General features: G+C 54.6%; 1 protein-coding gene across 1 annotated transcript; it reads right to left on the reverse strand.

The window, feature by feature from the left end:
- Positions 1 to 11,519: 11,519 nt before the first annotated feature.
- LOC143696404 (serine/threonine-protein kinase pim-1-like) lies at positions 11,520 to 55,216 on the reverse strand. Its single transcript, XM_077192536.1, has 7 exons — positions 55,089 to 55,216; positions 53,109 to 53,296; positions 29,377 to 29,483; positions 29,210 to 29,260; positions 28,640 to 29,006; positions 27,818 to 27,994; positions 11,520 to 11,548 (listed from the first exon to the last, which is right to left on the reverse strand). Exons 1-7 carry the CDS (start codon positions 55,214 to 55,216, stop codon positions 11,520 to 11,522), a joined length of 1,047 nt encoding a protein of 348 aa, XP_077048651.1.
- Positions 55,217 to 69,046: the final 13,830 nt, after the last annotated feature.

Raw genomic sequence — 69,046 nt, forward strand, 5'->3', positions numbered from 1 at the left:
AGCAGGGGCTGATCCATCCCCAGTGCGCTGCACAGCCCAGGGCAGCGTCCCAGAGCGTCCTCATGCAGCTGCCAACAACATCCCCCCTCTGCAGCCCTGGCCTCTCCCCCAGCTCACACAGCTGCCCCATCCTTGCAGGCACAGACACGGCAGCACTGCCTCAGCAGCCCCTGTTTGCATTGCACACAGCAGGGGCAGCACCCCCATGCTGTTGCTGTGGGGACATGAACCTGAGGGAGCACAAATGCCATCAGCCCCTGGGGCCAGCAAGGGCTGGGGAATGGCAGGGAAACCACCCAGGTTTGTCCTGGCCTCTGCAGGCAGCCAGAAGGGTTGTTCCCATCAGCTGGGAGTTTCCTGTCCCACTCCAGACGCTGTTGCTCACAGCCAGGGCTGCCTGGCAGCCACCCCCAAACTGCCCTGAGCATTTCCTTAGCTTCACCTTTGCTTTCTTTCCTCTTCCTGATACAAATTTCTTCCTCTTGCCCACCCCTGCTCCCTCCCCTGCAAACAGCCCATCCCTGGTTGCCCTTCCCTCTCTGGCCCCCTTCCCCATTGCAGTTCCTGGCTTGGCCCCATGGGAACGTCCCTTGGGCAGCAGGATCATCCTACAAGTGCTGCAGGAATCGTCTGCAGGCTCCTGCAGTGCCTGCTGCTGCTCCCTTGCCAGAGGCACCCCAGGCCAGGGGGGCACATCTGGGCTGCTGTGTCTGCCTCTGGGGCTCCCTGTTCTGGGCAATGAGGAGGAGCTGCAGAGGCTCTGCAGGACTGACAGGATGGGCTTTGGGGCTGCCAGGAGAAGCTGAGGGACCTGGGCTGCTGGAGCTCCTCAAGAGGAGGCCCAGCACTCATCCTGCAACTGCTCCAAGGGGGCTTTCAGAGAATCACAGAATCAGCAAGGGTGCAATAGGCCATGGAGATCATCAAGTCCAACCTGTGCCCTGACACCACCTTGTCTCCCCTGGGCCTCCTCTTCTCCAGGATAAACAACCCCAGCTCCCTCAGCTGCTCCTCACAGCTCTTGTGCTCCAGACCCCTCCCCAGCCTTGTTGCCCTTCTCTGGACACGCTCCAGCCCCTCCATGGCCTTCCTAAACTGGGGGCCAGGAACTGGACACAGCACTCGAGGCGCTGCCCAAGCAGTGCTGAGCACAGGGGAAGAATCCCTGCCCTGCTCCTGCTGGCCACAGCATTCCTGATCCAGGCCAGGAGCCATTGGCCTTCTTGGCCACCTGGGCACACTGCTGGCTCATGTCCAGCCTGCTGTCCACCAGTCCCTGCAGGTCCCTTTCTGCCTGGCTGCTGTCCAGCCCCTCTGGCACCTCGTTGAGGGAGAAAAGGGAAGGGAGGGGAACGGGACCAGATCCAATCCTTCCGGAAATGTGGTGTTTGCTGGCATTGCCAGTTCCCAGATCTTGATATTTCCCTATTCTAGCACAGCCCAAGTCCAGCAATTTGCTGGCACAGAAAGCCAAAACCAGGCAAATACCTGGTGCCTACAGCAACCCAATCTCATGTTTGCTGACACCGCCAGTGCCCATATCCAGAATTTTTCAGATGCCTGCACAGCACAATTCCAGCAATATACTGGCACAGAAAGATCACATTTGGCAATTTCCTGGTGCCTGCACATTCCCCACCCAGATCTGGTGTGTGCTGGCACCGCCAGTGCCCACATTGGCAATTTCCTGGTGCCAGCACAACCCAAATGCAGCAACTGTCTGGCAAAGAAAACCAAAACCCGGCACGTCCCAGATCTGGTGTGTTGGGGTTGGTTTAAAAGAAGAAGGAGACCTTGGCTTAAGGCCGTGGGAAAACCCTCTTTAGTTGGGGTCAGCAGGAGCTCCCGCCCATAATCCTCTTGTTCAGTTATGCAGATTGTTACTAGAAAGTTCTGAGTTCTCTTTGCTACCGTTGGTTACATTTTACTGCAAAAATTGTAATATTCATAATCCTTCCTTCCTCTTGGATCCTTCCCTCAGATCCCACCTTAACCCCTCCCCATATATAAAAGTATAAATATCCCTGCTAGACCCTGGGCCCAGGCTTTTTTCTGCTTTGCTCTGTGTACAATGGACACCGTCCTGTTTGTTGTGTTTGCCTGCATTAAAGTTCTGTTTCCAGACAAGCAGATGAAAGCAGTCTCTGTCTGTAAAGTGGCCAGAGCTGGTTCTCAGGGAAACCACTGGCCAATGGTCCGGACGAGGACCAGAAGGTTTCACTGGTGTTTGCTGGCACCGCCAGTGCCCAGAGCTGGAAATTTCCCTATTCTGACACAGCCCAAGTGCAGCAATTTGCTGGCACAGAAATCCAAAACCTGGCAACTTTCTGCTACTGGCTCTGGCACTGCCCACATCTTGTGTTTGCTGTGCCCGTACCCAGATTTGGAAATTTCCCGGTGCCAGCAGAGCCCAAATCCGGCAGATTTCTGTCACTGCCAACGACACCACCCAGATCTGGTGTTTGCTGGCAGCGCCAGCGCCCAGATCTGAAAACTTCCTGGTGCCAGCACAGCCCAAGTGCAGTGATTTGCTGGCACAGAAAGCCAAAAGTTGGAAACTTCCAGGTTCTGGATCCAGCACCATCCAGATCTGGTGTTTGCTGGCAGCGCCAGTGCCCAGATTTGGAAATTTCCCAGTGCCTTCAGAGCCCAGGTCCAGCAATTTGGTTTTAGCTAGCTTAGGCAGAGAAGTTCCTGGGACTGGGACTTTCCTTTTTCTTGGAACTGTTGAAACCTGCTCTGGACTGAAAACCCAGAAAAACACCTGCAGCTCACACCTGTGGCCCACTGAGGTCTGGGACACTGCATTCCAGCACCAGAGGGACTTAGAAGAGACCGAGTGAGCCAACTACAACCCACAAAAAGCACTTTCTGAATTTGCCAACTCTTCAGCACTGTCAGAGGTTTCATTTAATATTATTCATTTTTCATGCTTGTGAATACTTTACTTGTTAAATAACCTGGTTTTCTCCACTTTTCTCCAGGGAAGTTTTTTCCAGAACTAGTAGGGAGAGAGGCCACTGGAACTTGATTTCTAGACGGACCCCTTTTGGAGGTTTCCTCCCAAAATTTCCTCCCAAATTTGCCCTAAAGCAGCACAGTCACAATGGAAACTTCACCAGTGGCACAACACCCCAGCCCACCAGGAAAAGAAAGGACATGTAAAGTGCTCCAAACAGTTGTCCTGCTTTGCTGCAAAAGTCCTGCTGCAGACACTGTGCAGTGTGGAAAGCCAAGAGAAGCTGCAGCTGGTGGCAAATCTTGGGACAGAAGCTTGACCTTGTTCTCCAGGAGAGATTCTTGGCAAGAGCAGACAGGAGAAGATTCCTGGAAAACTGAAACAGCTTTCCAGAAGTGAAATGAAAATGAAAGAAACAATCCAAGATGTTTTCCTTTATTTATTTCTATACTCCCCTTTTCCATGTTACACTACTTCTCCATCCCAATAATTAAAGATGCATTGCATCTTTAAGATCAGTGACTTAGGGATTTTTAGACACTCTAAAATACCATGAGGCACACACAGTTTTCCTTCCCCTGGTTTTACTGGAAGGCAACACATGGAGATATAAGTGCAGTGCTGGGATCAGGTAGGAATCCTAGCCCAAGGGAAGGTGTCCCGCCAGTGTTTGCCCCTCAGCCAGGCCAATGCAGAGCAGCAAGCGAGGGGATTGCTGTGCCAGTGTGCAGGAGTCAGGGCTCTGCACCTGGGCTCAAGGCTGCAAAGTTCCCGTGTTTGGACGGACTCAGGGGCTGTGCCCGGGGCGCGCGGGGCTCGAACGTGGGGCTCGTGGGGCGAGCGGGGAACGGACACGGGGACGAACGGCCCCGGTGCTTCAGTTGCAGCGGCGGCAGCGGCGGCAGCAGCAGCGGCGGCAACAGCGGCAGAAGCAGCATAACGACATAATCGATTACGATCTTTCTCTTTCTCTCTTTCTTCCTCTTTCTCTCTTTCTTGGTCTTTCTCTCTTTCTGTCTCTGAGTCTCCCTTTCCCGCCGTCGGGCACCCTTCTCCCGGGGTCCCTTGCCCGGCGTCCCTCTCCTCTCCCCGCCTCCCTCTCGTGTCCCCGCCTCCCTCTCCCCCTGCCGGGCCGGGCCATGCCCCCGGCCCGCCCCCGGCCCCGGGCGGGGCTGCCCCGTGCCCGGCCCCGCCCGTCCCGCCGCGGTCTCGCCTCCGCCTGGCTCTGGCCCTACTGGCGGTGGCGCTGCTGGGCGGGCATCAGTGCCGTGTGCGGGGGCGGCATCGCCGCCCTTCGCCTCCGCCTGGCCCGAGCCCGGCCCCGGCCCCGAGGCAGGCTCCAGCCCCGAGCCCGGCCCCGGCCCCGGCCCCGGCCGCGGCTCCGGCTCCTCCCGGGGCCCGCGGAGGACACAGGCGGCGCGGCCGCTGCCGCCGCCTCCGCTGCGGCTTCCCCGGCCCGAGCTCCGCCGCTCGGCAGCGCGGCCGCCGGCCCCGAGCCTCCCGTGCCCCGTTCCGAGGAGCGAAGGCCTGGGCATGGCCGGCCCGGGGCGGCTGAGGGGCGCTCGGGGGCCCTTGCTGGCCCCGGGCCGAGCGCTGACAGCCGCGTCCCGCCCGCAGGGACGTCGCACGAGGCCCTGCAGGAGCGCTACCGCCTGGGTTCGCTGCTGGGGCGCGGAGGATTCGGCAGCGTCTTCGCGGCCACGCGGCTCTCGGACGGCGCCCCGGTGAGCGGCGGGGCCGGCGGCGGGCGCAGGACGAGGGGGCGGAGGAGGAGGAGGAGGAGGAGGATGGGGCTGGGCAGGGCGGGCGGCGAGCTGAGCCCGCTGCTGTCCTTGGCTTGCAGGTGGCCATCAAGAGGGTGCCACGGAACCGCGTCCGGCACTGGGGCGAGCTGGTGAGTGAGCGGGGCCAGCGGCAGCAGCCGGGGCTGCCGGGCGGGGATGAGCCGAGGCCCGGCACGGTGGAAGCCGCCAGGACGCCTCGAGGGGGAGCGGGCGTGGGCGCAGCGCAGGGCGCAGAGCATCCCGGGCTGGCTCAGGGCTTCCCCAGGCCTGGCACGGCATCGGCCCCACTGAGGGCATCGTGCTCCTCCCGCAGCCCGACGGCAGCAGGGCCCCGCTGGAGATCGTGCTGCAGGCCAAGGTGTCCACTGGCTTCCCCAGCGTGGTGCAGCTCCTGGAGTGGTTCGAGCTGCCCAACGACATCGTGATGGTGCTGGAGCGGCCAGAGCGGTGTCAGGACCTGCATCGTGTCATTCGGGCATGCCGGTTCCTGCCCGAGGAGGTGGCGCGGGAGCTGTTCCGCCAGGTGCTGGAGGCCGTGCGGCACTGCACCAGCTGCGGGGTCCTGCACAGGGATATCAAACCAGAGAACATCGTGCTTGACCTGGCCACCGGGCAGGCCAAACTGATTGACTTTGGCTGTGGCACCTACCTGCAAGAGACAGCCTACACCCACTTTGCAGGTGATCCTACACAGGGCTGTGCTCCCGCTGCTGGGATCTCATGGCCCAACATCTCCCAGCCCAAGCTGGCTGTGGCAGCGGGGATTCTCCCTTTTGCTGCCATCAGGGGACTGAGTCTTCAGCTGAGTTGCTTTAGAGTGGGGCTGGGTGTGGAGCCATCTTCCAGCCCTGCTGGCAGCCTTTGCCAGCCACTCTGCCCAGGACTGGGGCTGGGCTGGGGCAGCCAGCCCGACCAAAACCCCCGTGGGTGGGGGTAGCAGAGAGGGGGGCGGAACCTGTGCCCCAGCCAGTTTGGTGTGCAGGCGAGAGGAAGGGCTTGCACGGCTCCACTCGCCCTGTTTGCCTTGGCTTCCTAATATTTTTGGGGCAATGCAGGCAGGGAGGATCAGGGCATGTTTTCCCCAGCACAGAGAGGGTTTTTCCTTTGCAGGTCAGGGTCAGGCTTAGCCGGGGCTTCCTCTGCCCTCTTCTGACACCAGTGGCTTCTTTTCCAAGCCTAAGTTTGTGCACAAGTCCCAGGTGCTGGCGAGAGGGCAGTGGTCACCCTGTGTGCCACTGATGCAGCCCCCGCAGGCCCAGGGATGCTGGGGCCAGGCTCTGGGAGCAGCAGCATCCCCCTGCTGAACTCCATCTGTATTCCATAGGAACACTGTCCTACAGCCCCCCGGAATGGACCCACTTTGGCTGGTACCATGGCGAGGCAGCAACGATCTGGTCCCTGGGCATCCTGCTGCACCAGATGGTCTGCGGGGAGCACCCTTTCAGGAGGGGCCGGAACCTCAGCTGGGGCCAGCTCCCGCTGCCACAAGGGCTCTCTCAAGGTGGATCTTCTTCTCTGGGCAGGGGGGGAATCCCAGTGCTGGGAGCCAGCAGCGGGCTCGTGAGCATCCCGCTCTGGCAGCTGCTGAGGAGGTGGCACATGTCCTGCTCTCCTCCAAAACAGGGAATTGATGGGAAAGTTTAGGCCCAGCCCTGAGCGCATCCAGAATGGCCTGGGCATGGCAATAGTGGGGCAAAGCCAACAGGAGCCTTCTCTGGCTGACCGGCAGGTTCTGCTTTCTCTGCCCAGAGTGCAAAGATCTGATCAGGTGGTGTTTACCCGTGAACTCCTTGGACAGACCCACATTAGAAGACCTGTTCTCTGATCCTTGGGTGCAGGATATTCCTCGGCCCTAGAAGAAGGGAGAGAGCCACAGGCACACTTTGATCCAGGGCCCTGGTAAGTTGCAGCTCCACACATACCTTGGCAATCAGAAGCAAAGGAACCCAGACCTTTTTGTGCTGCCTGTGTCACTGCACGGGGGTCATGGGATGGGCACACGCAGCCCTTGTGCTGCAGCTGAGCTGCTCTGCCCAGAACTGGTGGCCGCCATCCAAGCTGGTTTTGCTTGTGCTGGTTCCCTGACAGCTGGGGCCCTGGGCAGAGCCCTGAGAGCCTGGTCTGCCCCCAGGGAAGGAGAAGGAGCCCCTGGAGAAGCTGTACCGGGGGGGGATGCTGCTGCTGCTGCTGCTGCTGCTGCTGCTGCTGCTGCTGCTGCTGGTGCTGCTGCTGCTGCTGCTGCTGCTGCTGCTGGAGACAGCCAGGATGGCACCAAGGATGAGAAGCTCTTCCTCAGCCTGGCCACTGGAGGCTAAAGGTGATGGACTTTGAATCTGGCACCTTCTTCAAAGCCAGACTACACAGGGAATTTGCAGGTGAGTCCCCACCCGGGGAAATGCTGCCAGATTTGGGCATGGCCCAGCCTGGCTGGGAAGCAAAGATTCCCCCTTTGCTGGGGCAGATGCAACTCATTCTTCAGTCGCTGCCCAGCTGCTTTTGGCAGGGCTGGGGCATGGGCTGGGCTGGGTACAAATGGGAGTGGGCTCCTGGCCCTGCCAACAGCCCCCAGCAGCCACCGTGGCCTGGGCTGGGGCTGGGGCTGGGGCAGCCAGCCCGACACAAGCAAAGCCCCATGCTGGGAGCAGAGGTGGGACTCCAGAAGCTGTGCAGGGGCTGCTTTGCTGTGCAGGCAAGGAAGGGCTGGGCTGCTGCACTGCCCTTGTTTGCTTTGGGATCACCGTGATTTTGGGGGGCAGTGCAGGGTGGAAGTGAGAAAGTGTGGGCTTCCCTCAGCCATGGCTGGGTTTTTCCCTACCATGTAGGAGTTGGGCCTTCCTCAAGGCCCTGACGGAGATAGGAGTTTTTCCCGTTTTTCCTGTTTTCCCTTTTTGTCTTTAAGTCTTTCCAAGAATGTGTTGTTTGTTTTTCCAGAGGAAGCGTTTCAGGTGGTCCAGTGTGGATGGGGAAGTGCTTGGGAGCAGCTGTGGCGTGGATGGGCGGTGGCCTTGGAGAAGGCTGAGGACGTGGTTTGGGAGCAGCTTTTCTTGCAGCCGTGGCTGGCGTGAGGTGGGTCCCTGTGTGCTTGGCAGGGTGGGATCAGAGCTTTTGGGAGATGGCAGCGAGCACAGGAGCATCCTGCTCTGGGCAGCTGCTGAGGGCTGGATGTGCCGTGGCTGGCTGCAGGCTGGGCACATGTCCTGCCCTCCTGCTCTGCTGCCAAAGGCAGCAGGGATGGGCAGCTCTGGGCACAGCTCTGGGCACAGCCGGCATGGCCTGGGCACCGCAGGCCTTGGCACAAGGGCACAGGAGCCCTCAGCTGAGGGGCACTTTCTGCTTTCTCTCCTTGCAGCCGGGCTCTGCGGCTGCTGAGGCTGCTCTGGGCTCTGCCAGGGCTCTGCTGGGCTCAGCCCTGGGCCCAGCTGGGCTGGCTCTGCCCTCACATTGCTCTGACAGCTCTGCAACAGACGAGCCCCTTGCGAGCACAGCGCCTGAGCTTTCTGCTTTGGCAGCTGAGTGAGACTCTGCTGCAGGCCCAGAGATTGCAGCTGGGGACACACATCCAATTGGCAAGAAGCCAAACCCTCCACAGTCCCAGCTGAACGCCTGGATCTGCACAGGGTGTTTGTCTGTCCCATTCCTCCTTCTTGATTGGCTGGAATTGTGCAATTGCACTTTCTTCCTCCTCTAGAAGTGCCTGAGTGGGCCAAAGCTGGCGAGTGGGCCGTGTTCCTGAGTTCTGATGGATTGCTGAGCTTCTTTTGTAATTCTTTGCTAATGATGATATGCTTTGCTGAGCTTTTCCTTTTGTAATTCTTTGCAGCTGTGCATGATATAAATTACACAATTCCTTCAGTTGGTCTCTGTGTCTTTGGTAGTGACCCTGCCCACTGGTGAAACAGGGCCCCCTCTTGCCTAAGTGTTAGCTGGGAAGGCAAAAAGCCTCCCTCCAAAATTGCCCCCTTGCTCCTTGTTCCCCCCCTTCATACCCTGAGCATGATGTGCTCTGGTCTGGGCTGTGCCCGGGGTCAGTTGGGGTCACCTGTCCTGGCTGTGTCCCCTGCCAAGCTCCCCCGCAGCCCCAGCCCCTCCCCAGCGTGGCTGGACGAGGGGCAGGACAGGCCTTGGCTGTGCTGCAGCTCAGCGAGAACAAAACCATCTCTGCGTGCTCAGCGCTGTGCTCAGCACCCGGCCCAGCAGTGTCTCAGTGCCAGGGGCTGTGCCCTCAGTGCCTGCCAGGGCTTTCCATGGCGACTGCCAGGCCAGGTGCCCCAGGTGTCCCCCCCAGTGCCGGTTGCCATGGAAACAGTGCCCAGCCCTGCCCCTTTCTGTCTGGCTGACCTGGCCTTTGGCCCTGGCAGTGCCCTTGGCTGCTGGTTCCTGGTGCCTGAGCGGCCAGCGTGGCACTTGCTGCTGCCGCTTGGGGTGTGGCGTCCCGGGTCGAGGACGGTTCAGTGGCGGCGCCTCTGCCACACGGGCCAAGCACACGCATACACCAATGTGGGGGACAGTAACTGGCCTCTATTAACGGTTGGTCAGGGTCTTTTATAACAGGGGGTAACGGTCAGTAACAGTAAAAGGGGAGGGGTTCTGCGTGACCTCGCGATATCTCGAGACCTCGCGATATTTCCCCACATTTCCTCCCCCTTTTATGACCAGTTAAAAACAAAGCAAAACTGACAAGTAGGAAACATGTGTAACTGGCAAAATGCAATTAACTCGAACAACATAACACAACTGCAATAAACTTGTAACTGCAAATGTTTAACAAACGGAAAGCTAACTATCTCTAACTGTTTTTTTCTAAAAAAAAAAAACCACAAACTTGTTTAAAATGTAAGGCGACCAGTCATGGGGCTGACTGAACCCTGTCTTTGAATATCTTTATATCTTTGTAGGACCTCCTCAGTTGTTTTTTTTTGTTTGTTTTTTTGGTTGGTTGGTTTTTTTTGTTGTTGGTTTTTTTTGGTTTTTTTTTTTTTTTAGTTGACCTCCTAGGACCGAATTATTTTCCCAGATCTGCGACCTGTTTGATCCTAAACTAGAGAGGATTCGGAGAGTCCATGTCCGGACTTATGTTCCCTCCAAATTGCCCTTTGATCCTTTGACGCAGTGAAGAACTTTGGGTTACTTGGCATTCCATCCAAGTAGAGCCAGAACCTGGCCAGAGCTCAAACTCTACTTGCTGGATACCTCTTAACATTTTTGCTGAGCTGTTTTTCCCCCCCCGTCCTTCTCTGTGCCAGCCGCTCCTTTAGTTTGGTCACTGAGTTCTTTCACCACCCTGGTATGGTCTGCCATCGGGCTGCTCGATGATTCATCGCAGCCTTTAGGAAGCGGGGTATACGGGTCGCGGGGGTGTCTGAGGATTCAGTCCTGCAAAACAAACTTTACAAATTTCATTAGTTTTTGCCCTGAAGGTATGGTTTTATTGACTTAATCGGGCACCATTTGATTTTACTATTTTTCTTGACGGCTGCGTACCCTTGCCCTGTGAGTACCAGTCTCCAACCCTGTTCCCATTCCCCTAGTTCATTTTTAATTATGACGTGTGGGCCTTCCTCAAGTGCTCAGGTAGCCCAGTGTCACAATGTTAAGGTGTTCTTCTGGCCAGAAAGATCTGTTCACTGTATAGTTTGCTAAACAGTAGGCTGCTGCAGCAATTTGTGAAGGACTGAAGGAGGAACTGGCTGACGGTTGGGGCTGTTAGGTCAAAACCCAGCACTTTGTATACAATAGAACAATATAAGTTTAGTAATTACCATGAAAGTTATATAACGATAGAGTATAAAAACACGATCATCTCGAAAGTATGGTCGGAGTCAGATTTGAGTTGAATACTCCTGACACCCAGAGCTCTTAATAAAAGCACCTGCATATAATCGCTTATGTGATTATGTGTTTCTGAACGCTAACATTACCCCTGCTGCTCCCACTCTCATCTAAAATGGCAAACCACCCAAGACCATAAAGAAGATGATTACGTCACCTAATCAGCAAATCTGAAACTCCCATAAGACTTAGCAGAAAAGGATTACATAACAAAAATCCCTAGAACAACCAACCACCATGCAAATAAAGAATCAAAATAACACTTCTAAACAAAGGGAATATAGGACAATATAAAAGATCCTGGTCACAACCTTTTGCCTTCATCAACCTTAACAGAGTGGGCCAAGAGCAGTATAAAGATTATGAACCTGAAACCAACAGGCATCTACTCAGAGACTCTTGTGAGGAAAGCAGACCCAGCTCTGCTGGAGGACAGAGCTGACCTCCTCCTCCTCCACGCCGTCTGGGGAGGAGCGGTGGTGTGCGCACACCCCATGGGTCCCCTGCCTAGACTGTTTCCAGTAAAGCTGAAATCACTAAAGAGCTGCTCACGTGCCATTCATAACAGTCTGGGGGACTGGTCCGGGACAGGCCACACCTGAAGAGGACTGAGGGCCTGCGGGATATCTGGCCCTATCTGGAGCGGTCGGCAGCAGCCTAGGAGCAAAGAGTGTGGAGGAGCATGGGTAAGTAAAGGTGGTGTCAGGAGTAGGAGGCAAGTGAAAGAAGTGTGTGTGAGACGGGGCCCGGCAGCTCGGAGCCCCGAAGCAGCTGTGGGCCTCCGAGTACCGCGGTTCTGGACTCCTGCCAGGGGACCGGCCAGAAACGGAGGGAAGCAGGAGAAGCCTGAGTGAGTGAGACACCTCCCAGGGGGATAAGGTGGGCCCCCCTCCAGGCGTGGGAGGAATAGAAATGTGAGTGGCACGCAAGGGGTCGGCCTTCCCCCTTCAGGCTTGGTAGGCGCCCTCAGGGCGTGCTGAGGGTGGCAGACGAATTGGTGAGTTGGCACGCAAACCCCGAACGGAGCTCCGGGTGTGGGGAGGATCGGGGCAGTGTGAGTCGCGCACAATCCCTGGAGTGGGGGGACACGGGTCCCTACCGGGGTTTGGGGTGCCCCGAGTACAGCAGCAGCACTGAGTAGAGCCAAGAGGGCCCCAGTGCCCAGGCTCGGACGGCCGTGCTGGGGGTTCAGTGTGCCGCGGTTCAGGTAGAAACCGTAAACCCACTGGAGGCCCCTGGGGGCATTGGGGTCACAGGGCAGGGCAGGGCTGGGCTTACAGGGCAGGGCAAGGCCCGACCTGCCCCTTCCTCCCCCACACACAAAATGTTTGGAGCCAACAATCTCCTCCAGTCTGTCACAACAGGAAATGTTGGAGGTGAAATCCCAATTGTGGCCATGGGCACCTGGCTGAGAAGGACAGTTCTTTTCCATAGGAAGGAAAGCACAGAGCCCGAAGGTTTGGAAGGCAGGTGAGAGCCTCAGTAGGCCAAGGCCAGCCAGACTTGTCAGTAATAGCAGATTTTGGATTTAGGGATTTTTGGAGGTGGAAACCCAATCTCGGCCATGGGCACCTGGAGAAGCAGGACAGTTCTTTCCCATGGGAAGGAGAGCACGGAGCCTCCCCCAGTGTTTTGGGGACAGATGAGAGGTGACCATTATGAAACCACTGCCAGCCAGACTTGTCCTGGCAATATTCCTATGGGAACAATCCCTGGACTGAAGGAAATTTGGAGGTGAAATCCCAATTCTGGCCATGGGTGCCTGGAGCAGAAGGACAGTTCATATCTATTGGGAAGGAAAGCACAGAGTCCCAGTGTTTCAGCAGCAGATGAGAAGTGACCCTCAACATGCAAAGGTCCCTTGGACCAGTCAGGCAGCCCATGGGAGGCCAAACCAGCCAGAGCTGTTCTGTGTTCCCTTGGTTTTATGGGCCTCCAGAGTGTCACAATGGTGCCTTGGATCCACGGGGACCCGCAGTGTCATAATGGTGACTTGATTCCATGGGTTCCAGCAGTGTCACAGTGGCCCCTTGATTACAAGAAGACCTGCAGTGTTACACTGGCCCCCAGGTTCGATGGGGTCCCACAATGTCACAGTGGCCCCCAGGTGTCATAAGGCCCCGCAGTGTCACAATGGTCCCAAGGATTCCATGAGGCCTTGCAGTGTCACAATGGTCTCCGTGGTTCCCCAGGCCCCACAATGTCGCGTGACTCCTCTGTTCCATGAGCCCTGCAATGTCACAATGGACCTTTGGACCCTGGGGATTTGCTGTGTCACAATGGTCTCCTCTGGCTCCACAGTGTCACAATGGACCATTGATGACAGGAGGCCACTCTGTGTCGCCCTGGAGCTTTGGTTCCATGCCGCCCTGCAGTGTCACAAAGGCCTCTTGGTTTCACAAGGCAACACAATACCACAATGGTCCTCTTGGTTCTCTGGGGACCCCCAGGGGCACAATGGTCTCCATGATTCCATGGTGCCCCTCAGTGTCACAATGGCCCCTTGGGTCCATGACACCCCAAAGTGTCATAATGGTCTCCATGGTGCCATGAGGCCCCCTGGTGTCACAATGGACCCTTGGTTTGATGAGGCCTCTCAGTGTCACAATGATCCCTACATTCCATGGAGCCACACAGTGTCAGTACAGTCCCCTTGGTTCCATGAGGCCCAGCAGTGTCACAGTGGTTCCTTGGTCTCACAGGGCCCCACAGTGTCACAATGGTCCCTTGGTCTCACAGGGCCCCACAGTGTCACAATGCTCCCTTGGTTCCATGGCCCTGTGCTGGTGCATTCCCCCCTGCCCTTCTCAGGCCGCCCTGCCAGCTGAAAAATGCTCCTTGGGCCTCGGCCTTGGCCAACAGCCCCTGGGCTCAGCTCCTCTGCAGCTCATCACAAACACTGTCTGCTCCAGGCACTGCTGCTGCCCAACCAGCTCCTGGTTCCTTTAGCAGCAGCCCTGGGAACTGGTTTTGTTCCCTCAGTGGCACAAGATCCCTGTTCTCACCCTGCCAAAGAAAGCTGTTGGTGCCCAGTGCGGCCAGGATGAGCCATTGCTGGGACTGAAGCCCCTCTCTTGGGGCCCTGCAAACAGCGCTCCAAAAGGAGCCCTTGGAGCTCTCCTGGGCCAGCGACTCCCTCTGAGCGGGGCCTCTCCCAGCCGGGAACTCTCCCGTTTGCTGCACTCGGGGATCCTGAACAAGCACAGAGCCTGGGCCGATCCCCCCACTCCTCCAGGCTCAACCCTTTGCCCGCTGGGGAGATGCCAAAGCATCAGCAGTGAGCATTCCCTGCCCTCAGGGGAATTGCTCCCAGGTGCCTTGCACTGACTCTTTGTGTCTGTGTGCACACAGGAGTGCCTGTGCTGGGGAAATGTGGCAGAAATGCTGCTCTCTGAGGGCTTGGAGTGCCTTGGATAGCTGAGTCAGTCAGGCCTGTAGGGAAGGCTAAATCACAAGGTCTAAGTGAAGGTAAATTCTGCTAAGAGTTGTTCTTAGTTGCTAAGTTGTTACCTTCAATATAAGTTATAAGCTAAGTTAAATATTGTAAAGTGTTATTCCTCTGTTAAATTGCTAAGTCATAGGTTTAAGTTAGGTTGAATGCTGTTACGCTCGGCTCTTTTGAACATTTGTGAGGTTGAAAGTATCAGTTAAGATTAAGTTATAAGTTAAGTCCTGTTAAGTTTGAGCTCTGTTAAGCTTTTAGGCCGTATTCCTTTTATCCCTGTCCTCGCTGTCCTTTTGTCACCCACACACACAGAGGGACAGTTCTTGGTTCATTTCTGGTTTGATTGCCTGGATTCTGTTTGGTTTTGTTGTTGCTTTGTTTCCCTGGTGTGCCTGAAGTGTCCAGTCAGGAGCAGAATGACTCTTGCCAAGGAACTTTGTGCTGCTGTCCCTTAAGATTAAATCTGGTTTTTGCTGCTCCTCTGCTGGGGATTTTTTCAGGGCTCTCAAGGCCTCGTTGGTAGCTGGGTGAAGGAGCCCTGGCCCAGGCTCTGGGCCTGGGGGACACGGGGACGCTGCCGGGGGGTCCCTGTCCCCCTGTGCCACCCCCAGGGCCCCAGCCCCCCGTCCCCGTCTCAGGCTCTGGGGTCGATCTCGTGGAACATCCTCTGGGGGAGGCTGCGGGGCCGGGGGCGGGGGGACCCGGGGGGACAGGGGACCCCGCTGTGATCGAGGAGGGTTGGACTGCTCTGGGGGGAACTGTGAGGGGGGCCGGGGCAGAGTGACCTCCCCAGTGACCTCACACAGCCCTGTGATGTCACACAGCCCCTGTGATGTCACAAAGCCCCTTTGATGTCACACATCACTGTGATGTCACAGAGCCAACTCTATGTCACCTTGTGATGTCATACAGCTGTGCTGTGATGTCACAGAAGACTGATGTCACAAAGTCACCCTGTGATGTCACAGTCTGTTCTTAGATATCACAGCCTGCTCTATGATGTCACACAGCCACCAGTTGACGTCACAACCCACTCTCTGATGCCATTGAGCCACCCTCTGTGATGGCAGACTCTGCTCTATGGCCTCATATCCTGCTCTATGATGTCACAGCCAGCTCTGTGATGTCACAGCCAGTTCTGTGATGTCACCATCCCCTCAGTGATGTCACAAAACACTCACAAACTCAATTCTATTGAAACACTGAAGTTTCTTGTATTTTGAAGAGATCCCTGTCAGGGACACAGCTGAGAAAGTGTTCCCAGGTTCCAGCTAGAGCAGAACACTGCAGGCAGTGATGCCAGGTAAGGACAAGCAAGGCAAAGGTGTCTCTGGTGCTGAGCACACCTGGATGTGTTTCAGGAATGCAAAGGGCCAAGGCCTGAGCCCCAGGGCCTGGCCAGGCAGGTCCTGTCCCTCCCTCCTTGCTCAGGGCTCTTCCCGGGATGAGCACTGGCATGTGGGGATGTGCAATGCCAGGGGCAGGAGCGTGGGGCGGCCCCTGCCAGGCTGCTGAGCAGGGACAAGGAGGCCATGAGGCCCCAGGCCTGCAAGGGTCACTTGTCCCCTCCTGGCCCCAGGCCCAGCAGCCATGGCCAAAGTGCTGCCCAAGCTGGCTCTGGCAGGGCTGTCTTGCAGCTGCTGCCCATCCCTGTGCCCTGTGCAGCCCAGGCTGTCCCACGGTGTCCCTGCCCTGCGCCTCTGTCCCTGCAGGCTGTCGGCATCCCCCGGCTGCCCCACCTGGCTGGGCCCTTCCTTTGCTGACAGCTCTGCCTGGCCACTGCATGGTGTTTGCAGGGATTGAGCAATTAGGGCAAAGCTGTATCGCACTGTCTGTAAGGGGAGGAGTTCCTTAATAAGTACAGTAGGATAGGATATAATATAGAAGAATAAAGCCATGGATCAGCCTTCTGCAATCATGGAGACAATGCTAATTATTACCTGGCTGGGAGCCTGCAACAACAGGCAAACACTGCAGTACTGATAAACAGAGGTAGAGCCAGGGGAGGGAGGCAGGTGGAAAAGGCTTTGTGCTGTCCCTGCTCTGAGGGGATGCTCAGCACGGCCTGAAGGTCTGCACATAGGAGAAAACAACAATGAACACAGAACAGCCAAATGATAAACAGGCACCAACAGCAAGAAGCCCAAGTTCCCTGGGGTTGGAAGTTTGAGGATCTGGGGGATTTCACAGAAGAACTGGCCCAGGGCATTGCCATGGCACAGGGGCAGGCAAAATGTATTGGCCATGTGCAGCAGAGCAGTGAGAAAGCCCCTGGCCCAGGCAGCTGCTGCCATGTGAGCACAAGCTCTGCTGCCCAGGAGGGTCCCGTGGTGCAGGGCTTTGCAGATGGACACGTAGCAGTCGGAGCACGTGAGGGTCAGGAATGAAAGCTCTGCTGTGATAAAGAACAAAAAGAAAAAGACCTGTGCAGCACATCCAGTGTAGGAGATGGTGCTGGTGTCCCAGAGGGAATTGTGCATGGCTCTGGGCACAGTGGTACAGATGGAGCCCAGGTCAGTGAGGGCCAGGCTGAGCAGGAAGAAGAACATGGGCGTGTGCAGGTGGTGGCCGCAGGCTACGGCGCTGATGATGAGGCCGTTGCCCAGGAGGGCAGCCAGGGAGATGCCCAGCAAGAGGCAGAAGTGCAGGAGCTGCAGCTGCCCCGGCTCTGCCAATGCCAGCAGGAGGAAGTGGCTGATGCAGCTGCTGTTGGACATTTGCTGTGGCTGCACATGGGGACCTGTTCATGGAGAAAGGACAGTGAAGGGTTAGAGGAGATACCTGTAACCAAAATCAAAGCCATTTCCCACACACCCTCCTTTGTAACACACACGGACATGCTCTTGTGTTTCAGAGTTCTGATGTTTTCTTTTTAAGCTCCTTCCATGGACTTCCTGGTACTCTTGGATATCAGAAACCCTGAGCATTTCTGCTGCCCTCTGGTAGAACAGAGTGATTTCCCTGAGGCAAGATAATGAGTGCAGACTGGGGGCAGATGATCTGTCACTTCATTCTGTTTGCAGTTCCTCTGGGCTTTCACTTTGCTCAGCTGGAGGATGTTCACACTCCCACGTTCCTCTTACAAACGCCCAGGTACTGTGAGAGCAGATGGATCCAGCAGAGCCCAGCTCCACTTTTGTAGCCAAGGACTCACGTTGCTCATTCCACCAACCCAGCAGCATTTTCAGTGTCACAACACCTCTGCCTTTGCCCATGGATCTTATCACTCAGAGATGCTCTAGGACAGGTTTGCACGCTGGGGTGAAGCTCCCAGCCTGGACTGAAATCTCAGAGGGACTTGCAAGTGTCCTTCTGCTGGCATTGGCTGAAGGGAGATGCAGCTCCTTCCCTGGCTGCCCTGACAGCATTGCCCAGAGCCGGGCCCTGGGGACAGCGTCACCCTGAGCCAGCTGTGCCCCTCCAGAGCCCCCAGGGCCGGGCAGCTGCTCCCAGCCCTGTGCTCTGCAGAGGGAACTGGGCCCGGGGCTGCAGAGCTGCCCCACGGCTCTGCTGCAGCTCTGCCTGCACAGGAGGGGCTGCACACCTTGGAGCCCCGGGCCTGAGGGCAGAGGCTTGGCTGGGCCACAGGAGGGAGGGGGCTTGTTCAGAGGGAGGGGCTGCACTGCAGGGGATCCTGTGCACATCTCTCAACTCTCCCTGCCACAGCATTGCTGGGTTCTGTTTTCTCTCCTTCCCTGATCTTCTCTCTGCTTCCTGGAGATTTTCCTCCTGCAGGGGTTTCCCTGTGCCTGATCTCTCTGTGCCAGCACTCACAGAGCCCAAAGCTCTGTGCACTCTCCTTGGCCTGACAGAACCCTGCCTGTTTGCAGGGCACTGCCTGGGGGCAGCTTCTCTTTGCAGCTTGCAGAAAGGACAGCTCAGACTGAGCCTGATGGCTCCAGCAAAGCTGCTGCTGCTGCTGTCCATGGGCACAGTGGCTGAAGGCACATTAGGGATCTCCTGTGAACCTGCTGGTCACTAGAAGGAACAGTTTGGTGATCTCAGGCACCACTTGCCAAAATTCATAACTAATAATTCATAATCGTCCTTTAATATTTATCCTCCCTCCCTGCCACTCTCCAGTAGTAGGAATCTGAAGACAAAGTCTTAGGAAATTGCCTCATTTCCATCAAAATCCTTGTCTTGGAAATATTCTGAGACTGATCAGCATGTGAGAGCTTCATGAGCATTTCAGCTCCCCTGCAGCAGAAATCCTCAGAGATGCACTCCCAGAGTCTGCAGGCATTGGGATGTTGCAGCTTTAGGAGATCAGTGCAGGAGCTGCAGCTGCATTGTCCTGCAGCCAGAGGTTGCTGTGCCAAGGGCTGGCAGTGATTGTGCCCCAGGCCCTTCCCAGCCCCTTCCCAGCCCTGCCTGCTTGAAGCTCTCTGTGCCTCTGTGCTGTGCCCGGGCTGGCTGCAGGCAGTGCCCCAGCCCTGCTGGGCTGGCACAGGAGCTGCTCCTGCCCAGAGCTGTCTCTCTGCAGCTCTGCTGCCCTTGCCAGGAGCTGCCTCTGGGCCAGGAGCCCGGCCCAGCTCAGCAGCACAGACACAGCACAAGGACTTTAGGAGCCTCTGGGCCTTTGTGCTCAGGCCCTGAACATCAGGCCCTGAGAGGGAGCTGAAGAAGCCTCTGCAGAACTCCAAGTCACAATCCAACTCCAAAGTTTCTGGGACTTGTAGTGGCTCCCACTGAGGGACACGACAGAGAAAGTGTCCCCAGGCCCCAGGCAGAGCAGAGAACTGGAGGCACTGATGGCAGCTGGGGACAAAGAGAAGCCAAGGCTTGGTGCCCTGGGGCACAGCAGGGTCTGTGCCAGCAAGGGCTGGGAGGAGACACCTTGTGCTGAGGCCCTGGGGCCTCCTGGCCCAGCCCCAGCCAGGCTGGGCACTGCCAGCCCCTTGTCCTGCCCTCTGCATCCCCCCCTAGCCCACATCCCAGGGGCCTCAAGGATCTGCTGCAAGGAGTCCCTGGGGAGCCTTGCTCAGCAATGGCCCTGGCGGCTCCTGAATGCTCCCTGCAGGGGCTGCAGCTTTTTCAAAGGACTTGGGGTTTGGCTTTGGCCTTGCAGTCTCTGAGAGCTTTGTGCAATCATGGCCTCCAATTACCTGCTGTAATTAGTCCCTGCAGAGGCTTTGTCAGTAACACCACTCAGTGGGGCTCATGAATGCTTCAAGGTACTTCAGTTCTTTTAAGGTACTTGGTGTTTCCCTTTGGATCCAGACTCTGGGAGAGCTTTGTGCAATCATGGCCCCAATTATCTGCGTTAATGAGTCCCTGGAGAGCTTTGTACTGACACTCAGTGGGGCTCATTCATGCTCTGAGACACTCAAGGTGTTGAAGGTACTTTGGATTTTCCTTTCCACACTGAGTGTCTGAGAGGTTTTTGTGCTGTCCTGGCCACCAATTCTCTCCTCCAAGGAGTCCATGAGGAGCCTGTGTTGGACAGGGACCTCAGTGGGAGCCATGAATGCCTGGAGACACTTTGGGTGTTTCCTCTGACTCTGACTCCTGGCAAGGTTTGTGCAATCTCCTCCCAGGCCCTGAGGTTCAAGGGCTCAGCTCCAAATGCACAGTGAGGCTCATGAGGATCAAGCAAGTCCTGACAAACCATGGCTCTGCCTTGATTTCCCTCTGCTCCTGTGCAGTTCATTAGGAGGGTTTCCTTTGAAAGTTATGGAGAAATAGTTCAAAGAGCTTCTAAGAAATATGTATTCCTATTTGAAAGGGTGTCTTTTATTGCTGTTCCCATTACACAAGAGGTGACTGCAGCATTCAGTGACTGATATTGATGCAGGGACTGTCCTAAGGAGGTCTGGCCTGCTCAGAGAAGCTGTGCCTTGAGCTCTGAGCCAGTGTGGACAACCTTGCTCCACATTCCCCAAGCCCATGGTGTCTCTCCTCACTCACCTGGGAGCTGCTTTGCTTGGAGAAGTGGCTGCACTCAGGCAAAGAGGGATTTTCCTTCTTTGAGTTTTGAAGCCATCTAAAACTCCTGAGTTTCCCCATTGCAAACAGACATCCTCCTCAAGTGTGTGCCAAGCCCAAGGTGGCACCAAGAGCACTCTAGAGCTGCCCTGGGCCAGCTGTGAGGGTGGATCATCATCCCAACAGGCAGTGGGCCATTGCAAGGGGCTGTTGCCATGGACACTGCAGGGACCCCAGTGCTGGGTTTGGGTGCCATGGCAACCGCCATCAGTTCAGGTTTCCTTGGAAAGCAGCCCCAGGAGCCATTTCTGCAGCCAGGTTCCATGGCCCCTTGCCTGCAGAGCTGCTGCTGCCCTGGGCTGCCATGGACACCCTGAGGACAAAGCGGTGCCAGGGCTGTTCCAGGTACAATTGCAGTGACACTGGTTGGTGCCAGCAGGTGCCATGGCAACGGCCACGGGGACCCGTTCCTTGGTTTGGTGCCATGGCAAGCAATGCCCGGAGCCGTTGTGATGGTTGGTGGGCATGGAAAGCTGCCCTGGGCCCCTTGCTCAGGGCTGGTGTCAGTGCCCAGAGCCAGAGGGGATCCCTTGCTGGGGGCTGTGCCATGGCCACCTGCCCTGTGCCGCGCTGGCCGCTCAGGCACCAGGAACCAGCAGCCAAGGGCACTGCCAGGGCCAAAGGCCAGGTCAGCCAGACAGAAAGGGGCAGGGCTGGGCACTGTTTCCATGGCAACCGGCACTGGGGGGGATACCTCGGGCACCTGGCCTGGCAGTTGCCATGGAAAGCCCTGGCAGGCACTGAGGGCACAGCCCCTGGCACTGAGACACTGCTGGGCCGGGTGCTGAGCACAGCGCTGAGCACGCAGAGATGGTTTTGTTCTTGCTGAGCTGCAGCACAGCCAAGGCCTGTCCTGCCCCTCGTCCAGCCACGCTGGGGAGGGGCTGGGGCTGCGGGGGAGCTGGGCAGGGGACACAGCCAGGACAGGTGACCCCAACTGACCCCGGGCACAGCCCAGACCAGAGCACATCATGCTCAGGCTATGAAGGGGGGGAACAAGGAGCAAGGGGGCAATTTTGGAGGGAGGCTTTTTGCCTTCCCAGGGAACACTTAGGCAAGAGGGGGCCCTGTTTCACCAGTGGGCAGGGTCACTACCAAAGACACAGACACCAACTGAAGGAATTGTGGCATTTATATCATGCACAGCTGCAAAGCATTACAAAAGGATAAGCTCAGCAAAGCACATCATCATTAGCAAAGAATTACAAAAGGATAAGCTCAGCAATCCATCAGAACTCATCCTTACATTTTGATGACTAACCCCTTGGTCAAACACTAGAGGTGTTTGTGGCAGACAAAGATTCTGGCTGACTATCAAGGTACACCTTACAGACATCAGTAGTACTTCAGTGACACCGTTCTTCATTCTTTTTTCTCAATCTCCTTGGAGTTAGGAACAAGAATTCTGTTGTCCATGGAGCTGGCACCTTTTGAATTCCAGAATAATGCCCCCAGGCCCTTTGCTGTTCAGCTTTACCATGTTGTCTGGGGCTAACAAGGCTTGGGGGGCCCTTTCCCCTCTGGCTGGAAGGGGCCGGGTCCCAGTCCCTGAGGGGCACCCAGGCTCCTGGATGCAATTCCTGTGCAAGTCCCTCAGTGTCACAGCAGCCTTCCCATGGAGCCCCGTGGATCAGAGCATTTGCCAAAGGGGCCCTTGGGGCAAACAGGGAGATTTGGTCTGGCAGCATGTGTAAAACAATATCCTGTCAGATCTACTTGCTCTCACACACAATCCTTGGCTGCAGGGACACATTCCCATTGTTCCTGCCCAGGTTTCAGGACTCCGAGTTGTCTTTCCCAGGAGCTGCTCCTTCAGCTGCCTCGGGAGGGCCATTTGGCCTCCAGACCCACACTCTGGCTCCATTATTAGGACGGCTGCATCCAAACCCTTGATCTCCACAAACGGTGGTGATTGGAGCTGGAGCTCCTTTTTTCACAATCGTTCTCAAAATTGCAATATCAATAATTGTGCTACCCTGTCACGGGGTTGAATAATCCAGTCCTGGTCACTATTGTTTCACAGAATTACTGTAATTTCTCCTGGATATTCTGCATCAATTCCTCCTGCCATGACATGAACACTTTGCAAGGCCAAGCTCCAAGGCAGCAGTTACCAAAGCAAAGTGTCCTGGAGGAATCTGAATTCCTGTTTCAGTACTGATGGCTCTCATTTGCTTTGAATTCATCCTCATTAATTCCAATGCATGAAGGCCCAGCCCTGCAGCCTCTGGGCTGGCCCTGCCAGGGGCCATCACAGCCAGAACAATTTCCCAGGCAGTCCAAGTCTCACTGCCCATGGTTGGATTTGCAAATTGGGGGCAGCTGTGCACAGCCAGGGGGTTTCCATTTCCCCCGTGGGCCATTGTTCAGGGCATGGAGCACATCTGGGAGATGGGTTCTCCATGGGCAAAGGTTCCCATCTCCTCATTTTTTCAACTGCTCTTTTAACAACCCCTTCACCCGTTCAACCAATCCTGCAGCTTGTGCATAGTCTGGGACATGAAAAACCCTGCAGGCTTCATCACTGTATTTTTCACAGCAACAGACAAAGCACTCTGCATCACAGTATCAGCAAACCCTGGGAAAATAGCCAATTTCCTCCCTTCCTCCTTTTTACATTGTCTACAATCTCACATAGTTGACCACTGACAGTAGGGTCCTGGCCAATCCTGTTCTGTAGGGTATTTAGAGTTACATCCCTGAGCAGCCAAAGCTACCAAATTAGTATTGTCAGCACTATGTCACATTATTATTATTTCATATGTAGATATACATATTGATATACATATAGACAGATAGATACAGACATATATATATAATATATATATATATAAATATACAGATATATATATATATATATATATATATATATATATTAAGGTCTTATTATACAATAAATGCATATAGTTAGTTATCATATTGATATTTCACTGGTACAAATGCAGCTGAGCTCAAGATTAAAACCTTCTTCTCTTGCTCCATGTGGGAGCATTCCAACAATAATTGTTCCTTCTGAAGGTGCTGTTTCCATTGGACTCTTAACAAATTCATCTTTGTCTGCCCAAACCCACAAGTCCTTTTCCTTTTCCATGTGCAGTTTTTGGATGCATTTGAAGACATCCAGGGCTGCAGCTTCTTTTACCCGACTGCCCCACTGCTCCCACGGGGCTCCCACCTCAGCCCACTCCAGAGCCAGGGAACTCCAGGGAAGGGCTTCCCATCTGGGAATTTCTGATGGCACTGATGCCTCACATTGACATTGAACAAGTGACATTTGGTTGGGATCTGGCCAGACTGGGCCAGTTTGGTTTGACCAGTGGGCAAAGTCAGCACCAAAGACACAGACTCCAGCTGAAGGAATCAGTGTCATTTCCTGCAGTTCAGAGCAGCAAAGAATCACAAAAGGAGCAGCTCAGCAATGCACCCAACCATCCCCACCAAAGATTGCCTGCAGTGATTAAGAAAGATGCAGCAGCATTTCCCCTCAGCCTTTCCCATCCCCCAGATGCACACAGCAGCTGGGGAAGCTGTCACAGCCAAGGGCTGCAGAGCCACTCCTGGGCACTGGCAATTCCTGCAGGTGCCTCCAGCCCCAGCTGAGGCTCCAAGCCCGCTGGGAGAGGGCCCAGCTCTAGCAGTGCTGCATGAACAAACTGACAGCACTGCTCGTGTGCCAACATCTGCTTTCATCCTCCTCTTGGCTCCCTCCCAAAGCCTGGCCAGGCCTCAAGGAGGAGCCAAGGCAGCTGACTTTGATCCTTCAGCCCCACACAAGGCCAGATGTCAGATTTCATGGCCTTCTCTGGCTTCTAAATACACAAAGGTCCATCCATGTTTCACTAAGGAGTGGCTACATCTATCACAGTGCTAATGACCATGCAGATCTCATCAGGGAGCAGATACAAAGGTAACCTTTGCTTGAAAGGTTCCTCCAGAGACCACCTTTGGCTCAGGGCCTGCTGTCCAGGCCTCACTCAGGGCTGCTGTCCAGGCCTTGGCACTTCAGGGACGTGCTTTAGTGCTGGGCTTGGCACTGCTGGCTGAGCGGCTGCACTGGGTGAGCTCAGAGGGCTTTTCCAACAGAAAGGATTCTGTGATTCCATGATGAGATCCGCTGCATTCAGCTGGGGCTATTTCAGCAGCATTACTTTGCTCCAGAAGTTCCCTCTTGCCCAGCTCCTGTGGCCTGAGGCTTCAGCTCCTTCAGCTCCTGGTGCTGAGCTGCTCATGCTGAACGAGACCACTCGGAGAGATGAATCCAGTCCATCCAATTCCTTCTGGGACACGCAGAGGGGAGGCTGTGCAAACAGGAGCATTGTTTGCTGTGGCCTCCTCTCTGCCCTTCACGCCTTTCAGCGCTTTGAAGCAGCCAAGAGCTTTCTCCAAGAGTGCAATGGAGCAGCTGTTCCTGCTCGCGGGCCTGGCTCTTCCCAGTCTCTGCCCTTGCCTGCTTCTGTCCCTCTTGCTGTGCCCTCTGTTCCCCCAGGGCTGGCTGGCTGCTGCCCAGGACTGTGGCACTGGCACAGATCCAGTGCTCCAGAGCCTCCTTTCTGTGCCCTTGGAGCTGCCTGGGCACAGCAGCCTTTTCCATCTGCAAGCTCCCCATGGACAGGGAGTGCCCAGCTCCGTTCCTTGCACAGCCTCCAGGAGCCCAGGGCTGCCATCTCAAATCCCTGCTGGCACTGGGGGCTCCCAGGTGCCTCAGGCTGCTCTGACACCGCTGCACACGGGAGGGAACAGGGCCAGGGGCTGTGCTGAAAGTCAGCTCCATCTGCTGCTGCTGCTGCTGCTGCTGCTGCTGCTGCTGCTGCTGCTGCTGCTGTGGGGTCATTTGTGCAGCCCTGGCCCAGAGTCAGGGATCAGATGCTGCCAGTCTCTTCCAGCCCTGGCTGCTCAGAGGTTGGGCCTTGGAGCCTCAGGTGGCCAAATGCAGCTGCTGCTGGGCCCTCTGTGTGTGCCCGTGTTCAGCAGTGCTGCTCCATCAGTCTGTGCCCAGCAACGGGGAAAAGCCTCAGCCCTGCAGGGCCAGGAGCTGCCGGGCTCTGCCTGAGCAGCTCAGCCGGCAGGAAGGGAGCTGCTCCACACAGGAACCAGGAGCAAAGGACACTCCTTCTGTAGGACATGTTTTCTATTTAAAGGAAAAAAAGGAAAAAGAAAAAAAACTATATAAAATGTGAAAGATGAAAACAAAACCCAAGTGTTTGTGAAAAACTTCTGTAACTTTGCATTAAGAGGTAAATGATCTTTCCAAAAAGAGAAGTCAATTATTTTCATTGTAAATGTGCTGATGGCATGGATCCATCTTACTGACCCCAGCAGCCTTTTAAAAGATTTTGGGCTTTGTTTCCAACATTGCCATTTGAAATTGTGCTCAAAGCAAGAGGAAATTGCTTTGTGCCCTTCCAGCTCCAAGCAGGACTGGGAATGGAAACTCTGTCAAAGCCCAAATCCTTTAGAAGATGCCCTTCCTTCTCAGCCTGGCAAGGAGCTGCACATTCCCTTTGAAACTGTCAGGGATTTCTTAGAGACACCAAGTGCCACTTAGGGCTTTTTGCTCTGGTTTGGCAGTGCAGAAGGGCAATTCTCCATCCATCAGCTCCAGACTGCACTGCCTCAGGAACACGGCCCACTCGCCAGCTTTGGCCCACTCAGGCACTTCTAGAGGAGGAAGAAAGTGCAATTGCACAATTCCAGCCAATCAAGAAGGAAGAATGGGACAGACAAAGACCCTGTGCAGATCCAGGCGTTCAGCTGGGACTGTGGAGAGTTTGGGTTCTTGCCAATTGGATGTGTGTCCCCAGCTGCAATCTCTGGGCCTGCAGCAGAGTCTCACTCAGCTGCCAAAGCAGAAAGCTCAGGCGCTGTGCTCGCAAGGGGCTCGTCTGATGCAAAGCTGTCAGAGCAATGGGAGGGCAGAGCCAGCCCAGCTGGGCCCAGGGCTGAGCCCAGCAGAGCCCTGGCAGAGCCCAGAGCAGCCTCAGCAGCCGCAGAGCCCGGCTGCAAGGAGAGAAAGCAGAAAGTGCCCGTCAGCTGAGGGCTCCTGTGCCCTTGTGCCAAGGCCTGCGGTGCCCAGGCCATGCTGGCTGTGCCCAGAGCTGTGCCCAGAGCTGCCCATCCCTGCTGCCTTTGGCAGCAGAGCAGGAGGGCAGGACATGTGCCCAGCCTGCAGCCAGCCACGGCACATCCAGCCCTCAGCAGCTGCCCAGAGCAGGATGCTCCTGTGCTCGCTGCCATCTCCCAAAAGCTCTGATCCCACCCTGCCAAGCACACAGGGACCCACCTCACGCCAGCCACGGCTGCAAGAAAAGCTGCTCCCAAACCACGTCCTCAGCCTTCTCCAAGGCCACTGCCCATCCACGCCACAGCTGCTCCCAAGCACTTCCCCATCCACACTGGACCACCTGGAACGCTTCCTCTGGAAAAACAAACAACACATTCTTGAAAAGAGATTAGAGACAAAAAGGGAAAACAAGAAAAACGGGAAAAACTCTTATCTCTGTCAGGGCCTTGAGGAAGGCCCAACTCCTACATGGTAGGGAAAAACCCAGCCATGGGTGAGGGAAGCCCACACTTTCTCACTTCCACCCTGCACTGCCCCCCAAAATCACGGTGATCCCAAAGCAAACAAGGGCAGTGCAGCAGCCCAGCCCTTCCTTGCCTGCAGAGCAAAGCAGCCCCTGCACAGCTTCTGGAGTCCCACCTCTGCTCCCACCATGGGGCTTTGCTTGTGTCGGGCTGGCTGCCCCAGCCTCAGCCCCAGCCCAGGCCACGGTGGCTGCTGGGGGCTGTTGGCAGGGCCAGGAGCCCACTCCCATTTGTACCCAGCCCAGCCCATGCCCCAGCCCTGCCAAAAGCAGCTGGGCAGCGACTGAAGAATGAGTTGCATCTGCCCCAGCACAGGGGGAACCTTTGCTTCCCAGCCAGGCTGGGCCATGCCCAAATCTGGCAGCATTTCCCCGCGTGGGGACTCACCTGCAAATTCCCTGTGGAGTCTGGCTTTGAAGAAGGTGCCAGAATCAAAGTCCATCACCTTCAGCCTCCAGTGGCCAGGCTGAGGAAGAGCTTGTCATCCTTGGTGCCATCCTGGCTGTCTCCAGCAGCAGCAGCAGCAGCAGCAGCAGCAGCAGCAGCAGCAGCAGCATCCCCACCCGGTACAGCTTCTCCAGGGGCTCCTTCTCCTTCCCTGGGGGGAGACCAGGCTCTCAGGGCTCTGCCCAGGGCCCCAGCTGTCAGGGAACCAGCACAAGCAAAACCAGCTTGGATGGTGGCCACCAGTGCTGGGCAGAGCAGCTCAGCTCCAGCACAAGGGCTGCGTGTGCCCATCCCATGACCCTGTGCAGTGACACAGGCAGCACAAAAAGGTCTGGGTTCCTTTGCTACTCATTGCCATGGCATGTGTGGAGCTGCAACTTACCAGGGCCCTGCATCAAAGTGTGCCTGTGTCTCTCTCCCTTCTTCTAGGGCCGAGGAATATCCTGCACCCAAGGATCACAGAACAGGTCTTCTAATGTGGGTCTTTCCAAGGAGTTCACGGATAAACACCACCTGATCAGATCTTTGCACTCTGGGCAGAGAAAGCAGAAAGTGCCGGTCAGCCAGAGAAGGCTCCTGTCTGCTTTGCCCCACTATTGCCATGCCCAGGCCATTCTGGATGCGCTCAGGGCTGGGCCTAAACTTTCCCATCCATTCCCTGTTTTGGAGGAGAGCAGGACATGTGCCACCTCCTCAGCAGCTGCCAGAGCGGGATGCTCACGAGCCCGCTGCTGGCTCCCAGCACTGGGATTCCCCCCGTGCCCAGAGAAGAGGATCCACCTTGAGAGAGCCCTTGTGGCAGCGGGAGCTGGCCCCAGCTGAGGTTCCGGCCCCTCCTGAAAGGGTGCTCCCCGCAGACCATCTGGTGCAGCAGGATGCCCAGGGACCAGATCGTTGCTGCCTCGCCATGGTACCAGCCAAAGTGGGTCCATTCCGGGGGGCTGTAGGATGGTGTTCCTATGGAATACAGATGGAGTTCAGCAGGGGGATGCTGCTGCTCCCAGAGCCTGGCCCCAGCATCCCTGGGCCTGCGAGGGCTGCATCAGTGGCACACAGGGTGACCACTGCCCTCTCGCCAGCACCTGGGACTTGTGCACAAACTAAGGCTTGGAAAAGAAGCCACTGGTGTCAGAAGAGGGCAGAGGAAGCCCCAGCTAAGCCTGACCATGACATGCAAAGGAAAAACCCTCTCTGTGCTGAGGAAAACATGCCCTTATCCTGCCTGTCTGCATTGCCCCAAAAATATTAGGAAGCAAAGGCTAACAGGGCGAGTTGAGCAGTGCAAGCCCTTCCTCTCGCCTGCACACCAAACTGGCTGGGGCACAGGTTCACCCCCCCTCTCTGCTACCCCCACCCACGGGGGTTTTGGTCGGGCTGGCTGCCCCAGCCCAGCCCCAGTCCTGGGCAGAGTGGCTGGCAAAGGCTGCCAGCAGGGCTGGAAGATGGCTCCCCACCCAGCCCCGCTCTAAAGCAACTCAGCTGAAGACTCAGTCCCCTGACTGGCAGCAAAAGGGAGAATCCCCGCTGCCACAGCCAGCTTGGGCTGGGAGATGTTGGGCCATGAGATCCCGGGACCAGGAGTACACCCTTACGTGGGCTCACCTGCAAAGTGGGTGTAGGCTGTCTCTTGCAGGTAGGTGCCACAGCCAAAGTCAATCAGTTTGGCCTGCCCGGTGGCCAGGTCAAGCACGATGTTCTCTGGCTTGATGTCGCGGTGCAGGACCCCGCAGCTGGTGCAGTGCCACACGGCCTCCAGCACCTGGCGGAACAGCTCCCGCGCCACCTCCTCGGGCACGAACCGCCGTGCCCGAATGACACGATGCAGGTCCTGACACCGCTCTGGCCGCTCCATCACCATCACGATGTGGTTGGGCAGCTCGAACCACTCCAGGAGCTGCACCACACCAGGGAAGCCAGTGGACACCTTGGCTAGCAGCACGATCTCCAGCGGGGCCCTGCTGCCGTCGGGCTGCGGGAGGAGCACGATGCCCTCAGCGGGGCCGATGCCGTGCCAGGCCTGGGGAAGCCCTGAGCCAGCCCGGGATGCTCTGCGCCCTGCGCTGCGCCCACGCCCGCTCCCCCTCGAGGCGTCCTGGCGGCTTCCACCGGGCCGGGCCTCGGCTCATTCCCGCCCGGCAGCCCCGGCTGCTGCCGCTGGCCCCGCTCACTCACCAGCTCGCCCCAGTGCCGGACGCGGTTCCGTGGCACCCTCTTGATGGCCACCTGCAAGCCAAGGACAGCAGCGGCCTCAGCTCGCCGCCCGCCCTGCCCAGCCCCATCCTCCTCCTCCTCCTCCTCCGCCCCCTCGTCCTGCGCCCACCGCCGGCCCCGCCGCTCACCGGGGCGCCGTCCGAGAGCCGCGTGGCCGCGAAGACGCTGCCGAATCCTCCGCGCCCCAGCAGCGAACCCAGGCGGTAGCGCTCCTGCAGGGCCTCGTGCGCCGTCCCTGCGGGCGGGACGCGGCTGTCAGCGCTCGGCCCGGGGCCAGCAACGGCCCCCGAGCGCCCCTCAGCCGCCCCGGGCCGGCCATGCCCAGGCCTTCGCTCCTCGCAACGCGGCACGGGAGGCTCGGGGCCGGCGGCCGCGCTGCCGAGCGGCGGAGCTCGGGCCGGGGAAGCCGCAGCGGAGGCGGCGGCAGCGGCCGCGCCGCCTGTGTCCTCCGCGGGCCCCGGGAGGGGCCGGGGCCGGGGCCGGGCTCGGGGCTGGAGCCTGCCTCGGGGCCGGGGCCGGGCTCGGGCCAGGCGGAGGCGAAGGGCGGCGATGCCGCCCCCGCACACGGCACTGATGCCCGCCCAGCAGCGCCACCGCCAGTAGGGCCAGAGCCGGGCGGAGGCGAGACCGCGGCGGTACGGGCGGGGCCGGGCACGGGGCAGCCCCGCCCGGGGCCGGGGGCGGGCCGGGGGCATGGCCCGGCCCGGCAGGGGGAGAGGGAGGCGGGGACACGAGAGGGAGGCGGGGAGAGGAGAGGGACGCCGGGCAAGGGACCCCGGGAGAAGGGTGCCCGACAACGGGAAAGGGAGACACAGAGACAGAAAGAGAGAAAACCAAGAAAGGGAGACAGAGAAAGAAAGAGAGAAAGAGAAAGATCCTTATCGATTATTTGCTTTGCTGCTTCTGCCGCTGTTGCCGCCGCTGCTGCTGCCGCCGCTGCCGCCGCTGCAACTGAAGCACCGGGGCCGTTCGTCCCCGTGTCCGTTCCCCGCTCGCCCCACGAGCCCCACGTTCGAGCCCCGCGCGCCCCGGGCACAGCCCCTGAGTCTGTCCAAACACGGGAACTTTGCAGCCTTGAGCCCAGGTGCAGAGCCCTGACTCCTGCACACTGGCACAGCAATCCCCTCGCTTGCTGCTCTGCATTGGCCTGGCTGAGGGGCAAACACTGGCGGGACACCTTCCCTTGGGCTAGGATTCCTACCTGAGCCCAGCACTGCACGTACATCTCCAGTGTTGCCTTCCAGTAAAGACAGGGGAAGGAAAACTGTGTGTGCCTCATGGTATTTTAGAGTGTCTAAAAATCACTAAGTCACCGATCTTAGAGGTACAGTGCATCTGGAATTACTGGGATGGAGAAGTAGTGCAACATGGAAAAGGGGAGCATAGAAATAAATAAAGGAAAACATCTTGGATTGTTTCTTTAATTTTCATTTCACTTCTGGAAAGCTGTTCCAGTTTTCCAGGAATCTTCTCCTGTTTGCTCTTGCCAAGAATCTCTCCTGGAGAACAAGGTCAAGCTTCTGTCCCAAGATTTGCCACCAGCTGCAGCTTCTCTTGGCTTTCCACACTGCACAGTGTCTGCAGCAGGACTTTTGCAGCAAAGCAAGACAAATGTTTGGAGAACTTTACGTGTCCTTTCTTTTCCTGGTCGGCTGGGGTGTTGTGCCACTAGTGAAGTTTCCATTGTGACTGTTTGTGCTGGTTTAGGGCAAATTTTGGGAGGAAACCTCCAAAAGGGGTCCCTCTAGAAATCAAGTTCCAGTGGCGTCTCCCCCTGCTAGTTCAGAAGAAGTCTTCCCTTGGGAAAAGTTAATAAAACCCCAGTTTATTTAACAAGTAAAGTATTCCCAAGCATGAAAAATGAATAATATTAAATAAAACCTCTGACAGTGCTGAAGAGTTGGCAAATTCAGAAAATCCTTTTCGTGGGTTGTAGTTGGCTCACTCGGTCTCTTCTAAGTCCCTCTGGACTCTGGAGTGCAGTGTCCCAGACCTTGGTGGGCCACAGGTGTGAGCTGCAGGTGTTTTTCCGGGTTTTCAGTTCAGAGCAGGTTTAAACAGTTCCAAGAAAAAGGAAAGTCCCAGTCCCAGGAACTTCTCTGCCTAAGCTAGCTAAAACCAAATTGCTGGACCTGGGCTGTGAAGGCACTGGGAAATTTCCAAATCTGGGCACTGTCAGTCCCAGCAAACACCAGATCAGGATGGTGCTGGAGCCAGAACCTGGAAATTTCCAACTTTTGGCTTTCTGTGCCAGCAAATCACTGGACTTGGGCTGTGCTGGCACCAGGAAGTTTTCAGATCTGGGTGCTGGCGCTGCCAGCAAACACCAGATCTGGGTGGTGTCGTTGGCAGCGACAGAAATCTGCCGGATTTGGGCTCTGCTGGCACCGGGAAATTTCCAAATCTGGGTACTGGCACAGCAAACACAAGATGTGGGCAGTGCCAGAGCCAGTAGCAGAAAGTTGCCGGGTTTTGGAATTCTGTGCCAGCAAATTGCTGCCCTTGGGCTGTGTCAGAATAGGGAAATTTCCAGATCTGGGCACTGGCGGTGCCAGCAAACACCAGTGAAACCTTCTGGTCCTCGTCCGGACCATTGGCCAGTGGTTTCCCTGAGAACCAGCTCTGGCCACTTTACAGACAGAGACTGCTTTCATCTGCTTGTCTGGAAACAGAACTTTAATGCAGGCAAACACAACAAACAGGACGGCGTGCACAGTACACAGAGCAAAGCAGAAAAAAGCCTGGGCCCAGGATCCTGCAGGGATATTTATACATTTATATATGGGGAGGGGTTAAGGTGGGATCTGATGGAAGGATCCAAGAGGAAGGAAGGATTATGAATATTACAATTTTTGCAGTAAAATGTAACCAACGGTAGCAAAGAGAACTCAACTTTCTAGTAACAATCTGCATAACTGAACAAGAGGATTATGGGCGGGAGCTCCTGCTGACCCCAGCTAAAGAGGGTTTTCCCATGGCCTTAAGCCGAGGTCTCCTTCTTCTTTTAAACCAACCCCAACACACCAGATCTGGGTGGTGCCGGGTTTTGGCTTTCTTTGCCAGATAATTGCTGCATTTGGGCTGTGCTGGCACAGGGAAATTGCCAGATGTGGGCACTGGCAGTGCCAGCTCACCGCAGATCTGGGTGGTGCCGGTGCTGACACCAGAAAATTGCCGGGTTTTGTCTTTCTGTGCCAGCAAACTGCTGGACTTGGGCTGTGCTGCCACTGGGAAACTGCTGGATCTGAGCACTGGCAGTGCCAGCAAACACCAGATCTGGGTGGGGCCTGCACCAGGTGTTTGCAAGGTTTTTACTTTCTTTACCAGAAAATTCCTCGACTCGGGCTGTGCCGGCACCGGGAAATTCCCGCATCTGGGCACTGGTGGTGCCAGCAAACACCGGATCTTGGCATTGCCAATGACGGTAGCAGGGAATTGCCAGATTTTGGCTTTCTTTGCCAGAAAACTGCTGGACTTGGCTCTGCCAGAACGGGGAAATATCCAGATGTGAGCCCTGGCAGTGGCAGCAAACACCAGGTCTGGGCGCCTGTATTGGCATCAGGAAATTGCCGGATTTTGGTTTTCTGTGCCAGCAAATTGCTGGACTTGGGCTGTGCCAGCACTGGGAAATTTCTGGATCTGGGCACTTGTGCAGCAGGCACCAGATCTGGGTGGTGTGTTGTAGTGTGTTTTCATACATTGTAATACTTTGTGATAGTTTAGGTTTTGAATCCCCGTATTTTTCCCAAATGGTTCATCCCAGATGGTACCCCCCTCCCTTTCCCTGTGTAATCCTTTGCCCTTGCTGAGATCATCCCCAAATCCCCACCCTGGCTCTCTGTCAATCACTCAGCATCCCATCCCCTCCCTCTAGAAGCTTCGGTCCAGGATGTCGAGTGATCAGCCAGAGGCCAGGGGTCAGCCCCCCAAGCCTTGCCCCATACGCTGTCCTAAATGTCCATCCCCCAGGACCCATCCCTTAGGGTCACTTCTTGGTTAGTCAAATGTTCTCTTCTTTGGGTTTCCACCTCCCTTTAAATGTACCCTTGGCACATCTCCCGGGCTCTGGGCAGGAGGCCCCTGAGGTGTAGGGGCTCCTTTGGGACACCTGGAATAAAACCTTGGATTAACCCCTGCTAAGAGTCGGCCCTTTATCTTCTACCGCTGTCTCTGGTGTCTCTTGTGCTGCAAAGGCGGCCAGCCCAGGTGCCCTCAGTACCCTCGGGGCACAGAGAGTGTCTCCCCGCTGTCGGCCGTGTCGGGGCTGCCCCCGGTGTCTGCCGACTCGGGACTGGCCCAGGGTTCCTGAGAGGCTCCCAGAGAGACAGAGACAGTGGTGCTGGTGGCAGCACCGGGAAGCTGCCGGGTTTTGGCTTTCTTTGCCAGAAAATGGCTGCATTTGGGTTATGCCAGCACTGGGAAATTGCCAAATGTGACCTTTCTGTGCCAGCAAACTGCTGGAATTGTGCTGTGCAGGCATCTGAAAAATTCCGCATCGGGGCACTGGCGGTGTCAGCACACACGAGATCGGAGTAGTGTAGGCACCAGGTATTTGCCTGGTTTTGGCTTTCTTTGCCAGCAAATTGCTGGACTTGGGCTGTGGTGGCACAGGGAAATGTTCAGATCTGGGCATGGGCGGTGCCATCAAACACCAGGTCTGGGTGGTGACAGTCTTGGCACCAGGAAATTGCTGTGTTTTGTCTTCTTTTTCCAAAAAACTGCTGCACTTGGGCTGTGTTGGAACCGATAAATGTCCAGACTGGGGTACAGGCGCTGGCAGCAAACACCAGATCTTGGCATTGCCAGTGTCAGCAGTGGGAAATTGCCAGATTTTGGCTTTCTTTACCAGAAAATTGCTGGACTTGGCTCTGCCGGAACAAGGGAATTTCCAGATCTGGGCACTGGAGGTGGCAGCAAACACCAGATCTGGCCGGTGCCAGACCCAGTAATGTTGGAAATGAATTTGTAGACAATTTTTAAGGTTTGATAGAAGGTTTCTATAGTATGTATGCAAGTGTCACAATCCATCCATACAAAAGGGTTTTGTGATGGTTTGTGGGTTGATCTCAGAGTGCAAAAAACACCGACACGGTACAGGGGGCTGCAGTGATAATCAAAACAAATGTACCTTTATTGAATAACCACAACAAAATGCATTGGGGAGGAATTGGGGAAAAGGGAAAAAGAGGGAGGAAGAGGAAGGAAGGTATAGAGCTACCAAACGTAGAAACGGCGAAGTCCTTTGATGTCCAGCCAATGGCGTTCACCAGGTCACATCTGGGGAGATCTCAGGGTTGCAGTTCATCCGAACTCTTATTGTCCTCTTTTTGTTGATGGGGGAAGGGGTAAAACTTGAAACCGAATCAAAGGTAGTCTATTGTATTTTTGGGGGAAAAAATGGTATTTAGAGAAGGGTACACACAGTCCATGTTCTCTGCAGTGGGTGAGAGCCATTGTCTTCTTGGTCCACTGCTCGCACCTGCAACATCCATCTTGCTTTGGTTAGCTTGCCTCCCCCACACACCTCCCCCAGGTTAGGGGTCTCAGTCCCAGTCCTTGGAAAGAGTGTGGGGGGGCCTTTTCACATAGGGATTTCATGTCTCGGTCTTTGATGGAGGGGCCTTGTACATCTCAGTCTGTCTGTCACGGCTGTTGTAAGACAAGTGAGGGGTCTTCTGTGGGGGACCACCCAAAACTCAGGAGAAGTCCAGCCAGGCCAAGAGGTGGGACAACTTCCAAGGCTATTGTTGCAAAAAGGCAAGGGGCCCCCTTCTTCCTTTCATTGGGTTCAGTGTAGCATACAGCAAACACACCTGTGAACAATAGCTTAGCAATGCCAGGAGCTGTGCTCAGGTCTCGGGGCCCTTGGCATGTAACTTTCTCCAACAGGGCCAGAAACTTCAGACAAGGGGCTTTTCTTCAGTGGTCCCCAATGACGATGGTGAGGCAGATGAGAGAAACTTTGGACAGAGTCTCACACCTACATTACATGGACGACGTACTAATCTGTGCTTCCACCAAGTCTTACTCAGACGCAGCACTTTCCAAGACTGTCGCGGTTGTCGAAAGCGCTGGGTTTCAGATAGCTCAGGAAAAAATCCAGCTATGGAGCCCATGGAAGTACCTCGGGTTTTTAATCACAGGAAGGACCGTCGTGCCTCAACCTCTGTCCATCAACGAGCACCCCCAGACATTAAGAGACACGCAACAGCTGTGCGGCGTCATTACGTGCATCTGACCTCTCCTGGGCCTCACCACAGAAGAACTGGCACCGCTCTTCGACCTTCTACGAGGAGACGGCGACCTGGCTTCCCCACGCTCGCTAACGCCAGAAGCCTGGGAGGCTTTGGAGAGAGTCGCCAGCGCCATCAAACACCGCCAGGCACATCGGACAGACCGGTCCCTTCCCCTCAGCCTCGGTATTTTTGGTAAGTGCCCAAACTTCCATGGGCTGCTCTTTCAGTGGGATGATACTTCAAAAACCCCACTCATCATCATCATCGAGTGGCTTTTTCTGCTGCACCAACCACATCAAACAGTTACCACCCCACCAGAACTTGTAGCCAAACTTATTATTAAAGGCCGACATCACCTCCGGACCCTCGCAGCTTGTGATCCGGCATGCATTTACCTCCCTTATACTTTGGAACAATTGGATTCTCTATTACAAACAAATGAACATCTGGAAATTCCATTAGACAGCTATCCCAGAAAAACTTCAATTCATTATCCTAAACACAGACTTTTTAAAGATTCACTGCATTTGGCCCCAAAATCAGATAAAAGTAAAACTCCACTCAAAAATGCTATCACTGAGTTCATTGATGGTTCAGGCAAATCTCACCAGTCAGTGTTCACCTGGAGGGACCCGGACACTCAGAAGTGGGAGTCTGATATCCAGGTTGTTGAAGGTTCCCCCCAGACTGCAGAATTTGCTGCAGCTGTGAGGGCGTTTCGAACATTCCAACCACCCTTCAATTCAGTCACAGACTCTGCATATGTCACTGGGATAGCAGAGCAGGCAGAGCATGCCCTGATCAAGGAAGTCCAAAATAAAAAATTCTACAGCTTGCTCTCTGAATTAATTTGGTTCATCTCCCACAGAGAGCAACCTTATCACATCCTGCACGTCCGGTCGCACACAGAGCTGCCAAGATACATCACTGAGGGCAACCGGAGAGCAGACTTGTTAGCAATGGCAGCAAGTGCCACCCACATTTCCCCCGCTGCACCACATGTCTTTCAACAGGCTCATCTAAGCCATGCATTCTTCCCTCAGAATGCTCCAGCTTTAGTAGGTCAATTTAAGATTTCCAGAGACCAAGCCAAGGCAATTGTCTCCACCTGCCCCAATTGCCAATCCCTCGCCCTCCCTTCCATAGGGACAAAACAAAGAAAGTTACAGTGACAACTAACTTGACCATTCATGTTTCTATCAGTGCTCGAACAGTCGATACCTGACTCACTGGAGGACCAGATGGCCACTCCCAGGACACCCCGAAATACCTTAACAGCTGCTGCCACCGTCACTGTGCTCCTGTGCATCCAAACAGCGGTTGGATGGGTCGTGCCACAACCAACAGAAAACCTATGGGTCACACTGGGGAAATCTCTCAAGCAGGATAACTTTTGCATGGCCATGGCAGGTGCAAAAGACCCGCTGTCTACATGTCTGGTGGGAATCCCCCTGTCACCAAATGAATATGCCTGTGCAGGTAAGAAGCCCACCCTGGTCGACACCTGGGACGAGTGGATGAAGATCTTACCCCATGCACCACAGGACCTCCAAGAACTAGACCTACCGGGCTCCTCAAAGCGACTTCTTGTGTCAACTTTTTCGACAAGCCACCCCAACAAAATTGGCATGAGAAATCTGAACAACAGATGATAGTGAGAAAAGATATATCACCAAATGATAAGAGATACAATGATGTTGACTGGTGCAATTATACTGCCAAAACATTATCTAAGTCCTCTCCGTTTCCCAGAGTGCTTCCCAAGGGAGTGTTTCTCATCTGTGGTGACAGGGTGTGGGCAGGGATCCCCTCAAAGATCAAAGGGGGCCCCTGCAGTCTTGGCCAGCTTACTACCCTCACCCCAAACACTACCCAAATTAAAAATTGGAAACAAGAAACTCAATTGGCGCCCCAGAAAAGATCGTACTCCCAATTCAATCAAAATTGTGATGGCCAACTTTATAATTGGGGCAAGATGAAGAGGGTCACTGTTTCCATCTTTCTACCATGGGTTGCAGCTCGAAGGCCCTCGGTGAGCTTTCTCACCTGGAGTGCTGGCTTAGTAAGCAGACCAAGGCTACATCCGCTGCCTTATCAGACCTTCTAGCAGACGAGGAAACCACCAGACATGCCACCCTTCAGAACAGAGCGGCCATCGACTTCCTGCTGCTCTCCCGTGGCCATGGTTGTGAAGATTTCAAAGGACTTTGTTGTTTTAACCTGTCATGGAAAAGCACATCGATCCAGGCCACCATCAAACAAATGCAAGAGCAAATGAAGACTCTTACTGAAAATAAAGTTGTGGACAAGATGGACAAAATTCTCATGCATTGGAGCCTCCCTGTGTGTGTGCCCCCATTCTTAAAAGTTTATTGTGCGTCCTTCTCATAGTTGTTATCGTTTGAGCAGCACTGATGTGTTTTAAGAAAAGAATTCACAAAAGACTGGGAAATGTTTATTTAATAAATAAAAAAAGGGGGAGATGTGAGACATAGGCATGGAGAAGACAAACCTGGGATGTCATTGGAGAACACCACTGTTTAAGTTAAGGTGAGAGACTGGTGCAATTCCCCATGGTTCTTTGCTTGTTAATGTGAATGTGCTTTTATGAATTGACTGCTGCTTGTCCCCCAGTTCCAGAAAGTTCTGTACTCCCCGTTCCTCCATTGGCTTTCCCTGAGAGACCCCTCCCACTCTGCTCCCCCATTGGTGCGTCCCGTGTCACCCCACCTTAACTCCAGCCCTGACTCCCTTCCCCATTGGATAATTTGTACCCTGAGCCCTCCTGCCTTCCTCCAGTTATATACCCTGGCCCCAGCCCTGCTCCTGGCTCTTTGCCTCTGGTTCCCTTCAGCAGAGGTTGTGTTCCTGCTTGCTCCTGTTTCCCTCTTCCCCCTCACTTCAGCTGGGCCCTTGGATTTTCCCTTGATAAACCTGGCTGGATCTGCTCTGCGAGGAGTCCTCTCGTCCCTCTGGTGAGGCTTTGATTGCACCATCCGGGCTCAGGCGTCTGCTGGGCTGGGGCAGTTGTCAAGGCAGCCCCAAGTGGAGACGCTTTCGGTGCTGCAGGCGCCTGACAGCGCCTGCCTGGGGAAGCTGCTCTGGCCACCCGCAGCAACCAATTCCTTTTCCCAGGCAGCAGCTCCCAGCGTCCTCCTGCGAAGCCCAGAGAGAGAGGGAGCAGCTGCCCTCAGCCCTGTCCTTTACCGCATCCCAATTCTCATGTAATGTCCCCCCTGGGAGAGAAACTGCCAGAGAAGAGAAGTGCGACCAGATCCCCTCCTCCCCTGAGCTTGAGCACTTCTTTTGTTTCTTAAGGACCCAGTCTTATCAGAGCAGTGGTATTGCACTGACAGCTGGGACACCAGCAGGGGATCACCCCACAGTGCCCAGTGTGCACCAGGCTCAACGAGGTCTCCTTCCCCCCTGATTCCACCAGGCCTCTTCCCTTGGCTGTGGTTTTGCTGGATAGTGGGTCAGGACAGTGAGAATCTCCTTCATCCATTCATTCACTGTTGAGGGTCCTGCAGACACTTCCTCAATTTCTCTCCAAGGTGACCTCAGAAAACCAATGACATCACAGCTCTTGTCCATCTGGTCAAGAATCCCCCATGAGGACACTCTGGTCTCTCCTCCAAGGGCACAAAGCAGCAAAATCCCTGAGGAAAATTTTCCCCCATGGGCCCTACGCCTCCTTGGGTGAGTTCCAGAGCAAACAATCAAGGCAGTGGCGTGAAATGTTTTCCCAGCTGGGCCATAACACTTCTCTGATGGATGCACATTGTCCCTGGGGAAAGAGATGTGCAGAACCCTTCACTAATGCCCTGGAATGTCAAACAGGAATCCCAGCCATGGACAGCTCTCAGGAACCACTTCAGTGTGGATTTTCCTTCCTGGAAGCCCAAGATGTCTGAATGTGCTCCTGGTGCCTCAGGGCCTGGGTAAACAGGGCTTGTCAGAGAGGCTGGCAGGGCACCAACACCCCTCCTCCTCACAGGGCACCTCTGTTACCCCAATTAGCTCCGAGTGGCTGCCTGGGGACAGGTGCCCACTTCCCCATGTGCCTGGGATGGGCACATCCTGCTCAGGGCCAGTGCTGGCCTGGGCCCAGAGCCGGGGCCATGACCCAGGTGCTCTGGGAGGGCTCCGTGGCTGCAGGTGTGACAGGATGAGGGGCAGGGCAGGGCATATTCCCCTCGGGACAGTGCTGTGGGCATGGAGCTTGGTGGGGTTTGGCATCTGCAGGGAAAGGGCTATCGGGTTGTGTGGATGTGGGAATTGTCACTCCTGAGGCATTCCCCAGGCCTCAGCCTTGTCTGCAGGTGCTCAGCATTGCCCAGTGCTGCCCAGTGTCTGCAGTGGCTGAGATGCCAATCAGCCACCTGATCCCATGTCCCTTGTTCCCCTTGTTCTCCCACATGTTGGGTTTGGGGCCGGGCTCAGCTCTGGGGTGTCCCCCAGGGAAAGCTCTGGGAGGGGAGGGGCAGCAGGAGATGGGGGATCTGGCACTGGGGGCTGTTGGAGGATGGATTGTGTTGGACTGGGGGCTGTCCCCACAGGGTCCCCAGGTGCCTTTGGCTCCCTGCCTGCCCCCCTTGGCCCCCCAGGTGCCTGGGCCCTTCCAGGGGCAGCTGCCCCGTGCAGGAAGCTGGAGGGATGCCGGGCAAGGGGGCTGGATCCGTGCCACAGGTGGGGAGGGGTGGACTCTGTGCCAGGGCTGGGCTTGTGGCCAGGGCTGGGGGCTGTGCCAAGCCGGGCTTTGGCCTGGGGGCTGGCAGGGAGGGTGCAGGGAGGAGTCCCGGCAGGGATAAAGGTGCTCCTCACCTGCTGCAGCCTCAGGCAGCGCTGCCCAGAGCCAGAGGAAGATGAAGGTGGCTGTGCTCAGCGTGGCCCTGCTCTTCTCCATCCTGCTGTGCCCCCCGACACAGGCCAAGGTGAGGCACCAGCCAAACACTGTCCCCACATCCTGCCCTTTCTGGCCTCCCTTCCCACCCTTTTGGTCCCTCCTCTGTGTCCCATTCAGGGTCCCCAAACGCCCTCCCACTGACCATTCCTGAGGCCTTTCCTTCCATGTCCCCCCTCAATCCTTTGCTTTTCTTCCTGGCCACTGCAGAGGGGTCCCCCTGTACAATTCCCTGACTCACCCCCACTCCCACACCATCTCCCAGTCCCGTTGGTTTTGTCCCCACCTGTCCTCATTCTCCTGTGCCCACCAAGTCCCTCCCTTGCCCACCCATGTCCCTACACCTCAGTTTCTTTCTCCTCCCCTGTACCTCACACCTGCTCCTTCCACACCCCCAGCCCTGTCCCCTGGGCCCTCAAGTGACCCCAGATCAGTGTCTTTGGGTCTCCCCCCACCTCAAACAGATCTCCTTGGAGGCCCTGAATTCCCATCCCTCTGCCTGCGCCCTGCTCCCTGCACCCGTGTCCCCCCCAGCCCCACAAGGTCCAGTCCAGACCCAGCCTTTGTTCTCCTTTCCAGGCACTCCTGGAAGGAACCCAAGATGATCTGCGGGAGGTGAGTGGGCTGCTGGCATGGGAGGGCATCCCCTCAGGGCATTGGGGGGCAGTGGTGTCCCCCCATCCCTTGCTGGCACCGGGGACATCCCAGTGACCAGCGAGGTCTCCTGGTCTCTCTGCAGTTGGATTTAGACAATGTCGCGGTCCTGGAGACGCCTCTGGTGGGTACCACGAGTTCTGCCGCTGTCAGAGCCTCCCCTTGCCTGGCCACCACAGCCCAGGCCATCCCAGTCTGTCCCAGCAGAGCCCAGTGCACCCCTCCTGACAGCCCAGACAATGCCCTGGCCCAGGGCTGCTCCCCAGGGAAGCCTTTGCCCAGGGCCCTGCTGCATTCCCATCCCTGTCAGCCCAGCAGCCCCTGGATGAGCCAGGACGCAGCCCCTGCCCCAGCTGTGCCTCTTGGCCAGGAGCCCAGTGCTTCTGGGCAGCAGCACAGCAGCTCCTGCACCCCATTGCTCCCACAGCCCCTTCCCCAAGGCGCCCCTGCTCTCCCCTGCCTCCCAGTGCAGCCCAGTGCCCCCAGTGTGTCTCTAACGCTGCCTTTGTCCCCAGCCCCCTGTGGCTGAAGAGCTGTGGGCTCTCCTGCGGCAGAAGCGCCTGGCTGCCTCTCTGGATGCCTAGGTGAGCCGTGCCTGCAGGGACAGGGCTGGGGACAAAGCCCAGCCATGGCCCAGTGGGCTCCAGAGGTCACCTTCTGGGCTTTGTCTTTTAGGCTTGCAAGGACCAGTGTCCTTTTTCCTCTCCAGTGGCATGAGGAGATGATCATCCCTGCAGGAACCCCCTGAACCCTTTGAGCCCTGGGCCATTTCCCCTGAAGAATAATCAATCAATAGTCAATAAACCCTTTGAGCAAAGCTTTGCTCTGTGTCTGTGTGTGTGTCCGTGGGTCTGGATTTCCTCCTTTCCAGTGGTCTGGGGAAGTCAGGTCAGGTCTGGGCTCTGCTGCCTTGACACAGTCTGTGCTTTCCCCCAGACAAATGGTGTGTTGGGAGTTGTGCAGAGTCCAGGGGGAATGGGTTGAGTGGAGGGGGGGCTGTGCTGGTGGTGAGAAAGGCTGTGGTTCACTGTGAGAGAAGTCGGCATGGCCTGGGTTTAAAAGAAAAAAAAGAATTTAAAAAAACCCCTTTCTTTTAAAACCTTTTCTCCCTGTGAGAAATGACTGTTCACGTCTCAAAATTTTGAAATGTCTTTTAAAAACTTAACAAAACTTACAACAAAGGGACTAAATAAGGAAAAAGTGACAGTGCTGGGAGCCTCCCCCACTTTGTGGCTGGTAACCACATGGCTGGCTCATCCACACAATGGCTGCTCTCCCTTTTATATCCTTGCTGTTGACACAGGCAGCCCTAGCTCCTCCCAAAGGCTGTCTCTTGACTCTTGGTCGCTGTCCATTGGTGCAGACTGCTTTCCTGGAACTGGATTGGAGCTCAGCTGTTGCTAAGCCGTGCCTCTTAGGAACAATCTGCCCTTCCCCAAATGCCCAGACTACCAAGATCATCCCGGGATAACAATGCTGGGCAGGGGGGACGCATTGCAGTAACAGAACTCTACATCTGTACAACTTCTCTTAACATACTGATCATGTTCACCCTTTAATTGGGAGAGCCAACCATCTCATTACTCATCTCTAACACTGGGGCATTCACATTCTCTGAAAATAATCCCTCCGCCCAGGATTTTTCTCCTGGAAAGCTGAGAAGCCTCAGAGAAAAAGGAAAACAATGCTTATCTCATTTGCTTCTCCTGTGTTGGGCTCATGTGCAGAATGTGTTTGGAGATGGTTTACCCACAGGTGATTGATTGGTCACTCAATCCCCTGGTGTGTAAGTGCAGGAAAAGTTGTTTGTGAGAGATAGTTTTCATTTTTCTATCTAAGAGTGAAAAAAGAGTTTATGCGGGTGGCTAGTGTTTATCACAGTCCTTGAGCTCTTTTTCAGGGAAAGTCGGTTGTTTTCCACAGTCCTAGAGCTCTTTCTCAGGAAAAACAAGTTGTTTTTCACTGCTGCACAACTCTGTTCTCACAAAGAGTTGTCAGCTTTCTCATGGCTTCTGTCGGCTCAGGTCAGGATTCAGTTTGTCGGCCTTTGGCTGCTGTTTCACCACCACAGAAAACATCATTCCTGTCCCAAAAAATAAAAGCAGCTGAGACGCAAATTACTGCCTTCTAGAAGGTGAAAAGGGATGCAGGTGCCCGGAGGCCCAGGAGAGAAATAGCAGTATTGGAAATGTGAGAAGCAAAGTTTTATTCATAGAGGCAGTGCCTGACCTCAAGGAAGACCTTTCCTACCAATCAAGACTTCCTTAGGGAACACACTGCTTCAATATCAATTAGAAAATAATGTTATATTGCTTCTTATGGAAAGAAAACTAAGGAGAGAAAATCCTGAAAATGGGGGAAAAAAATTTAATGTAATTCCTCATTGAAATCTTTTTCATTAATTCCACTCCTGACAAAACTAATTCTTGAAGCTAATTCTGGTCGAGGTGCAGCTCCTTTGGGCTTTGTGCACTCTGAGGAGCCCCATGGGAGATTTGGTGGCAACTCCATGAGCCTCAGTTCCTCAAAGGAGATGTCACAAATGTCCAAGGAAAGGAAGTGCAAAGCAAAGGCAGAACACACCTTCCAGGGCCCAAGATAATGTTCTCCTTCCCACTGGATTTCTGCCCTGGTCAGATGGGACTGTGCGAGGGTGAGGGAGACTCCCTGAGCAATCCTTTGCTCTCCGGACACTGATCAGCTTGATGCCTGGAGAGGCTCCCTGGAACAGAGGCTGGGCAGAGTTAAAGGAATAAAGTAGGGATTTATTACAAGGCCTTCAAAGGATTCCCCTTGAGCAGGACAAGAGCCCAGCCAAGGCTAGACTCAAAATGGATGACTGGTCAGGAGTTTTCACACTTTTATAAGGTTTGGTCCATTTAAATATTGGGGCTAAATGTCCAATTACAGCCTCAGGTGATGCAGTCCCATCCTCCCAGTTTGCTCTCCTCAATTTGCTGTTGTTTGCACTTTTGGGGCCTGAAGCTGCAACAGCATCTGGTTCTGGGGCTGGAAAAGGATTGTTTTGTCTGACTACACTGTGAAGAGAACTTGCTAACACTCTGTCTGAAGTCCAGAGTTACAGACTAATGCAGTACAGAATCTGGAGATATGACAGCTAAAACTGAAGGCATCAGCCTGTTCCATGTTCCCTTGGTTCCATGGGGACCCACAGCGTCACAATGGCCACTTGTTCCCATGAGGTTCCCCAGTGTCACCGTGGTGTCCTTGGATCCACCTGGTCACAACCGACCCATGGTTCCATGAGGTTCCGCGGTGTCACCATGGTCACTGTCAGAGGCTGGATGAGATCAATGTCCTGAGACACCGTGGGATGAGCTGTCAATCAGTCACACAGTGGGGACAGGGCTAACCCAGCCCTGATTGCCTGAGCCATCAGAAATCCCACCTGGGGGCAGGCCCACAAAGGCCCGGGGGCTTAAAAACACGGAGCACAAGGTCAGCCCCTGGCATGGACTCTGCCTTCTCCTGGGATTTGTGTCTCACCCACACTGGAACCCTAGGAACTGATAGTCATATGCGTGTCTTTCTATAGAGCTTCTGTCTTTCTGTCTCTCTCTCTTTCTTCTCCTTCTAATGCTCTTTATATGCAACATTTTTTGGGCACCTCAGCAGTTTACGTGTTCAATGATTTCTAGGTTAAATGAGCTAAGTTAATGAAGTTACTGCTATGATAAGTGTTTTCTGTGTAATTGGATGTTGCATTAAATCCTCTTCCAAAGTTTCTTGTGTTTTTGTACTTTGCCAGTAAAATTCTGTGTCCTTTTGACCTCTTGAGAATATCTGGCTGGTGTTCCTGCTGTGCACCAAACTCAAGTAAAGGAGCCTTTGGTTACCTGCAGCATTTCAGTGTTCTGGGCTGTTACACCCCACAGGCTCACAATGGCCTCTTGTTTGCACACTGGCCCCTTGGTTCCATGGGCCCCAACAGTGCCACAATGATCCCCTTGGTTCCACAACTTCCCAGAGTGTTGTAGAGAATACATTGTTAAAGGAGTTAATAGAAAGTTCCAATGATAGGTATAGATTGTTTGTTTAATGTTTTATAGTTATGTAAAGTGCCGGTGTTAGTTTTAATTGCTTTTTAAAGGTTTTATAATTATGTAAATCCCCTTACTGTTGGGTATTCCCCCCGCTGCTTCCACTCTCATCTAAAATGGCAAACCACCCGAGACCATAGAGGATGATTACATCACCTAATAAGCAAATAGGATACTCCCATAAGACTTAGCAGAAAAGGATTACATAACAAAAACTCCTAGAACAACGAACCACCATGCAAATAAAGAATCAAAATAACACCTCTAAACAAAGAGAACATAAGACAATATCAAAGATCCTGGTCAGAACTTTTTGCCTTCATCAACCTAACCAGAGTGGGCCAAGAGCAGTATAAAGATTATGAACCTGAAACCAACAGGTGTCTACTCAGAGACTCTTGTGAGGAAAGAAGACCCAGCTCTTCAGGACAATGGAGCTGACCTCCTCCTCCTCCACGCCGTCTGGGGAGGAGCGGTGCTGTGCGCACAATCCCTGGAGTGGGGGGACACGGGTCCCTACCGGGGTTTGGGGTGCCCTGAGTACAGCAGCAGCACTGAGTAGAGCCAAGAGGGCCCCAGTGCCCAGGCTTGGACGGCGGTGCTGGGGGTTCAGTGTGCCGCGGTTCAGGTAGAAACCGTAAACCCACTGGAGGCCCCTGGGGGCATTGGGGTCACGGGGCAGGGCTGGGCTGGGCTTACAGGGCAGGGCAAGGCCAGACCTGCCCCTTCCTCCCTCACACACAAAATGTTTGGAGCCAACAATCTCCTCCAGTCTGTCACAACAGGCAGTGTTGGAGGTGCAATCCCAATTGTGGCCATGGGCACCTGGCTGAGAAGGACAGTTCTTTTCCATAGGAAGGAAAGCACAGATCCCCAAGGTTTGGAAGGCAGGTGAGAGCCTCAGTAGGCCAAGGCCAGCCAGACTTGTCAGTAATAGCAGATTTTGGACTTAGGGAATTTTGGAGGTGGAAACCCAATCTCGACCATGGGCACCTGGAGAAGCAGGACAGTTCTTTCCCATGGGATGGAGAGCATGGAGCCTCCGCCAGTGTTTTGGGGACAGATGAGAGGTGACCATTGTGAAAACAATACCAGCCAGACTTGTCCTGGCAATATTCCTATGGGAACAATCCCTGGACTGAAGGAAATTTGGAGGTGAAATCCCAATTCTGGCCATGGGTGCCTGGAGTAGAAGGAAAGTTCTTTTCTATTGGGAAGGAAAGCACAGAGCCCCAGTGTTTCAGCAGCAGATGAGAAGTGACCCTCTACATGCAAAGGTCCCTTGGAGCAGTCAGGCAGCCCATGGGAGGCCAAACCAGCCAGAGCTGTTCTGTGTTCCCTTGGTTTTATGGGGCTCTAGCAGTGTCATACTGGCCCCTTGATTACAAGAAGACCTGCAGTGTTACACTGGCCCCCAGGTTCGATGGGGTCCCACAATGTCCCAGTGGCCCCCAGGTGTCATAAGGCCCCGCAGTGTCACAATGGTCCCAAGGATTCCATGAGGCCTTGCAGTGTCACAATGGTCTCCGTGGTTCCCCAGGCCCCACAATGTCGCGTGACTCCTCTGTTCCATGAGCCCTGCAATGTCACAATGGACCTTTGGACGCTGGGGCTTTGCTGTGTCACAATGGTCTCCTCTGGCTCCACAGTGTCACAATGGACCATTGATGACAGGAGGCCACTCTGTGTCGCCTTGGAGCTTTGGTTCCATGCAGCCCTGCAGTGTCACAATGGTCTCCTTTGGTTGCCCAGTGTCACAATGCTGCACTGATGACATGAGGCCCTGCAGTGTCACAATGGACCTTTGGTTCCATGCAGCCCTGCAGGGTCACAAAGGCCTCTTGGTTTCACGAGGCCCCACAAAATCACAATGGTCCTCTTGGTTCTGTGGGGACCCCCAGGGGCACAATGGTCTCCATGATTCCATGGTGCCTCTCAGTGTCACTATGGCCCCTTGGTTCCATGAGGCTGTAAAGTGTCTTAATTTTCTTTGCATGGTTCCATGAGGCCTTGCAATGTCCCAATGAGCCTTTGGTTCCATGGAGTCTTGCAGTGTCACAATGGCCCCTTGGTTCCATGACACCCCAAAGTGTCATAATGGTCTCCATGGTGCCATGAGGCCCTCTGGTGTCACAATGGACCCTTGGTTCGATGAGGCCTCTCAGTGTCACAATGATCCCTACATTCCATGGAGCCACACAATGTCAGTACGGTTCCCTTGGTTCCATGAGGCCCCACAGTGTCACAATGCTCCCTTGGTTCCATGGCCCTGTGCTGGTGCATTCCCCCCTGCCCTTCTCAGGCCGCCCTGCCAGCTGAGAAATGCTCCTTGGGCCTCGGCCTTGGCCAACAGCCCCTGGGCTCAGCTCCTCTGCAGCTCATCACAAACACTGTCTGCTCCAGGCACTGCTGCTGCCCAACCAGCTCCTGGTTCCTTTAGCAGCAGCCCTGGGAACTGGTTTTGTTCCCTCAGTGGCACAAGATCCCTGTTCTCACCCTGCCAAAGAAAGCTGTTGGTGCCCAGTGCGGCCAGGATGAGCCATTGCTGGGACTGAAGCCCCTCTCTTGGGGCCCTGCAAACAGCGCTCCAAAAGGAGCCCTTGGAGCTCTCCTGGGCCAGCGACTCCCTCTGAGTGGGGCCTCTGCCAGCCGGGAACTCTCCCGTTTGCTGCACTCGGGGATCCTGAACAAGCACAGAGCCTGGGCCGATCCCCCCACTCCTCCAGGCTCAACCCTTTGCCTGCTGGGGAGATGCCAAAGCATCAGCAGTGAGCATTCCCTGCCCTCAGGGGAATTGCTCCCAGGTGCCTTGCACTGACTCTTTGTGGCTGTGTGCACACAGGAGTGCCTGTGCTGGGGAAATGTGGCAGAAATGCTGCTCTCTGAGGGCTTGGAGTGCCTTGGATAGCTGAGTCAGTCAGGCCTGTAGGGAAGCTTAAATCACAAGGTCTAAGTGAAGTTACCTGCTGCTAAGAGTTGTTCTTAGTTGCTAAGTTGTTACCTTTAATATACGTTATAAGCTAAGTTAAATATTGTAAGGTGTTATTCCTCTGTTAAATTGCAAAGTCATAGGTTTAAGTTAGGTTAAATGCTATTACACTCTGCTCTTTTGCAAATTTGTGAGGTTGAAAGTATCAGTATAGGTTAAGTTTGAGCTCTGTTAAGCTTTTAGGCCGTATTCCTTTTATCCCTGTCCTCTCTGTCCTTTTCTCACACACACACACAGAGGGACAGTTCTCGGTTAATTTCTGGTTTGATTGCCTGGATTCTGTTTGGTTTTGTTGTTGCTTTGTTTCCCTGGAGTGCCTGAAGTGTCCAGTCAGGAGCAGAGTGACTCTTGCCAAGGAACTTTGTGCTGCTGTCCCTTAATATTAAATCTGGTTTTTGCTGCTCCCTTGCTGGGGATTTTTTCAGGGCTCTCAAGGCCTCGTTGGTAGCAGGGTGAAGGAGCCCTGGCCCCGGCTCTGGCCCTGGGGGACACGGGGACGCTGCCGGGGGGTCCCTGTCCCCCTGTGCCCCCCCCCAGGGCCCCGGCCCCCTGTCCCCGTGTCAGGCTCTGGGGTCGATCTCGTGGAACATCCTCTGGGGGAGGCTGCGGGGCCGGGGGCGGGGGGACCCGGGGGGACAGGGGACCCCGCTGTGCTCGAGCAGGGTTGGACTGCTCTGGGGGGAACTGTGAGTGGGGCTGGGGCAGAGTGACCTCCCCAGGGACCTCACACAGCCCCTGTGACGTCACAGAGCCCCTGTGATGTCACAAAGCCCTGTGATGTCACACAGCCATCACAGTGATGACATACAGCCTCTGTGATGTCACACTGCCCCTGTGATGTCACAGAGTTAACTCTACGTCACCTTGTGATGTCATACAGCAGTGCTGTGATGTCACAATGTCACCCTGTGATGTCACTGCCTGCTCTATGATGTCACAGAGCCACCAGGTGATGTCACAACCCACTCTCTGATGCCACACAGCCACCCTCTAATGCAGACTCTGCTCTGTGCCTTCATATCCTGCTCTGTGATGTCACAGCCAGCTCTGTGACATCACAGCCCGTTCTGTGATGTCACCATCCCCTCAGTGATGTCACAAAACCGTCAAGAACTCAGTTCTATTGAAACTCTGAAGTTTCTTGTACTTTGAAGAGATCCCTATCAGGGACACAACTGAGAAAGTGTCCCCAGGTTCCAGCTGCTGGGCCTGGAGCTGCCCCTGGGCCAGGTTTCAGGCCAGCGCCTGCGGCAGGGAGATGCAGTGGGAGAAGGGGGATGGAGAGCGGCTGGAGAGGCGGCCTTGGGGCCAGCAAAGGCCAGTTAGAGAAACTCACAGCCAGGCCAAAGACACCCGTTTTGTCCCCATCGGCGGTGCACGTGCTGTGCTTTGGCCAGCTCCCCAGCACGTGCAGCAGTATCAGCAGCGCCGGCTCTGCAGTCCTGGGCGAGCACATGATGCTCTTCCACATGGTGAAAGCAGCTCTGTGGGGTTAGAGTTCTGTCTCAGGGGGGTCTCAGACACAGCAGCAGGGCCTGGGACGCAGTGGGGAGCTGAGCTGGCTGCCAGCTCTGCCTCTGCCCAATGCCACTGGCCAGCAGCAGCCAGGCAGCCCAGGCCTGTGGGGACAGGCCCCTGAGGGGCAGCGAGGGAGCATGGCAGCAGGCTCGGGGGCTGACGTGCCAGGGCTGGCAAAGGGAGCAGCCAGAGGGCCCTGGAACTGTCTGTTGCTCACGCCAGGCTACAACCTGTCCAACCTGGGCCAGGCTGTACAGGCTGATGGGCAGGGGAGCCCTGAGCCCCTCTGGGGGCAGGTGGGCCCCATACCTGTCACAGGACGGGGCCACACGCAGGAGCGTCACGACTACGTCAGCGGGCTGTGCTTCCGTCAGATCCAGCAGGCTCCTGTTCAGCCTGTGCTCAGCAAACTGATTGGCCAGGAGTCACTGGTGGATGTACCTGACCATGGCGGGCACCTGGAGAAGGCACGGGGAGACTTGGAAAGCTGCCAGAGGGAGGAATGGCCCCAGCTTCTCCAGACAAGTGCTTCCCTTGCCACCACGCTGCCATGGCCTCCAAGAGTTCCAGTGAGCAGCAGGCATGGCTTGGGAGAGCAAGCAATTCCTGGCAGGATCAAAGCCTGGCCATAGGCTGCTTACTTGCTTTGGCTTGGAAAAGCCCTCCTCTACGAGCATATCCAGCAGAGCAGCACTGGTCTTGGTTTTGAAGATGTGCGAATAGGCTCTGAGCCCAGTGCCCATGGTGCTGGTCTCTTCCGCCCGAATTTTCTTGATGAATTTGCAAACCAGCTGTAGGAGAAGGGCAAGAAGCCAGGCATGTTGCAGGCAATGCTCCAAGCGCGGTGCCAGCAGGCCCAGCCCAGGTGGGGATGGCTGCAGGTACCTGCACTGTTCTGCGGAAGAGGCCACGGGCGGGCTCCTGCTCTTGTGTGCGCTCCAGGGCTGCACCTGGCAAAGAGCGAGCGCAGCCAGAGCTGAGGGGCTGCGGGAGAGGCCGGAGAACACGGCCCAGCCCTGCGCTGCCCAGGCAGGGAGAGCCCTGGGATGCCCCAGGGGATGGAGCACAGCCTCTGCGGGGTGTCTGCCCGGCCCCTTTTCTGTCCTGTCCATGGGCATGGCCCAGCGGATGTCATGGGATGGGATGGGATGGGATGGGATGGGATGGGATGGGATGGGATGCAAAGGCGCCAAGCTGGCTGCAGGCACCAAGCCTGTGGCCCAGCTCTGCCACTCACCCTCCTGCAGCTGCTCAAATGGCAGCACCTCTTTGGTCTCCTGTGTTGGGGCAGCTGCAGGGCCTTCTTCCTCCTCTTCCCCCCAGGGCACCTTGGGCTCTCTCAGGGGTCTCTGCTCCATGTTAGTGCCTGGATTTGTGGCTACTTGCAGGAGAGATGCCTGGGAAAAGCTCCGAGTCAGCAAGTCCTGCAGTTGTGCCTGGAAGGCACCTTCAAGACAGAAGCCTGGGCAAGGCTACAGGACAGCAAGTCCTGCACTCTGCTCTCGAGGGCTCCTGCCACAAGGACAGGAGACTCCTGTCAACGATTGTGCTCGGGCCTCGAGGGCACTGGTGGCAGGGATGGGAGATGCCTCTGGGGCACCAAGTCCCACACCCTGCCCTCGAGAGCACCTGCAGAAGAGAAGTCTCGGCAAGGCCACGCGTCACCAAGTCCTGTGGCCTGGCCTCGAGCTCAGCTGCAGGAATAAGGCCTCACAAAGGCTGTGGGTCAGACAGGAACGAGTGCACTGTGCGGGGGCTCCTCACGGCACCGCTCTGTCCTGTTCTGCCCCGTTGCATGCTCCCAGCAGCCGGGCAAGCTTCTATTTCCCACGTGTCACAAAGGGGCCTTGGTCACCGGGTTCCGTTCCATGGCACGGTGAGCGTGCTGCAGCGTGCCAGCCAGGGCCCTTGCACACACTGCCTTCTGCCCTGGGGCTGCCCCCAGCCCTGCCCAAGTGGCCCAGCTTGGAAGGAATGCCTGGCACCAGGTGTCTAAGACAGGCCTACAGGGTCTTTAGGACTGGCTCAGAGCATCAGCAAATGCTGCCCTTCTCTGCGCGCTCAGGGCAGCAGAATGAGCCCCAGGGCTGCTGACGCCGCACTGGGAAGGTCACAGGACCTTCCAGAGAAGCTGGCACAGCCTTCTTGGGACACGTCCCAGCTGGTGGCCATCCTAAACCCGCAGGTGTGGCATGGACAGGGAACGTGTGGGCCAGGGCATGAATGCTGCTCTGACCCCTGGGGCCCAGGGAGTGCTGACATCAGCAGGTGTGGCAGAGTCCCTGCCCAAGCAGAGCTGCCACCCCCCGAGCCCTGGCAGCGCTGGTGCCCATCTCCTGCCCCCGAGACCTGTGCCCCCGGGGAACTTCTGTGCCACAGGGAGCCAAAGCCCACGTGCATTGGGGGCTGTGCTCCTTCCTGCAGGGGCTGTTGGCAGCAGCACCTGGAGCAACTGCTGGCAACACTTGGTCTCTGTCAGAAGGTCTCACTCCCTGCTGAAATTATTTTCTCATTGAAGTATTTTCCTTCAGCACAAAAACATCTTACTGAAGGCACAGAAGAATCTGGGGTTTAAGATTCCTCAACTCAGAAAAGCTTTACTTTCCATTGCTCAACTCAAGTAGTTCCAAAAAGTTGCAAACTTCCCACATTCATTGGGATGGCCTGAGAAGGTGAAGAGTTGGAATTTTGCTTATCATTGTTATAAATGATCAAATCGTGAGCCAAAATTATCAAAAATTTAGCAAAGATTTATTAATTTGTCTGCGAGACCGAATTCCGATGTTCGAAACCACCACAGCCAAAGAGACAGCGTCGAGCCTGAGTTTGGCGCTGGGTGAACCTGGACCTGACCCCTCGAGTGTCAGAGTCTCCCCCATTCACGCACGCTGCTTCTTGCAGCGAGGTTTTATACATTTTATTGTGCCCGAGGCAAAGATGACCAAATTTCCTTTGTAACTCTTCACACGCATCGCTGTTTCTTTCCATGTGCAGAGCTGGACAAAAGCCGGGTCCAGGTGTGCCATTGGTGTCAATTGGCTCTGGGGAAGCCGTGTATGCAGATGTATCAGTTTGGCGCCGCTGACTGTCTTGATAGATGCAATTGGCAAGGCGATAATCGCTCTTGGGTGTCTCCTGAGGACTCGGGAAACCGGTGATCATCGCCCTGGATGCTTCTATCCTTACGTTAAGGCATCGATCGTTATCTTAACGTGTGTCCGGGAACTAGTTGAATCTAAATAGACAGCTGCTCCCGGCTGGGATGGTCAAAGACATGCTTTTGGATTTCATAATATTTTTTACCATACATTAATAGCATGAATTATCCCTACCATATATTACAATCCCTCCCCTTTTATATCACTAATTTAATTCATGCTTCTTTTATAGCCCAAATTGCTAAATTCTTTTTATATCTACTTCTGTTTGCCACCATTAAGGGTCTTTCAAAAAGAGAGTAACCTCTATTAAACTATTCGGTACTCCCCTTGTGGAATACCCTGATACTCAGTATTGTTTACACTCGTTTTTGCTCGTTTCTTAAATTTTACCAATACTTGGGCAGCATTGCTGGCATACTTCTTTTCTCCCAGGCTCATGATCTTAGGTGTGTTGCTTCCGGAAGCCAACTCTGGGTCCACGGGCACTATTGCTATCTGCATCCCCTGTACGACGGAGTGGATCAGTCTAATAAAACAAGGAATTACACATGGCAAGAATAGGATTCCAGCTACTGAACACAGCACGAAGAACATAGTTGTATTCCACCAGGCCCCATCAAACAATTTGTCCCACCATGAAGATTGCAAAATTGAATTCCGTATTTGAACAGGGACATGGGCCACTTTCTTGATTTTGGCTGCCAATCCTCTCATGGTCTCCCCATAACTGTCAATGTCAATACAGCATTCTGATTCATTGAACTTTCCACACACTCCCCCTTCTTCGGCCAGCAAATAGTCTAAAGCTATTCGATTTTGGTACACAAATGCCCATACCTGGGTGTGCTGCTGACTAAGTAAATCCAGGGCCTCAGAGGTGTGATTTGATACAATTTCCACCACTGCCTGCAGCCGAATCAGCCGGCTCAGTAGGTAAATCAGAGTCCTATACCCGTAGCTTCCATCTTGAGCCCACGTGCTCGGTCCATAATAATCAATTATTCTTGCAGCCGGCCACTCTTCCTCCCCCCAGGTTTGTTTACCACTTGTTACAGGTATCATCTTTTTCAAGCTTCTCCTCTCCCTCCTCAGGGTCTCATACAGAGGAGCCCCTAGTAGGTTACTTTTCATTCAAGGGAGAGTAAAGAAGACTGGCCCGATCATGCCCAGAGTGCATGATCCCTTCCACCTCGGGGGTAACTCACTGTATGCCTTTTTCCTGAAAATTCAATCAATTCCATCTGGGGCTTTCCATCTGATATTCGTCCTCCCTGGGTCTCCCCAGTATTCTCTCAGGCCCTCCCAGGACTGGAAAGGGTTGGCTCCAGGATTTTTGACTCAGCACAGTCCTATCCTTTTGTTCCATTCGCAATTGGTCTCATTCTTCCGGCTCCAGTACCCCGTAGGGGTTCTGGTTGCCAGACCTTGCCCTTGTTGTTTGAATCTACCGTCAGGGTAGTTACACACGGAGTGTATCCCACCATCTCAGTATATTCCTTTCCTTCCTGACTGATGCAAATAGTTCCAATTACCCTCTGGTCCAAAATCTACCCCTCAGGCCTCTGTGCCAACTTTGAGACTTTTGGACTGTCCCATTTCAGAAGCTGTTCCGGAGCCAAACCTTCCCCTTTTCATGGCCATTTCTCTGCTGACTTCAATCCCTCACAAATCCAGCAATTTGACAATCCCAGTTCAGTTGCAATTTCTTGCATCAAATCAATTGATTTCTGTCCGGGGAAGGCAATTCCCCATCAGCATACTTTTTCTCAAGTAATTCATACTGTTCTTCCAGAGTTTTTAATCTCTCTCATTCAATTCATTTCTTCCTCAGTTCTGACTCCCTTCTCTTCAATTCCTGAGTGATCTCTCTCATTCTTCCCTCAGGATCCTCACCATCTTTATTTTTCATGAAAGAGACAACCCGGTCATATTGCAGGCACACCCTATCATCATTCACCTGTGCCAAATCCAATATGATTGGTTCTCTGCTTAAGGTAAACTTGCTATCAAATTTAACAATTCTTCCCATCCAATACATTTTCCTGTTCACCGTGCATATCCCCAGCCTCGCATTGTCATAACACAATGGGTTCACATGGTGATAGGCGACAAAGATCGATTCAGTTTTTCCCCCAACCCACATGGTTCGATTGCATTGGTTACAAACGGGGATTTACATTATTTCTGCACTCCGTTTCCGTATCTGATGCGTGTGCTCATCTGACTGCCCATTCCTTGACCCTGCCTCAGAATTGATACACCAAATCTCCTTGTCCAATTTACATAATTTGACCCTTGTGCCGTTCACCCAACAGTACCTGCCAGGCTCCTTGATGCATTCTTCCGGGGCGTGGTATGCTGAGGGTTTCCCATCCCCTTGCACAACTGGGACCACCTGGGTGCAACTTCCGCACTCATCTGCAGAGCTCTCGTTTCCTCCTCTCATCGGGACCTCAATGTGCAGTCTTTGATCACAGCTAGTCTGATCATGTCCCTCTCCTCATTGTTGAACAGCGATCTCATGATCGCTTGGAGATCCTCCTAGGTGTAGGTGCTGGTCCCTAGAAATTCATCTAGCCTTTCTGCCACCCCCAAAGGACCATCCATTAATTTTCCCATCTCTTTCTTGAACGCTCGCACATCACTGGTGTCTATCGGGGCGTGTACAAAGCCAATAACTCCAGGAGCTGTCGGCACCTCCTGTAAAGGGCAGAAACAGGGCTTCTCTTCCTCATTGTCACTGTCTCCTGTGGTTGCCCTCTTCATTCGCTGCCTCGTTCAATAGGCCAAGGGAGATCTGACTTTGGGGATGGTTACCTGTTTTTCTTCAGTTTTGGGAAGGGTCGGCAGCAGCGGTTGCTCACATGGGAGCGGAGTCGCCGCCGCTTGTTCACGTGGAGGGGAAGGCGCCACAGCCTGCTCTGGTGGGAGCCTGGAGGAGTGGGGGGATCGGCCCAGGCTCTGTGCTTGTTCAGGATCCCCGAGTGCAGCAAACGGGAGAGTTCCCGGCTGGCAGAGGCCCCGCTCAGAGGGAGTTGCTGGCCCAGGAGAGCTCCAAGGGCTCCTTTTGGAGCGCTGTTTGCAGGGCCCCAAGAGAGGGGCTTCAGTCCCAGCAATGGCTCATCCTGGCCGCACTGGGCACCAACAGCTTTCTTTGGCAGGGTGAGAACAGGGATCTTGTGCCACTGAGGGAACAAAACCAGTTCCCAGGGCTGCTGCTAAAGGAACCAGGAGCTGGTTGGGCAGCAGCAGTGCCTGGAGCAGACAGTGTTTGTGATGAGCTGCAGAGGAGCTGAGCCCAGGGGCTGTTGGCCAAGGCCGAGGCCCAAGGAGCATTTCTCAGCTGGCAGGGCAGCCTGAGAAGGGCAGGGGGGAATGCACCAGCACAGGGCCATGGAACCAAGGGACCATTGTGACACTGTGGGGCCCTGTGAGACCAAGGCACCATTGTGACACTGTGGGGCCCTGTGAGACCAAGGCACCATTGTGACACTGTGGGGCACTGTGACACCAAGGCACCATTGTGACATTGCTGGGCCTCATGGAACCAAGGGAACCGTACTGACATTGTGTGGCTCCATGGAATGTAGGGATCATTGTGACACTGACAGGCCTCATCGAACCAAGGGTCCATTGTGACACCAGAGGGCCTCATGGCACCATGGAGACCATTATGACACTTTGGGGTGTCATGGAACCAAGGGGCCATTGTGACACTGCAAGACTCCATGGAACCAAAGGTTCATTGTGACATTGCTGGGCCTCATGGAACCATGCAAAGACAATTAAGACACTTTACAGCCTCATGGAACCAAGGAGCCATTGTGACACTGAGGGGCACCATGGAATCACGGAGACCATTGTGACACTGGGGGTCCCCACAGAACCAAGAGGACCATTGTGATTTTGTGGGGCCTCGTGAAACCAAGAGGCCTTTGTGACCCTGCAGGGCTGCATGGAACCAAAGGTCCATTGTGACACTGCAGGGCCTCATGTCATCAGTGCAGCATTGTGACACTGGGCAACCAAAGGAGACCATTGTGACACTGCAGGGCTGCATGGAACCAAAGCTCCAAGGCGACACAGAGTGGCCTCCTGTCATCAATGGTCCATTGTGACACTGTGGAGCCAGAGGAGACCATTGTGACACAGCAAAGCCCCAGCGTCCAAAGGTCCATTGTGACATTGCAGGGCTCATGGAACAGAGGAGTCACGCGACATTGTGGGGCCTGGGGAACCACGGAGACCATTGTGACACTGCAAGGCCTCAAGGAATCCTTGGGACCAGTGTGACACTGCGGGGCCTTATGACACCTGGGGGCCACTGTGACATTGTGGGACCCCATCGGACGAAGGGGCCGGGGTGACACTGCAGGTCTTCTTGTAATCAAGGGGCCATTGTGACACTCTGGAGCCCCATAAAACCAAGGGAACACAGAACAGTTCTGGCTGGTTTGGCCTCCCATGGGCTGCCTGACTGCTCCAAGGGACCTTTGCATGTTGAGGGTCACTTCTCATCTGCTGCTGAAACCATGGGACTCTGTGCTTTCCTTCCCAATAGAAAAGAACTTTCCTTCTGCTCCAGGCAGCCATGGCCAGAATTGGGATTTCACCTCCAAATTTCCTTCAGTCCAGGGATTGTTCCCATAGGAATATTGCCAGGACAATTCTGTCTAGCAGAATTGTCATCTGTCCCCAAAACACTGGGGGAGGCTCCATGCTGTCCTTCCCATGGGAAAGAACTGTCCTGCTTCTCCAGGTGCCCATGGCCGAGATTGGGTTTCCACCTCCAAAAATCCCTAAATCCAAAATCTGCTATTACTGACAAGTCTGGCTGGCCTTGGCCTACTGAGGCTCTCACCTGTCTTCCAAACCTTGGGGCTCTGTGCTTTCCTTCCTATGGAAAAGAACTGTCCTTCTCAGCCAGGTGCCCATGGCCACAATTGGGATTGCACCTCCAACATTGCCTGTTGTGACAGACTGGAGGAGATTGTTGGCTCCAAACATTTTGTGTGTGGGGGAGGAAGGGGCAGGTCGGGCCTTGCCCTGCCCTGTAAGCCCAGCCCTGCCCTGCCCTGTGACCCCAGTGCCCCCAGGGGCCTCCAGTGGGTTTATGGTTTCTACCTGAACCGCGGCACACTGAACCCCCAGCACCGCCGTCCGAGCCTGGGCACTGGGGCCCTCTTGGCTCTACTCAGTGCTGCTGCTGTACTCGGGGCACCCCAAACCCCGGTAGGGACCCGTGTCCCCCCACTCCAGGGATTGTGCGCGACTCACACTGCCCCGATCCTCCCCGGACCCGGAGCTCCGTTCGGGGTTTGCGTGCCAACTCACCAATTCGTCTGCCACCCTCAGCACGCCCTGAGGGCGCCTACCATGTCTGAAGGGGGAAGGCCGACCCCTTGCGTGCCACTCATATTTCTATTCCTCCCACGCCTGGAGGGGGGCCCACCTTATCCCCCTGGGAGGCGTCTCACTCACTCAGGCTTCTCCTGCTGCCCTCCGTTTCTGGCCGGTCCCCTGGCAGGAGTCCGGAACCGCGGTACTCGGAGGCCCACAGCTGCTTCGGGGCTCCGAGCTGCCGGGCCCCGTCTCACACATACTTCTTTCACTTGCCTCCTACTCCTGACACCGCCTTTACTTACCCATGCTCCTCCACACTCTTTGCTCCTAGGCTGCTGCCGACCGCTCCAGATAGGGCCAGATATCCCGCAGGCCCTCAGTCCTCTTTGGGTGTGGCCTGTCCTGGACCAGTCCCCCAGACTGTTATGAATGGCACGTGAGCAGCTCTTTAGTGATTTCAGCTTTACTGGAAACAGTCTAGGCAGGGCACCCATGGGGTGTGCTCACACCACCGCTCCTCCCCAGACGGCGTGGAGGAGGAGGAGGAGGTCAGCTCCGTCCTCCAGCAGAGCTGGGTCTTCTTTCCTCACGAGAGTCTCTGAGTAGACTCCTGTTGGTTTCAGGTTCATAATCTTTATACTGCTCTTGGCCCGCTATGGTTAGAGTGACGAAGGCGAAAATTTCTGACCAGGGTTCTTGATATTGTCTTATGTTCTCTTTGTTTAGAGGTGGTATTTTGATTCTTTATTTTCATGGTGGTTGGTTGTTCTAGGGATTTTTGTTATGTAATCCTTTTCTGCTAAGTCTTATGGGAGTTTCATATTTGCTTATTAGGGGACGTAATCATCCTCTTTATGGTCTCGGGTGGTTTGCCATTTTTGATGAGAGTGGGAGTAGCGGGGGGAATACCCAACAGTAAGGGGATTTACATAATTATAAAACCTTTAAAAAAACAATTAAAACTAACAACGGCATTTTACATAACTATAAAACATTAAACAAACAGTCTATACCTATCATTGGATCTTTCTATTAACTCCTTTAACAATGTATTCTCTACAACACTCTGGGAAGTTGTGGAACCAAGGGGATCATTGTGGCACTGTTGGGGCCCATGGAACCAAGGGGCCAGTGTGCAAACAAGAGGCCATTGTGAGCCTGTGGGGTGTAACAGCCCAGAACACTGAAATGCTGCAGGTAACCAAAGGCTCCTTTACTCGAGTTTGGTGCACAGCAGGAACACCAGCCACATATTCTCAAGAGGTCAAAAGGACACAAAATTTTACTGGCAAAGTACAAAAACACAAGAAACTTTGGAAGAGGATTTAATGCAACATCCAATTACACAGAAAACACTTATCATAGCAGTAACTTCATTTATTTAGCTCATTTAACCTAGAAATCATTGAACACGTAAGCTGCTTAGGTACCCAAAAAATGGTGCATATAAAGAGCATTAGAAGGAGAAGAAAGAGAGAGAGACAGAAAGACAGAAGCTCTATAGAAAGACACTCATATGACTAACAGCTCCTAGGGTTCCAGTGTGGGTGAGACACAAACCCCAGGAGAAGGCAGAGTCCATACCAGGGGCTGACCTTGTGCTCTGTGTTTTTAAGCCCCCGGGCCTTTGTGGGCCTGCCCCCAGGTGGGATTTCTGATGGCTCAGGCAATCAGGGCTGGGTTAGCACTGTCCCCACTGTGTGACTGATTGACAGCTCATCCCACGGTGTCTCAGGACATTGATCTCATCCAGCCTCTGACAGTGACCATGGTGACACCGCGGAACCTCATGGAACCATGGGTCGGTTGTGACCAGGTGGGTCCAAGGACACCACGGTGACACTGGGGAACCTCATGGGAACAAGTGGCCATTGTGATGCTGTGGATCCCAATGGAACCAAGGGAACATGGAACAGGCTGATGCCTTCAGTTTTAGCTGTCATATCTCCAGATTCTGTACTGCATTAGTCTGTAACTCTGGACTTCAGACAGAGTGTTAGCAAGTTCTCTTCACAGTGTAGTCAGACAAAACAATCCTTTTCCAGCCCCAGAACCAGATGCTGTTGCAGCTTCAGGCCCCAAAAGTGCAAACAACAGCAAATTGAGGAGAGCAAACTGGGAGGATGGGACTGCATCACCTGAGGCTGTAATTGGACATTTAGCCCCAATATTTAAATGGACCAAACCTTATAAAAGTGTGAAAACTCCTGACCAGTCATCCATTTTGAGTCTAGCCTTGGCTGGGCTCTTGTCCTGCTCAAGGTGAATCCTTTGAAGGCCTTGTAATAAATCCCTACTTTATTCCTTTAACTCTGCCCAGCCTCTGTTCCAGGGAGCCTCTCCAGGCATCAAGCTGATCAGTGCCCGGGGAGCAAAGGATTGCTCAGGAAGTCTCCCTCACCCTCGCACAGTCCCATCTGACCAGGGCAAAAATCCAGTGGGGAGGAGAACATTATCTTGGGCCCTGGAAGGTGTGTTCTGCCTTTGCTTTGCATTTCCTTTCCTTGGGCATTTGTGACATCCACTTTGAGGAACTGAGGCTCATGGAGTTGGCACCAAATCTCCCATGGGGCTCCTCAGAGTGCACAAAGCCCAAAGGAGCTGCACCTCGACCAGAATTAGGTTCAAGAATTAATTTTGTCAGGAGTGGAATTAAGGAAAAAGATTTCAATTAACAATTACCTCAAATGATTTTTTCCCATTTTCAAGATTTTCTCTCCTTAGTTTTCTTTTCATAAGAAGCAATATAACATTATTTTCTAATTGATATTGAAGCAGGGTGTTCCCTAAGGAAGTCTTGATTTGTAGGAAAGGTCTTCCTTGAGGTCAAGCACTGTCTCTATGGATAAAACTTTGCTTCTCACATTTTCAATACTGCCATTTCTCTCCTGGGCCTCCGGGTACCTGCATCCCTTTTCACCTTCTAGAAGGCAATGAGCTGCGTCTCAGCTGCTTTTATTTTTTGGGACAGGAATGATGTTTTCTGTGGTGGTGAAACAGCAGCCAAAGGCTGACAAACTGAATCCTGACCTGAGCCGACAGAAGCCATGAGAAAGCTGACAACTCTTTGTGAGAACAGAGCTGTGCAGCAGTGAAAAACAACTTGTTTTTCCTGAGATAGAGCTCTAGGACTGTGGAAAACAACCGACTTTCCCTGAAAAAGAGCTCTAGGACTGTGATAAACACTAGCCATCCGCATAAACTGTTTTTTCACTCTTAGATAGAAAAATGAAAACTATCTCTCACAAACAACTTTTCCTGCACGTACACACCAGGGGTTTGAGTGACCAATCAATCACCTGTGAGTAAACAATCTCCAAACACATTCTGCACATCAGCACAAGACAGGAGAAGCAAATGAGATAAAAATTGTTTTCCTTTTTCTCTGAGGCTTCTCAGCTTCCCAGGAGAAAAATCCTGGGCGGAGGGATTTTTTCAGAGAATGTGAATGCCCCAGTGTTAGAGATGAGTAATGAGATGGTTGGCTCTCCCAATTAAAGGGTGAACATGATCAGTATGTTAAGAGAAGTTGTACAGATGTAGAGTTATGTTACTGCAATGTGTCCCCCCTGCCCAGCATTGTTATCCCGGGATGATCTTGGTAGTGCGGGCATTTGGGGAGGGGCAGATTGTTCCTAAGAGGCACGGCTTAGCAACAGCTGAGCTCCAATCCAGTTCCAAGAAAGCAGTCTGCACCAATGGACAGCGACCAAGAGTCAAGAGACAGACTTTGGGAGGAGCTAGGGCTGCCTGTTGCAACAGCAAGGATATAAAAGGGAGAGCAGCCATTGTGTGGATGAGCCAGCCCCGTGGTTACCAGCCACAAAGAGGGGGAGGCTCCCAGCACTGTCACTTTTTCCTTATTTAGTCCTTTTCTTGGAAGTTTTGTTAAGCTTTTAATAGACCTTTCAAAATTTTGAGAAGTGAGCAGTCATTTCTCACAAGGAGAAAAAGTTTTAAAAGAAAGTTGTTCTGAATTTATTTTTTGTCTTTTAAACCCAGGCCATTCCGACTTCTCTCACAGTGAACCACAGCCTTTCTCACCACCTGCACAGCCACCCCCCACTCAACCCTCTCCCCCTGGACTCTGCACAACTCCCAACAAACCATTTGTCTGGGGAAAAGCACAGACTGTGTCAAGGCAGCAGAGCCCAGACCTGACCTGACTTCCCCAGACCACTGGAAAGGAGGAAATCCAGACCCACGGACACACACACAGACACAGAGCAAAGCTTTGCTCAAAGGGTTTATTGACTATTGATTGATTATTCTTCAGGGGAAATGGCCCAGGGCTCAAAGGGTTCAGGGGGTTCCTGCAGGGATGATCATCTCCTCATGCCACTGGAGAGGAAAAAGGACACTGGTCCTTGCAAGCCTAAAAGACAAAGCCCAGAAGGTGACCCCTGGAGCCCACTGGGCCATGGCTGGGCTTTGTCCCCAGCCCTGTCCCTGCAGGCACGGCTCACCTAGGCATCCAGAGAGGCAGCCAGGCGCTTCTGCCGCAGGAGAGCCCGCAGCTCTTCAGCCACAGGGGGCTGGGGACAAAGGCAGCGTTAGAGACACACTGGGGGCACTGGGCTGCACTGGGAGGCAGGGGAGAGCAGGGGCGCCTTGGGGAAGGGGCTGTGGGAGCAATGGGGTGCAGGAGCTGCTGTGCTGCTGCCCAGAAGCACTGGGCTCCTGGCCAAGAGGCACAGCTGGGGCAGGGGCTGCGTCCTGGCTCATCCAGGGGCTCCTGGGCTGACAGGGATGGGAATGCAGCAGGGCCCTGGGCAAAGGCTTCCCTGGGGAGCAGCCCTGGGCCAGGGCATTGTCTGGGCTGTCAGGAGGGGTGCACTGGGCTCTGCTGGGACAGACTGGGATGGCCTGGGCTGTGCTGGCCAGGCAAGGGGAGGCTCTGACAGCGGCAGAACTCGTGGTACCCACCAGAGGCGTCTCCAGGACCGCGACATTTTCTAAAATCAACTGCAGAGAGACCAGGAGACCTCGCTGGTCACTGGGATGTCCCCAGGGCCAGCAAGGGATGGGGGGACACCACTGCCCCCCAATGCCCTGAGGGGATGCCCTCCCATGCCAGCAGCCCACTCACCTCCCGCAGATCATCTTGGGTTCCTTCCAGGAGTGCCTGGAAAGGAGAACAAAGGCTGGGTCTGGACTGGACCTTGTGGGGCTGGGGGGGACACGGGTGCAGGGAGCAGGGCGCAGGCAGAGGGATGGGAATTCAGGGCCTCCAAGGAGATCTGTTTGAGGTGGGGGGAGACCCAAAGACACTGATCTGGGGTCACTTGAGGGCCCAGGGGACAGGGCTGGGGGTGTGGAAGGAGCAGGGTGTGAGGTACAGGGGGGGAGGAAGGAATTGAGGTGTAGGGACATGGGAGTGCAAGGGAGGGGCTTGGTGGGGACAGGAGAATGAGGACAGGTGGGGACAAAACCAACGGGACTGGGAGATCATTGGAGTATGGGGAGTGAGTCAGGGAATTCTATAGGAGGACCCTGCTGCAGTGGCCAGGAAGAAAGGCAAAGGATTGAGGGGGGACATGGAAGGAAAGGCCTCAGGAATGGTCAGTGGGAGGGCGTTTGGGGACCCTGAATGGGACACAGAGGAGGCACCAAAAGGGTGGGATGGGAGGCCAGAAAGGAGGGCAGGATGTGGGGACAGCGTTTGGCTGGTGCCTCACCTTGGCCTGTGCCGGGGGGCACAGCAGGATGGAGAAGAGCAGGGCCACGCTGAGCACAGCCACCTTCATCTTCCTCTGGCTCTGGGCAGCGCTGCCTGAGGCTGCAGCAGGTGAGGAGCACCTTTATCCCTGCCGGGACTCCTCCCTGCACCCTCCCTGCCAGCCCCCAGGCCAAAGCCCGGCTTGGCACAGCCCCCAGCCCTGGCCACAAGCCCAGCCCTGGCACAGAGTCCACCCCACCCCACCTGTGGCACGGATCCAGCCCCCTTGCCCGGCATCCCTCCAGCTTCCTGCACGGGGCAGCTGCCCCTGGAAGGGCCCAGGCACCTGGGGGGCCAAGGGGGGCAGGCAGGGAGCCAAAGGCACCTGGAGACCCTGTGGGCACAGCCCCCAGTCCAACACAATCCATCCTCCAACAGCCCCCAGTGCCAGATCCCCCATCTCCTGCTGCCCCTCCCCTCCCAGAGCTTTCCCTGGGGGACACCCCAGAGCTGAGCCCGGCCCCAAACCCAACATGTGGGAGAACAAGGGGAGCAAGGGACATGGGATCAGGTGGCTGATTGGCATCTCAGTCACTGCAGACACTGGGCAGCACTGGGCAATGCTGAGCACCTGCAGACAAGGCTGAGGCCTGGGGAATGCCTCAGGAGTGACAATTCCCACATCCACACAACCCGATAGCCCTTTCCCTGCAGATGCCAAACCCCACCAAGCTCCATGCCCACAGCACTGTCCCGAGGGGAATATGCCCTGCCCTGCCCCTCATCCTGTCACACCTGCAGCCACCGAGCCCTCCCAGAGCACCTGGGTCATGGCCCCGGCTCTGGGCCCAGGCCAGCACTGGCCCTGAGCAGGATGTGCCCATCCCAGGCACATGGGGAAGTGGGCACCTGTCCCCAGGCAGCCACTCGGAGCTAATTGGGGTAACAGAGGTGCCCTGTGAGGAGGAGGGGTGTTGGTGCCCTGCCAGCCTCTCTGACAAGCCCTGTTTACCCAGGCCCTGAGGCACCAGGAGCACATTCAGACATCTTGGGCTTCCAGGAAGGAAAATCCACACTGAAGTGGTTCCTGAGAGCTGTCCATGGCTGGGATTCCTGTTTGACATTCCAGGGCATTAGTGAAGGGTTCTGCACATCTCTTTCCCCAGGGACAATGTGCATCCATCAGAGAAGTGTTATGGCCCAGCTGGGAAAACATTTCAGGCCACTGCCTTGGCTGTTTGCTCTGGAACTCTATTAAATACTAGACCCCGAATGCTTCTGGGGTGTGTCCTGCCTGGCTTCGTCTGGCCTCGCTGCTGGACTAAAGGCGGCAGCTGTGGTGTTTTCACCGCAGAGGTGCCTTTGGCGGGCTGGGTGCTGCAGCTGGGCGCTCAGAACAAGTCCAGGCAAAATAGGAACTCAGTTTACCTTTGGTGGAAAAGGTTCAGACGACGGTGAAGAGAAAAGGAGCAGGTTCTGCTGTGGAGCTTAGATCCAGAGTTTTATTGTAGACTTCTGAATGTGGTAACAGCCTCAGACAGACACCCCGACCGCATGGTCTCGTGTCCTTTTTAAGCCCCGGGGACAGGGGGAGGGGACGGACAGGTGAGGGCCAACCAGGTGTGAGCAGGGGAAGGGTCAGGGGATGTGGACGCCAGGACAAACCAATGAGCCCAGGCCTGGGGGGCATCTGCCAATCACACGACGCCTTGCTGGAAGGTGAAGATTAATGGGCAGCTCCTAGGCAGGATGGCAAAAGGTGGAGGGGGAAAGGTTGGGGCACCTGAGGAGGTTTGGATAGTTGAAACAGGAAATGGCGACACACTGCAACAGACGGCTGTCTCTACTCACACCCAACACGTCCATGATACTGAACATGAGCCGCTGTCATCGTCGCAATAAACGAATGGCTCATGCATTTGCTGCAGACTGCAGGGATGATGTAAAATTCTGGTCCCCAGAGGCCAGAGTTGCAGCATCTTTCTTGACTCTAGGGGTATTGGCAGCAGGTGCTCATGCTATTTTAAACAAGTTGGGATGTTGGCTTGCTAAGCAAACCAATGCCACCTCTTCAGCACTTTCTAGACTTTTGATGGATTTTGATTCTATTTGCTATGCAATGCTTCAAAATAGAGCTGCAATTGATTTTCTTTTACTTGCACAAGGCCATGGTTGTGAAGAATTTGAGGGCATGTGTTGCATGAATCTTTCTGATCATTCACAGTCCATTCACTCACAACTCTCTGAGTTGTGGAAGTTAACTGGAAACCTACAGGTAGAATCGGGCCTTGGTATTGATGGATGGCTCAAATCTTTAGGCCTGGGATCATGGTTACGCTCTATTGTTAAGGCCAGCATTATAGTGGGCATTATAGCTTTGTTAGTAGTATTAGTTTTGCTGTGCTTTTGCATATGCCTACAGAACATGGTGCAAAAGATGATATCTGCTGCATTTAATTAGACCATGCTTGTTCAACAGAAAAACAGAGGAAATGTGGAGAGCTTTGTGGACAGTTGGCTAGCTGAGAAAGGTCACGTCGACATAATACCGTTGGCTCAGTTAGAAGGAGGCAAGTCTAGGATTCAGCAGTCAGTGTCTAACCACTGATAAGGACATTGTGCCCTTGGTGCAACAACAGGATAGAGGAGAGGATCTTTTGCCAAAAATATGAGGATAGTTTCAGCAGAATAACAACAAGAATATAGAAGTAGTAACAAAATAACCATAAGAATATAGAAGTAGGTGTGGTTGACCAATAAGTAATTAACCAATAATGAGCTCAGCTTTGCAATATGTATAAGCTTCATTAATACCAATATAAATATTTGTGAATCCTCAATAAAGTTCGAGACTTGCTGATCACTCATATTGGGTGCCACAGCACCCAATCCAACAGCAGTGGCCATGGACAGGGACATGGGGGGGACACATCCATGGATGGTGACATGGGAGGACATGAACATGGATGGGGACATGAACTGGGACAGCATCAAGGCCACCACCTGTGCCACCACAGTGCCCCAGCACCTTCATCTCTGCCATGGCACTGCCTGATGCAGTTCCTGTCACCATGTCCCCCCTGCCACCATTGTGGTGTCCCAGCCGAATGTCACCACCCACCAGGGCAGGATGGGAACTTGTTCAGCTGGTGACAAGTGGCCCAGGAGAGAGTGACAGCCACCAGGGTGTCCCAGGGCCACCGCGCTCAGGGGGACCCCAACCGCCCCTGGGGACAGGGCAAGGGTCAGTATCACCCACAGGGGCCATGTGGGCCCATGCTGGGTGACACTGGAGGCGTCCTGGTGGCAGCGTCCCCACAGGTGTGGTGACATTGTCCCCTGGTGTGTGTCCTGGTGGCATCGTGTCCCTTACATGTTGATGACCCAAGTTCCATCATCCTTGTTCTCCTCCCCATTTCTAGAATGTTCCCCACTCCTGCTTTCCTATTGGTTCCCGTTGCCTGCAGCTCCTCCCCTGAATCCCAGTTGGTTGCTGCCCTTTTGTCCCGCCTTTGCACCACCCTTGTTCCCTCTGCCCATTGGCCCTCAGGCCCAAAGTGCGCTGGTGTTTGCAGGGATCCCAGGACGAGGGAAGAGACGAGAATCTTGACTCCATGTTTCAGAAGGCTGATTTATTATTGATGATATATATTATCTTAAAAGAAAATGATATATTAAAACTATACTAAAAGAATTGAAGAGAGGATTTCATCAGAAGGCAAGCAGGGAATAGAAAAGAATGATAACAAAAGCTCATGACTCTCCGAGAGTCCGAGCCAGCTGACTGTGATTGGCCATTAATTAGAAACAACCAACATGGACCAATCAAAGATGCACCTGTTGCATTCCACAGCAGCAGATAATTCTTGTTTTTCTTTTGCTGTGAGGCTTCTCAGCTTCTCAGTTTCAGAAAATATCATGGCGACACCATGTCGCCTCCCTTGTCCCATATAAAAGCCTGGGCCCTGCTTTGTTCTTGGTTCTTGGTGCCTGGACCCCTCAGGTGTGTTGGCCCATAAAGCACCCCTGGAACTCCAAGCAGGGATCCCCTCCCGCCTGTTTTCCCCCCGAGCTGCAATCGCCATCGGCCTGGTGCTCGCTGAGCCATCCCTTTCCTAGAGGAGACGCCCTGGGGAAGGCAGTGCCTGGTGCTGGGGATGGGCACTGGGGACTGCTTTGGGCTGGGGAGACTGAACTTCCTTCCAGGGGCTTCTCTGGGGCAGGGCTTGGATTTGGCCTGGAAACAGAGGGAAGGTTCCAGGAGGGTTTTGTTCCTGCCCAGAGCCGAGGCCTTTCCTGTTCCTCATCCTGCCCTGGCAGCGAGGGCTTGGGGAGCACCAGAAAGGGGCAGAGACGCAGCTGGGACAGTGACCTGACTTGACCCCAGGGCATTCCCAGACCATGTGGAAGAAGAATCAGTCTGGAAAGAGGGGGAAGAAGAGAAAGGGGGGGATGCTGGCAGTGATGGCATTTGTGTCCCCAGGTCACCATTGCCTGGGGTGGAGCCCTGCTCACCTGGGCACGGATGAACACCCACCTGCCCGTGGGAAGCAGGGAATGAATTCCTGGTTTTGCTTCCTTGCACAGCTTTTCCTTCCCCCATGGACCTGTCTGAGTCTGAGCCCAGGAGTTTGGGCTCTTTGTCTCTTTCACTGCCTGGATTCTCCCCCATGGGGTGCTCCAAGGAACTGGGCCTGAGGCCAGAGAAGGAGACAGGAGAGATGGAGCTGTGCACTGTGGCCATGGCAGCAAGCAGGGCACCCTCAGTCCATAAATAAAATCAGGCACAGAAACGGGCAGATGGGATTTTACACCCTTCCCTGCTGTTTGCATTTCCTGCAAGCTTTCTGCAGTGTTGCTGGCAATATTTTTGTACTTTTTCAGGTGATTTACACAACACCTCACAGGACACACTCACAGGATCAGGAGAATTATGTGATATCCCATGGATTCATGTCCCTAGGAAATACCAAGGCTCTAGTTGATTAGTTACTGTTTGAGTCCAGAAGTGGGCAGTACAAACTTCCATTTTTCACTTTCAAGTGTTCATGGGGAAAGCACAGCAGATTCTTCCAGATCTCTGCACAATATTTGTTAGCTACATACAATAACAAATCTCATTTACATCACTGCTCAACAGCTCAACATAAGGAACCCAAACTACTGGCCTATCCCTAAGACTACACAAAAAGAAGAAAACAAATCTATTTTGCTTCCCACTTCACCTGCATTTGGGATTTTTGATTTTGCATTACATTTTAACATGTACTTGTA

The sequence above is a fragment of the Agelaius phoeniceus genome, chromosome 34, assembly GCF_051311805.1.
Source record: "Agelaius phoeniceus isolate bAgePho1 chromosome 34, bAgePho1.hap1, whole genome shotgun sequence".
In the NCBI taxonomy this organism is placed as follows: domain Eukaryota; kingdom Metazoa; phylum Chordata; class Aves; order Passeriformes; family Icteridae; genus Agelaius; species Agelaius phoeniceus.

Bases quoted from the DNA above. Each gene is read 5' to 3' on its own strand.
- LOC143696404 (XM_077192536.1), bottom strand. From the start codon at position 55,216: ATGAGAGGAGGAAACGAGAGCTCTGCAGATGAGTGCGGAAGTTGCACC. The intron at 29,261-29,376 runs GTGAGCGGCGGG...CTTGGCTTGCAG, and splicing joins GGCTCTCGGACGGCGCCCCG to GTGGCCATCAAGAGGGTGCC. The intron at 27,995-28,639 runs GTGAGCCCACGT...TGTATTCCATAG, and splicing joins AGCCTACACCCACTTTGCAG to GAACACCATCCTACAGCCCC.